The sequence below is a fragment of the Bufo bufo genome, chromosome 6, assembly GCF_905171765.1.
Source record: "Bufo bufo chromosome 6, aBufBuf1.1, whole genome shotgun sequence".
Taxonomy (NCBI): domain Eukaryota; kingdom Metazoa; phylum Chordata; class Amphibia; order Anura; family Bufonidae; genus Bufo; species Bufo bufo.
In genome coordinates, this window is record NC_053394.1 from 409,548,984 (window position 1) to 409,621,072 (window position 72,089).

Consider the following 72,089-nt stretch of genomic DNA (forward strand, 5'->3'; position numbering starts at 1 on the left):
AAATAGACGGCGACATCCTGACACCTTATAGGAACCTGACAACACAATGATACAGTCATCACTCAGATCCCTTCATAGTGTTCCTGTATAATGTCCCAGCATTCCCAGTAGTGTCACCTCTCCAGTCAGCAGCTCAATCATCTTATTGGTGAGTTCTAGGATCTTCTTTGTATTGATTTCCTCATGTATCAGGAGGTGAGGTGGGGGCCCCGTGATAGGGCTCAGGGTTCTTCCCCATTCTTCAGACACAGGGTCCTGACAGCGCTCACTAGAGGTCTTCTTCACTACTGTGTAGTCCTGTTATGGAGAGACACAGTAATAAATATCACTCCATACATCTCCAGAGTACCTCACCTCTCCAGTCATGTCCATCTGTTAGTAACATAGATAAGACGATGTAATGTGACATCATCAGAATCTCTAACCTCTCCAGTAAGCCAGAAGAGGATCTCTAGGGTGAGATTTATTATGCTCTCTGCCATCTTGTCCTTGTCCCTATCCATCCTTGATGGGTGAATCAGGAGAAGGATCTTATATAGAAGATATCCACTGAGCGGATCCTATATTGCAGGAACCTGAATGGAAAGAAGAGGAGACTATGTAAAATCCTACAAAATCCCATGTAAAATACAATTACTGGAGATAATAAGACGAGACATCGGAGGAGATAATAAAGTTTAGATTTTGTGTTCTCTCTTTTTATAGTGATCGAAAGATGTGTGAGGTTAAGGCATTTTCATGGTATGTCACACCTTCACATGACCCTACAGCCAATGTAAGACGTCAGTGATGCCACAGCACGTGACCACCATAGGCCTCAATGGTCAGGTGATATACATACCGCCATCAGAGCTCCAACCAATATTGTCACTGCAGTGATGTAAACAGACTGAAGGAGACTACAGGAGCCTCAGTGCTGGAGCAGTGGATGATTCTACAGGTCTAATCAGGGTAATCGTAAAACGCTGCAGAATATTTTGGCGATACATACATAAAGATTATTATTGTTATCTAGACAGACATTGGGTTGGCAGATTAGGTGTTTGGCAGCTCCTCACGACCACACAGATGTTGTAGTTTAATAGACTTATTTGTAACAAGCAGCATGACAAAATACTGAGGTCCTTAAAGGGTTTCTCCAGCGTGTACTCAGGATAAGTCTTTAATAAAAGATCAAAGTAGAGGTCCAACTCCCAACGCCCCTGAACAATCAGCAGGTGGCACTTATACAGATGTATGGATATGTGGTTACACAACATTTTTAATTACATGCTAATATAAAAGCATTCAGATCCAGGTGCTGGCTTGAAAAATGTACAATGTTTCCAATAAAGTTTGTATAATCGCTGTGCTTTTTTGGACCTCCCTAATTTATTTTTTGGACATATTATTCACTGTTTCAGCTGCACAGCTAGATGCATTTCCCTAAGAAGCAGGGAACATATCACTTCTGTGAAATCTGCCATCACTGTATTGCTTTGATGTACATTTCTTTACATCACACTATGTTTTCAGCTCCCGACCTCGCAGAAAAGATAAGGAGGAGTAAATCACGCTTACAGAAAGGCAGAAGAGTTTCCTGATTAAAACATTCGATGCCTGGGCTCCAGATGTTTTGTCTCAGCTCCCAAATGTACTGCCTGCCAGATAGATACAACTGTATTGCTGTCTTCAGAGCGGCAATACAATTAAATCTAATGCATTGGAAGAGCTGAAGGACCTGTGATGACATCACAGTCCATGTGATCAGTGCTGAAGGCAGTGGCTGAGGACCTGTGATGATGTCACCATCATGTGACCAGTGCAGGAAAGGATGGCACTCTGCAGTGAAGAGAAGTCCTTAGGAAAAAGCAGTGGCGAGGTCTGCTACATATAGAGAGGTAAGTGAAGGGAAGGGGGTTCGGTGTGACAGCCAGAGTAATGCTGGAGGTTGTGGTTATTTTACTGGGACTGTATGTTAGGGCTAAAGAGAGGGATGTTATTTACATGGGATTGAATGTTAAAGATGGCTGTGGCAGGGTGATGTTGTTTACATGGGATTGCATGTTGGAGGCGGCTGGGGAGGGGGTGATGTTATTTACATGGGAGTTGGGACTGTATATTGGAGGGGCTGAGGAATTATAATTTATGAGGAGACTAAAGGGGGGGGGGGAATATAAATACTGGGGGCACTGCAGGGGGCCAGTATAAATACTGGGGGTTCTGTGAGGGCAGTATAAATACTGGAGGGCTATTCTACTAATGGAGGCACTCTTGAGGAGCATTATTTCTGTAGGGGGCAGTATTACTACTGAGGGCACTATAGAAGGGAATTACTATTGGTGGGACTTTGAGGAGCACTAATACTATGGGGGGCACAGCGAGCATTTTCCGGTTTGCCATCTTGCGAGACTATGTTACTAGGGACGGATCTTGCCTGACAACAGGCAGCGGACGGCAACTTATGTGGAAATGAGAACCCAGTGTGTGAGATGTTTCAGCTTTTCCAGGTGGATAAATGAAGTGAACCAACAGAGAAAGCCAGAATTAGTACTTACCGGTAATTCATTTTCCATGAGATCACCACGACGGCCATACAAGGAGATTGACCCCTGACCTCTGTAGGGGCAGGAAGCAGAGAAAGGTTTAAATTCCCCCCTCCCACCACCAAACACCAGTGCTTTCAAAATACTAGAGTAAAAGGTGGTGGATACACACGTGAAAAAATAAAAACAGGAGAAGATATTACTTCATATCAACCCCAAAGTAACGAAAAGGGAGGGAAATACGGACCGTCGTGGTGATCTCATGGAAAATTAATTACCGGTAAGTACTAATTCCAGCTTTCCATAGCATCACCACGACGCCCATACAAGGAGATATACCAAATATGAATTTAACGGGGGGGGGCACAGTGTGAAGGACTTTTTGTCCAAAAGACATATTGTTTTTTTTTTTTTAAAGGTCCAATCTATAATGTTTGGCAAAAGTATGGATGCTGGACCAAGTGGCTGCCTTACAGATCTCCTCAAGGGAGACAGCCGCTCTTTCTGCTTGAGAAGACAACATTGCCCTAGTAGAATGGGCTTTGATATTATCAGGGCAAGATAGATTCTGTAAGGAATAACAAGAAGCGATGGTAGCTTTGATCCATCTGGCAATGGAGGACTTGGAAACCTTCTGACCCTTGTTTCTTCCTCCAAACTGGATAAAGAGGCAGTCCGACTTCCTGAAATCTTTTGTGGTTTCTAAGTAATCAAGAACTGCCCGCCTAACATCAAGCGAATGAAGGATAGATTCCCAATCATTTGACGGGTTGTTAAACAGTGAAGGTAGAGTGATCTCCTGGTCTTTATGAAACTTCGAAACCACTTTTGGTAGAAAACACGGATCTAGTTTTAGAATTATCCTGTCGTCCAGGACCTGTAGGTAGGGCTCTCTAATCGATAGTGCTTGTAGCTCACTGATTCTTCTGGCTGAGGTGATGGCCAACAGGAATACGGTCTTGAAAGATTTTAGTTTCAAGGATCAGTCACTCAGAGGCACAAATGGAGAATGTGATAGTCCCTTAAGGACCTTAAATCCCAGGTGGGGACATGGGACCTTAGAGTCGGACCTAACCTCGTTATTGCCTTCATGAATCGCCTTATCCACTTATGATTTGCCAATTCGGTGTCATAAAAGCAACTGAGGGCTGATACCTGGACTTAGTGTAGATGGTCTCAACCCCATGTCAAATCCTTTTTGTAAGAAGTCCAGTATTAATTGGATATTTGGAGCTGAGGTATTTGGCGAGGGTAAACCTGACCACGAGCAGAAACGTTTCCAGATTTTCAGGTAAATTGAAAAGGTGACCTTCTTTCTGGAGGCTTTGAGGGTGGAAATTACTGCATCCGATAATCCCTGATGCCTTAGCATCTGGGTCTCAGGATCCAGGCTGCTAGGTTGAGGAAGTCCGGGTCTGGGTGAAGAATCGGACCTTGGTGAAGGATGTCTCTCCTTTTTGTCAGGATCCAAGGATCCTCGATGGCAAGGTTCCACAAGATTGGAAACCAGCTCTTTTTTGGCCTGTAGGACGTTACTAGTATGACTGAAGCCTTGTCCTGAATGATTTTCTGTACCACCCTTGGGATTAGCGGAAGAGGAGGGAAGGCAAAATAAAGACCTCGATTCCATCTGAAAGAGAATGCGTCCAGAAATTTCGGGCTGTCTCTGGGATTTAGGGAACAAAAAACTGTCAATTTACCCGTGTGGCAAAGAGATCTATTGCTGTCTGCCCCATTTGTCCGTCATCGTCAGGAAAACTTCCTCGTTTAAGGACCATTCTGAGTGGTCTATCTTTTTCCGGCTGAGGTAATCTGCTTCCACATTTAAGGACCCTTTTAGGTGGACTGCAGACACTGAATGAACATTCGCTTCTGCCCAGATCAATATTCTTGCCGACAAATCTAGCAGGCTGCTTGATCCCGTGCCTCCCTGATGATTTAAATATCTTATCACTGTAGTATTGTCTGACAGAACCCTTATGTGATGGCCTTGAAGATGAGTTTTGGCTTTTTTTAGAGTTTCCCAGACGGCAATCAATTCTCAAAAATTTGACGACTGGAGACTGATCGACTTTGGCCAGACTCCTTGGTAATAAGCATCTCCGACCTTCGCTCCCCAGCCGCACTGGCTTGCATCCGTGGTGATCTGGGTGTAGGGATTCTTTGACCACGTCACCCCCTTGGAGATATTGAGCCTGTTTTTCCACCAAAGGAGGGAGGTTTTTATCCTTTGAGGTTTGATCACCTTCTGTCCCAGACCCTGAGGATCCACATCTGCAAGGTTCGGTAGTGGATCTGGCACCACTGAACAGATGGTATGCAGGATGTAAGGATCCCCAAGAGACTCATTGAGTCCCTGATGGAGTAGGACATCTTGGAGTTGAAGATGGAGATTCTCTTTTGGATGTCCTGTATCTTGCTCAGAGGCAAACAAGTTAGCTGTCTCTGGGAGTCCAGAATGACCCCCAAGAACTGGATCCTTGTTGTCGGTTTTAACTGTGACTTCCCTATGTTGATCACCCAACCTAATCCCTCCAGGGTCTGACGGAAGAAATTCAGATCTCTCTGCAGTAGGAGAGCAGAACTGTTTGAGATCAGAAAATCATCTAAGTATGGGAAAACTGTCAGACCTTCCTTCCTTAGATAGGCAACTACCTCGATCATTAGTTTTGTAAAAACGCGAGGGGCTGAGGATATGCCGAAGGGGAGAGAGGTGAATTGGAAGTGGAGAATTCTGCCTAGATGGTCTCTGACCGCGAACCTCAGGAACCGCTGAGAGCTGGGATGTATCGGGACATGATAGTAAGCGTCGGTCAGGTTGACCGTGCACATTACTGAATTGTTCTGAAGCAGAGGAACTATTGATTTTAGGGTCTGCATCCTGAATTTTTGATAGGCAATGTACTTGTTCAGGAGCTTTAAGTTGATTATGGTTCGATAGGAACCCTCCTTCTTTTTCACTAGGAAGAGGTTCGAATAGAACCCCTTTGCCTCTTCGGTCGGTGGCACTTCCGCCACTACCCCTTTTGCGAGTAGTTCCCAAATGCCTACACGATGATTGGGATCTGGTACTGCAATTTTGGTGACTATGAATCTTTTTGGGGGGAGGGTCTGAGAACTTTATTCTGTATCCTGACTCTATAATCCTCAGAGCCCATGAGTTTGAGGATATTCCCTCCCAATGGGAAAAAAAACATCCTCAGTCTCCCCCCTACCCTGATGTCACTGGTTCTTATTTCCTTTTTGTGATAACTGAAAAGGCCCGACCTGCCCTTACCACTGTATTGTTTATTTTGGTTGGAAGGGACACAAAAGGGATACTTCTTTCTATAAACTTTTACCTCCGGGAACCCCTTCTTTTTATAGGAGGCTTTTTCTAAAATTTTAACTAATTCTGGGCCCAAGATATATTCCCAGAAAAAAGAATGGCACATAGTCTGGATTTCGACACCTTGTCACCCAACCGGCACTTAACCCACAAGGCACGGCGGGCCGCATTAGACAGACCCGCATCCCTTAAAGCGTACCGACTCAGCGGAGACGTCCGCTAAGAAGGCGGTAGCAGATTTTAACAGGGGAATGGCACCCAAAATCTCCACCATTGGGGAATCGCTGGAAGCCTTATTCTCTAACTCTGAGAGCCAGACGTACATAGATCTGGCAACTGATGTGGCCGCTGTGTTTGACTTAAGTGTGAACATGGCTGCCTCCCATGACCTTCTCAATAGACCGTCTGCCTTCCTATCCATCGGGTCTTTGAGCTGTGAGGCATCTTCAAATGGTAGGCTGTTTTTTTTATTGACCCTAGCTACCTGGGCCTCAATTTTAGGAATATTGTTGAAGGTCTTAGCCTCTTCCTGATCAAAAAGAAGCCGATTTTGGAAGGATTTGGCAACTCCTAGCCGTTTCTCCGGATCTGCCCATTCATCCAAAATCATCCCCTTGATGTTTTCATTAATAGGGAAGACTTTGGATTTCTTCACCCTGAGACCTCCGAACATCTCGTCTTGTACTGACGGAGTAGAATGCACCTCCTCCACCCCCATAATAGCCCTAACGGCCTTTAAAAGCTCAGGCATATCTTCAGAATAGAAATAAAATTTTCTTCTGCTCTCTGAAAATTCTCGCTAAGAGAGTTTATCTTCATCCTCAACATATTTAGAAGAGGAAGCCGAATCACCATAATCTTCAGAATCAGATGAAACATAATCGCCTGATTTGTGATGTTTGGAGTGGGGCTCCGTAAAAGCGGGTTTCTCTCTTTGTAGTGCAGAAATGGCCGCAAAGGAGGACTTAATTTCTTCCTGCATCATAGATCTAATTTCGTCCATGAGGGACGGCTGTTCCTGACGGACAATTTTAGCAATCCAGTCCCCGCACATTTTCTTAGGATGGTAATCAGGTAAACGCTTAAAGCATGAAATACACTTTGAGGATCTCTTGGGCTTTCTCAGCGGATCTTTAGCAGTGTGGAAAAGCCAGAAAAGCCCATTAGAACCAGGGAAAAGATCCACAATATTGTGCCCAGGTGAGAGAAGAAACAAAACTCTCCCCTATGGGAAACTTACTGACGGCAGGGTAGAGGCCTCAGTGTGATTAGACGCAGACATCCTGGAGGGGCAGCAGAGAGAGTGATCACTCACCACAGGATGCTGCAGCAGGGGGATCCATTAGAATTTTTTTGACCGGATCCCGCCATCAGAAGGCCGTCCGTGTCACTTCCGGTGACGTCACTGCTGGCCGGAAGTGACGAATTTGTGAGCGCGCAACCCGGCTGTGGTTTCAGGGAAACCGGCGGGCGTCTGCTCTCCGGGAGCAGGCCCCAGATCAAGCGGAGGCAAGTCTCACCGAAGCAGGTACGCGACTCCACATCATGCAGGACCTTCATCTCCACGGCGGCTGCACATGGAGACCTTACTCCGCCCCTGTCCGCTGTAGGTGTTTGGTGGTGTGAGGGGGGTATTTAAACCTCTCTCTGCTTCCTGCCCCTACAGAGGTCAGGGGTCAATCTCCTTGTATGGCCGTCGTGGTGATGATATGGAAAAAATGGTATGCTGTTAGGCAGGAAGTGCTCTAACCCATATGCAGTTGTGCATGAATTTATAGGGGGAGCAAATCCTGCACTTGTAGCCCATTGCTAATGGCGAACCCCAGCAAAAATGCATACCGTGGAGGATGCCCGTAGCGGACCATAAGTACCACAATAGACATCCTGCACAAGATAGCAATTATGTGGATGTGATAACCAATATAACAATATAATAACATTTGCAAAGACAGGTGCACTCTGCGGTCTTACTAAACCCTCATGCGGATGTTCAAATTGAGAGATTAGCCAACATATCCTACTGTGGAGGACATGTCTGAGCCCGAGCACCACGCCAAGGTTTCCCAAGTAGCTCGGGACCTAACACTCACCTACCTGTGCCATATGGGCAATACCAGGAGCCAGTGGGGGTGAATTACAGGAGCGTAAGGTCTCTAAGGATCGCTCAGAAATAACTGCAGCTGCAACAGAAACTGCGCAACCATAAAACTCCACTTTATCAGCGCTCCAATACAAAAACGTGTTATGTCCGTATAAACCCACGTATCTAAAGAAATGTACCTAGAACATGCTGGGCAGTGCACCTACCGTTACATGGTGCACCTCGCTGGATACTGCCGCCTGCTCCCGCTCTGTAGAGATGGACGAACATCTGCTGGGACGGTTCGCGAATGCGATCGTGCGAACACGATCAAATGTTCGCGAATCGCTAGTTCGCGGCGGGTCCCATTTATTTTAATGGCAGGCGAACCTGAAAAACGTTCAGCTCATATTTGCAGCCAAGAAATAATTACTAGAAGTGCACAAATAGTCCCACAACATGGACAGTGACACCAGATGTATTATTCGAATTTGCGATCTCCATTCATTATTTTTTTCAATGCAAAATATCGGCAATATAATTTTCCCGTACATGCAAATGCACTATACAATACCCAAATGCACTATAAAGAAAGTATATTGGTATATAACACCCCGCTTCTATCAGTTTTTTGGGGGGGCGACTGGTATATCACACTAGTAGAAATTATTTGTTCCTATAACGCTCGTCCCTCTATATACCTGCAGTATCGCAGCAGAACCGCACACAACTGCCGCACAATACAAATGCACCATAATATACTGTCTAACATAGAAAGTATATTATAACATTGTACAAGGAAGGCAATCCATTAGAATATACATGAAGATAAAACGTAACCTTTAATAATGTTAAGGTGTTTGTCATGAAGAAGGACCCTTATGCTATAGAGGTCTGAAACGCGTCACTGCTTTGTACCTTGCTGTATGGAAATTTTATAATCGCTGAAATAAAGAAGCCACGTATTTGCACCTGAACTGAGCTGGACTTCTCTCTCCTTTCAAGTTATTTCATTCATTCCCGCGTCTAGGTGCGGTGTCCGTGCCCGGAGGGTGTCGTGGAGCAGATGAGAGCTGCCTTATGCCTAATCCTTTATTAATGTTACTATGAGGGTCCATTCACACGTCCGTAAGTGTTTTGTGGATCCTCAAAACACGGATACCGGCAATGTGCATTCCGCAATATGTGGACCGCACATCGCCGACACTATATTAGAAAATGCCCAATCTTGTCTGCAATTGCGGACAAGAATAGGACATGTTCTATTTTTTCTCGGAAACGGAAGCACGGATGCGGAAGTGTGGATCCGCAAATGTGGACAGCACATTCCGGCCCCATTGAAAATGAATGGGTCTGCACCCGTTCCGCAATTTTGCGGACCTGTGAATGGAAAAGATATCCCTCAAAATAAAAATAAATACAATTATTAAAGTTAAGCAAAAAGCATAGATGTGGTCGGCAATAACAAGTGCTCGGCGGCACCAAATCAGAAACCATATGTCCTACCACAATCCGGGGGGTTCCAGTGCACATCCATGTATCCCAGAGGGAAAGCAAAAACCATCTATCCATGGGTTAGATGATGATGATGTGGTATTGAAGGACAGGGTGGGCAAAGAACTGTCCCTGACATTGCCCTACAGGGGGTCCTATTCTGGCCCTGATAGCCTAACCACAGACCACCCGCCCTGATAAGAGCGACCCCGTCCGGGACCTTACCCTATATAAAAATGGCCCTAGTAAGCCCCTAGGTCCCTGACTTCCAGGTGATCACTATATAGATCTATGTGTGTTTGACTCATTATAAAAGTATATTATAAGTATATCGCACCCCTCTGTGTATCACACATATTGATAGCACACCTATACCAGTCCTTAAAAGGACTTGTGTGGCCCTATTAGCTGGTGTTTGGTGTCCCTAACAGCCTGTTCCTGCTCCACACAGCAACCTCTCCCTACACTGGCAAAACACTGAATGCAAAATGGCGGCCAGATCAGGTTTATTTATAAGGAGGAGGGTATGTCCATGTGCTGAAACATCTCAATTGACTGTCCTGTACCACCTGATGGATGTGTCATGGGTCAAAGTTCTTCACAATGTAAAAGAATATGGTGGGCGCGAATATCTCCATATGTTCGCATGTTCGGCGAATCGCGAACACGCAAAGTTCGCCGCGAAATGACCGCCGGGCAAACCACAAGGCCATCTCTACCGCTCAGTATAATGGGGTCCGGCAGAGATCCGGCCTCTACACAACAAATACCGCTGCACGCAGAATATTCTGTCCGGCTGATTCCCGGCATTCTCTGGTGTGAACATGGCCTTACCCGATCCCCTGTCCCTGCAATCTGCAGTACCTCCGCCGCACTGCGCAGCCGATGAAAAAAATTAAAAAAGACTCCCCAGACAGAGGTGGAATATTAATGCGCAGTTTATCTGTCAATTCACCATCACACATAATAAAGATGGCGGAACCTGATTTTTCTGGAGCAAAAACCTACATGGTGTAGAGATGGGTCTGCACGGCTAATCCGTGGCGAAGCCTTCTGGAGGTTCAGGATGAGGACCCCACCCCAGGGACATCCGCGGCACCCCACCCCACCCCAGGGACATCCGTGGCGCCCCCCCAACACAACAGGGACATCCGTGGCGCCCCCCAACACAACAAGGACATCCGTGGCACCCCGCCCCCCCCCACAACAGGGACATCCGTGGCGCCCCGCCCCCCCACAACAGGGAAATCCGTGGCGCCCCGCCCCCCCACAACAGGGACATCCGTGGTGCCACCCCAACAACAGGGACATCCGTGGTGCCACCCCAACAACAGGGACATCCGTGGTGCCACCCCAACAACAGGGACATCCGTGGTGCCACCCCAACAACAGGGACATCCGTGGTGCCACCCCAACAACAGGGACATCCGTGGTGCCACCCCCCCCCCTTCACAACAGGGACATTGGCGGTGCCCCACCACAACAGGGACAACTAGGGATGAGCGAATCGAGTTCGGATGAAACATCCGAAGACGATTTGCATAATACTTAGTTTGAATACTGTACGGAGCGAGCGCTCCGTGAAGAATTAGAATGTATTGGCTCTGATGAGCCGAAGTTATTACTTTGCGAAGTCTCACTTCGGGTAATAACCTTATAAATTAATTACTACTGTAAAAAAACATTTCCCGAACTCTGGTTCGGTTCCAAGTGGTACGTACAGTATTAGAATGTATTGGCTGTGATGAGTGGTACCTTGGCATCGAACCAGAGTTCGGGAAATGTCTTTTTACAGTACAAAGTACAGGATATAGGAAGAAGAGACAGTTGCCATAATGAAGCAGAGAGCCATCGCCAGGATCGGCTCCCTGCTCTTGCTTCATCATCCTCCCCCCAGCCGGCTCTCCACACCTCTGGTCTGTGCGGGGGGTGGGGCCAGCCGTTAGCCTTGGCTCCGCCTCCTTCACAGACTAGAGCAGCTGATGTCCTGCTGCTGCTAGGAAGAAGGTAAGTATGTGGTGTTTATTTTTTACATTCTGTGAGGGGCACAAGGTGGGCACATCACTGGGGGGCACAAGGTGGGCACATCGCTGGGGGGCACATAACCAGGCACATCACTGGGGGGGCACATAACTGGGCACATCACTGGGGGGCACATCATTGGGAATATTCCTGGGAAGGCACATAACTGGGAATATTCCTGGGGGGCACATAACTGGGCATATTACTGGGGGGCACATAACTGGGCATATTAATGGGGGGCACATAACTGGGCATATTACTGGGGGGCACATAACTGGGCATAATTCTGTAAAGGAGGCACAATGTGGGCATAAATACTGTGGGGCGGCATGAAGAGGGAATAATTACTATGTGGGGGCATTAAGGGGACTGGTTGGGATTTGGTGTATAGGTTTTTTTTGGGCGAAGTTAGAGGCATGGCCTAGTGTGGAAAAAAATTTGCTTTGCGTGCCGCACAATCTGTCCCTCTTTGTTCGTTTATTGAGTTTATTGCTGGATTTATTGAGTATTTGTTTACATTGACTATTTCACCCCTGTATCTGGTCCTCCCTTGATTAGGCCATATGTAGCCCCCTCCCCTCTTGGTCATATCTGATTGAACACTGAGTTGTATAAATCTAAGTTCCTAAGTCTTGCAGAACTTAGTCTTTCCAAATGCAACATCTTTCAAGTGCAACTCTTTAAGTGCACATACAGAATTATACCAGAATTGAACCAGAAGGGGACCAAAGGAAATTACAGAAATAGTTAATGCAAACAAGGTTTCAATTCATCCTACTCTTCCCACTTTTTCAAAACCTCCTGAAATACCCCCACATCCGTTCACCCAGCAAGGAACTATTCATCTCTCCCTCCATCTTACCTTCTTATCTGACCGCTTGCACAAACCTGTTTGGCAAAACACTTCCTTCCCAAACACACACAGATACCTCATATCCTCTCTTATTCTCACCTACTAACACTTTCTCTGCTTCTCCTTATTGCTGGCGATATCTCTCCAAATCCAGGCCCCCCTCAGCAAATCCCCACTATCACCTCTACCTCCTACAAATTTCTGCAATCCCTTATACCTAATAACCATTCCTCTGACCCCTGCTCCTTTGGTTCCTCTTGCATTATGGAACGCACGCTCTGTATGTAACAAACTGTCCTACATTCATGATCTTTTCATCTCTCGAAAACTTTCCTTTCTGGGTCTCACAGAAACATGGCGGACACCCTCTGACACCTCCTCCCCTGCTGCAGTCTCATATTGTGGATTTCATTTCACTCACACCCCCCGCCCTGGCTGCAAACATGGTAGAGGAGTTGGTCTGCTCCTATCAGGCACCTGCTCCTACAGCCCAACTCCACTGCCACCCTCCATTACACTCACTTCATTTGAAGTACACTCTGTTCGCATCTACTCTCCCTCCAACCTCCAAGTAGCTGTCATTTACCCCCCCCAGGCCCAGCCACCATCTTTCTTGACCACTTTATCACCAGGCTCCTACACTTTCTTTCCGCCGACATCCCCACTATCATCATGGGTGACTTCAACATCCCTATTAAAACCTGCCACTCAGCCGCCTCTAAACTCCTATCACTCTCTTCCTCCTTCGGCCTCTCACAGTGGTCTTCAGCTCCCACCCACAGAGATGGTCACACTCTGGATCTTATCTTTACCCGCCTCTGCTCCCTATCTAACCTTTCTAATTTGCCTCTCCCCCTATCCGACCACAACCTACTCACCTTCTCTTCATTGGTCACTTCTGCTGCTCCCCCGATCCACAGACTAGAACACCCCCAGAGGAACCGTACTTTCGCTTTCTTTCCGACTCTCTTCTGCCACTCTCTACCATTTGTTCCCTCCAAGACCCATATGCTGCCACCACCCTATATAATACCACAATAAGTACAGCTTTGGATTCAGTTGCCCCCATCACACACAACAAAACCCGAAAAATCGACAGACAACCCTGGCACACCAACCTGACCAAAAGACTTAGACAAGCTTCCAGGGCTGCTGAGCGGCGATGGAAGAAATCCCACTCTAAGGATCACTTCACTGCATACAAGCAATCCCTCCTCATATTCAAATCCTCACTCACTGATGCAAAACAGGCAACTTCTCATCTCTCATATCTTCCCTGTCCCACAGCCCTAAACAACTTTTTAACACTTTTAACTCCCTTCTCTGTCCCCCAGCGCCCCCACCCTCTCCTCTCATCTCAGCTAAGGACTTTGCTGCATACTTCAAACAAAAGATTAGAGAAAGCTTCAGTGCACAGTGCCCACAGACCCTCTACACAACTGCTCGGTCCTCATATCCCAAAACCCACTTCTCCACCATAACAGAAGAAAAACTCTCCACTCTACTCTCCAGATCACATCTCACCACTTGACCCAATCCCATCCCACCTCATCCCTAACCTCACCACAGTGTTTATCCCAGCTCTAACTCATCTCTTCAACCTATCACTAACCTCTGGTGTCTTCCCCTCTGGTTTTAAACATGCTACCATTACACCCACCCTCAAAAAGCCTTCACTTGACCCATCTTTTTTGTCCAGATATCGCCCAATATCACTTCTTCCATATGCCTCAAAACTACTTGAACAACATGTCCATTCAGAACTGTCCTCTCACCTCTCCTCCTGCTCACTCTTTGACCGGCTACAATCTGGCTTCCGACCCCACCACTCGACTGAGACTGCCCTCACCAAAGTCACCAATGACCTACTAACAGCCAAAACCAAAAAACATTACTCTGTCCTCCTTCTCCTTGACCTGTCGACCACTCCACCACTCCCTTCGGTTACAAACTCTCTCATCTCTTGGCATCACTGACCTGGCCCTCCCCTGGATCACATCATACCTCACAGACCGGACGTTTAGTGTCTCCCACTCTCACATCTCAGAGTCCCATGGCTTTCAGTATAATTTTATTTGCTGACGACACACAAATCTTCCTCTCTGGTCCAGACATCACCACCTTACTATCCAGAATCCCACAATGTCTACCTTTTATATCATCATTCTTCTCCTCTTGCTTTCTAAAACTTAACATGGATAAAACAGAATTCATCATCTTTCCCCCATCTTGCTCACCCCCCAACAGACCGATCTATCACGATCAATGGCTGCACACTCTCCCCGGTCAACCAAGTCTGCTGCCTTGGAGTGACCTTGGATTCTGCCCTCTCCTTCCGACCGCACATCCAAGCCCTTACCGGCACCTGCCGCCTCCAACTCAAAAACATCTCCCGCATCTGCGCTTTCCTCAACTTTGAACTGCAAAAATGCTTGTACATGCCCCCGTCAGCTGCAATATTCTCCTCTGTGGCCTCCCATCTAGCACTCACACCCCTCCAATCTATCCTCAACTCTGCTGTCCGACTAATCCACCTCTCCACCCGTTACTCCTCTACCTCTCCCCTCTGCTAATCCCTTCACTGGCTCCCCATTGCCCAGCGAATTCAGTTCAAAATACTAACAAATACATACAAGGCCGTCCACAACCTGTCCCCTCCCTACATCTCTGAGTTACTTTCTTGATACATATATGTCAGACTAATTTAATCAGTTTCTATGAGGAGGTAAGTTCTAGACTTGACAGCGGCGAATCAATGGATGTCGTATATCTGAACTTCTCCAAAGCATTTGACACTGTACCACATAAAAGGTTAGTATATAAAATGAGAATGCTCGGACTGGGAGAAAACATCTGTATGTGGGTAAGTAACTGACTGAGGGATAGAAAACAGAGGGTGGTTATTAACGGTACACACTCAGATTGGGTCACTGTCACTAGTGGGGTACCTCAGGGGTCAGTATTGGGCCCTATTCTCTTCAATATATTTATTAATGATCTTGTAGAAGGCTTGCATAGTAAAATATTAATTTTCGCAGATGACACTAAACTGTGTAAAGTAATTTACACTGAAGAGGACAGTATACTTCTACAGATGGATCTGGATAGATTGCAGGCTTGGGCAGATAAGTGGCAGATGAGGTTTAACACTGACAAATGTAAGGTTATGCACATGGGAAGGAAAAATGCAAGTCACCCGTACATACTAAATGGTAAAACACTCGGTAACACTGACATGGAAAAGGATCTAGGAATTTTAATAAACAGCAAACTAAGCAGCAAAAACCAGTGCCAGGCAGCTGCTGCCAAGGCCAATAAGATAATGGGTTGCATCAGAAGGGGCATAGATCCCCAGTGATGAGAACATATTCCTACTACTTTACAAATCATTAGTCAGACCACACATGGAGTACTGTGTACAGTTCTGGGCTCCAGTGAACAAGGCAGACATAGCAGAGCTGGAGAGGGTCCAGAGGAGGGCAACTAAAGTAATAACTGGAATGGGGCAACTACAGTACCCTGAAAGATTATCAAAATTAGGGTTATTCACTTTAGAAAAAAAGACGACTGAGGGGAGATCTAATTACTATGTATAAATATATCAGGGGTCAGTACAGAGATCTCTCCCATCATCTATTTATCCCCAGGACTGTGACTGTGACGAGGGGACATCCTCTGCGTCTGGAGGAAAGAAGGTTTGTACACAAACATAGAAGAGGATTCTTTACGGTAAGAGCAGTGAGACTATGGAACTCTCTGCCTGAGGAGGTGGTGATGGTGAGTACAATAAAGGAATTCAAGAGGGGCCTGGATGTATTTCTGGAGCTTAATAATATTACAGGCTATGGCTACTAGAGAGGGGTCGTTGGTCCAGGGAGTTATTCTGATTGCCTGATTGGAGTCGGGAAGGAATTTTTTATTCCCCTAAAGTGGAGAAAATTGGCTTCTACCTCACAGGGTTTTTTGCCTTCCTCTGGATCAACTTGCAGGATAACAGGCCGAACTGGATGGACGAATGTCTTTTTTCGGCCTTATGTACTATGTTACTATGTTACTATCCCCACACGCACTCTCCGATCCTCACAAGACCTCCTTCTCTCCTCTTATCACCTCTTCCCACAATTACCTCCAAGATTTCTCCCGTGCATCCCCCACACTCTGGAACTCTCTACCCCAACATATCAGACTCTCACCTACAGTGGAATCCTTCAAAAGAAACCTAAAAACCCACCTCTTCAGACAAGCCTACAACCAGTGACCCTGCTGCCTCTATACCGCCATGACCAGCTTCACCCGCACCTACTGTGTCCTTCTCCCATACCATGTAGATTGTAAGCCCTCACGGACAGGGCCCTCTCTCCTTCTGGACCAGTCTCGTTTATAATTAGTGCAGTTGTCTGTATTATGTATGTATACCTCTTCTCATATGTACAGCGCCATGGAATGAATGGCGCTTTAATAATAAATAATAATAATAACCTGTAATGATCCTGAAGGCTGCTCCGTGCTGCATCTCTTTAAGGCTACTTTCACACTTACGGCAGAGGATTCCGGCAGGCAGTTCTGTCGCCGAAATTGCCTGATGGATCCGTCAAAACGCATGCAAACTGATGGCATTTGTCAGACGGATCAGGATCCTGATCTGTATGACAAATGCATTGAAGTGCCGGATCCGTCTCTCCAGTGTCATCCAGAAAAACGGATCCGGCATTTATTTTTTTTTCAAATTTTTTGCGGTCTGAGCAATGCTGGATCGTTTTGCCGGAACACTCGGCATTAATCAGGTCACTGGGAAAAATATGTCGGATCAGGAATTCTGGCAAGTGTTCTGGAATTCTGGACGGAGATAAAACCGTAGCATGCTGTGGTATTATCTCCGTCCTTAACAGTCAAAAAGACTAAAGACATTCTGATGCATCTTGAACGGATTACTCTACATTCAGAATGCATGGGGATAAAACTGATCAGTTCTTTTCTGGTATAGAGCCCCTAGGACGGAACTCAATGCCGGAAAAGAAAAACGCAGGTGTGAAAGTACCCTAATGCAGATCTTAAACAGGCCTTACATGTGTGGAGCTGGTGAGTGTTCCTCTTACCTGGGCGGGGCGTGTCCTCATCTTCCTCTGACAATCCTTCACCATGGGGTCGGGTGTTTTTATTTCTACCACCATGTACAGGAGTCAGGCACCAGGATGTGCTGCAGGAGGAAGTAAAGGACCTGTGATGATGTCATGACCATGTGATCATGTGTGGGAGGAGTCAGGCTCCAGGCTGTGCTGCAGGAGGAAGTAAAGGACCTGTGATGATGTCATGACCATGTGTGGGAGGAGTCAGGCTCCAGGCTGTGCTGCAGAAGGAAGTAAAGGACCTGTGATGATGTCATGACCATGTGATCATGTGTGGGAGGAGTCAGGCTCCAGGCTGTGCTGCAGGAGGAAGTAAAGGACCTGTGATGATGTCATGACCATGTGTGGGAGGAGTCAGGCTCCAGGCTGTGCTGCAGGAGGAAGTAAAGGACCTGTGATGATGTCATGACCATGTGTGGGAGGAGTCAGGCTCCAGGCTGTGCTGCAGGAGGAAGTAAAGGACCTGTGATGATGTCATGACCATGTGATCATGTGTGGGAGGAGTCAGGCACCAGGCTATGCTGCATGAGGAAGTAAAGGACCTGTGATGATGTCATAACCATGTGATCATGTGTGGGAGGAGTCAGGCACCAGGATGTGCTGCAGGAGGAAGTAAAGGACCTGTGATGATGTCATGACCATGTGATCAGGTGTGGGAGGAGTTATGTAAATCACATGACCAGGTTTATCTGCTCTGTGTATTCAGGACAGGACTCTGTTGTGCAGTTTGTAATTCCAGTGTGTATGTAGCAGAGCTGAATGTGTGTGATGTGTAAGTAGTTGGGCAGGGCTGTATTGTGTAATGGCTGTATAGCTGAGCTGTATGTGTGTGATGTGTAAGTAGTTGGGCAGGGCTGTATTGTGTAATGGCTGTATAGCTGAGCTGTATGTGTGTGATGTGTAAGTAGTTGGGCAGGACTGTATTGTGTAATGACTGTATAGCTGAGCTGTATGTGTGTGATGTGTAAGTAGTTGGGCAGGGCTGTATTGTGTAATGGCTGTATAGCTGAGCTGTATGTGTGTGATGTGTAAGTAGTTGGGCAGGGCTGTATTGTGTAATGGCTGTATAGCTGGCTGTATGTGTGTGATGTGTAAGTAGTTGGGCAGGGCTGTATTGTGTAATGGCTGTATAGCTGAGCTGTATGTGTGTGATGTGTAAGTAGATGGGCAGGGCTGTATTGTGTAATGGCTGTATAGCTGAGCTGTATGTGTGTGATGTGTAAGTAGTTGGGCAGGACTGTATTGTGTAATGGCTGTATAGCTGGGCTGTATTGTGTAATGGCTGTATAGCTGAGCTGTATGTGTGTGATGTGTAAGTAGTTGGGCAGGGCTGTATTGTGTAATGGCTGTATAGCTGGCTGTATGTGTGTGATGTGTAAGTAGTTGGGCAGGGCTGTATTGTGTAATGGCTGTATAGCAGAGCTGTATGTGTGTGATGTGTAAGTAGTGTGGCAGGGCTGTATTGTGTAATGGCTGTATAGCTGAGCTGTATGTGTGTGATGTGTAAGTAGTTGGGCAGGGCTGTATTGTGTAATGGCTGTATAGCTGAGCTGTATGTGTGTGATGTGTAAGTAGTTGGGCAGGGCTGTATTGTGTAATGTCTGTATAGCTGAGCTGTATGTGTGTGATGTGTAAGTAGTTGGGCAGGGCTGTATTGTGTAATGACTGTATAGCTGAGCTGTATGTGTGTGATGTGTAAGTAGTTGGGCAGGACTGTATTGTGTAATGACTGTATAGCTGAGCTGTATGTGTGTGATGTGTAAGTAGTTGGGCAGGGCTGTATTGTGTAATGTCTGTATAGCTGAGCTGTGTGTGTGTGATGTGTAAGTAGTTGGGCAGGGCTGTATTGTGTAATGGCTGTATAGCTGAGCTGTATGTGTGTGATGTGTAAGTAGTTGGGCAGGGCTGTATTGTGTAATGGCTGTATAGCTGAGCTGTATGTGTGTGATGTGTAAGTAGTTGGGCAGGGCTGTATTGTGTAATGGCTGTATAGCAGAGCTGTATGTGTGTGATGTGTAAGTAGTTGGGCAGGGCTGTATTGTGTAATGGCTGTATAGCTGAGCTGTATGTGTGTGATGTGTAAGTAGTTGGGCAGGGCTGTATTGTGTAATGGCTGTATAGCTGAGCTGTATGTGTGTGATGTGTAAGTAGTTGGGCAGGGCTGTATTGTGTAATGGCTGTATAGCTGAGCTGTATGTGTGTGATGTGTAAGTAGTTGGGCAGGGCTGTATTGTGTAATGGCTGTATAGCTGAGCTGTATGTGTGATGTGTAAGTAGTTGGGCAGGGCTGTATTGTGTAATGCTGTATAGCTGAGCTGTATGTGTGTGATGTGTAAGTAGTTGGGCAGGGCTGTATTGTGTAATGGCTGTATAGCTGAGCTGTATGTGTGTGATGTGTAAGTAGATGGGCAGGGCTATATTGTGTAATGGCTGTATAGCTGAGCTGTATGTGTGTGATGTGTAAGTAGTTGGGCAGGGCTGTATTGTGTAATGGCTGTATAGCTGAGCTGTATGTGTGTGATGTGTAAGTAGTTGGGCAGGGCTGTATTGTGTAATGGCTGTATAGCTGAGCTGTATGTGTGTGATGTGTAAGTAGTTGGGCAGGGCTGTATTGTGTAATGTCTGTATAGCTGAGCTGTATGTGTGTGATGTGTAAGTAGTTGGGCAGGGCTGTATTGTGTAATGGCTGTATAGCTGAGCTGTATGTGTGTGATGTGTAAGTAGTTGGGCAGGGCTGTATTGTGTAATGGCTGTATAGCTGAGCTGTATGTGTGTGATGTGTAAGTAGTTGGGCAGGGCTGTATTGTGTAATGGCTGTATAGCTGAGCTGTATGTGTGTGATGTGTAAGTAGTTGGGCAGGGCTGTATTGTGTAATGGCTGTATAGCTGAGCTGTATGTGTGTGATGTGTAAGTAGTTGGGCAGGGCTGTATTGTGTAATGGCTGTATAGCTGAGCTGTATGTGTGTGATGTGTAAGTAGTTGGGCAGGACTGTATTGTGTAATAGCTGCATAGCTGAGCTGTATGTGTGTGATGTGTAAGTAGTTGGGCAGGGCTGTATTGTGTAATGGCTGTATAGCTGAGCTGTATGTGTGTGATGTGTAAGTAGTTGGGCAGGGCTGTATTGTGTAATGGCTGTATAGCTGAGCTGTATGTGTGTGATGTGTAAGTAGTTGGGCAGGGCTGTATTGTGTAATGGCTGTATAGCTGAGCTGTATGTGTGTGATGTGTAAGTAGTTGGGCAGGGCTGTATTGTGTAATGACTGTATAGCTGGGCTGTATGTGTGTGATGTGTAAGTAGTTGGGCAGGACTGTATTGTGTAATGGCTGTATAGCTGAGCTGTGTGTGATGTATAAGTAGTTGGGCAGGGCTGTATTGTGTAATGGCTGTATAGCTGAGCTGTATGTGTGTGATGTGTAAGTAGTTGGGCAGGGCTGTATTGTGTAATGACTGTATAGCTGGGCTGTATGTGTGTGATGTGTAAGTAGTTGGGCAGGACTGTATTGTGTAATAGCTGTATAGCTGAGCTGTATGTGTGTGATGTGTAAGTAGTTGGGCAGGGCTGTATTGTGTAATGGCTGTATAGCTGAGCTGTATGTGTGTGATGTGTAAGTAGTTGGGCAGGACTGTATTGTGTAATGGCTGTATAGCTGAGCTGTATGTGTGTGATGTGTAAGTAGTTGGGCAGGGCTGTATTGTGTAATGGCTGTATAGCTGAGCTGTATGTGTGTGATGTGTAAGTAGTTGGGCAGGGCTGTATTGTGTAATGGCTGTATAGCTGAGCTGTATGTGTGTGATGTGTAAGTAGTTGGGCAGGACTGTATTGTGTAATGGCTGTATAGCTGAGCTGTATGTGTGTGATGTGTAAGTAGTTGGGCAGGGCTGTATTGTGTAATAGCTGTATAGCTGAGCTGTATGTGTGTGATGTGTAAGTAGTTGGGCAGGGCTGTATTGTGTAATGGCTGTATAGCTGAGCTGTATGTGTGTGATGTGTAAGTAGTTGGGCAGGGCTGTATTGTGTAATGACTGTATAGCTGAGCTGTATGTGTGTGATGTGTAAGTAGTTGGGCAGGGCTGTATTGTGTAATGTCTGTATAGCTGAGCTGTATGTGTGTGATGTGTAAGTAGTTGGGCAGGTCTGTATTGTGTAATGGCTGTATAGCTGAGCTGTATGTGTGCGATGTGTAAGTAGTTGGGCAGGTCTGTATTGTGTAATGGCTGTATAGCTGAGCTGTATGTGTGTGATGTGTAAGTAGTTGGGCAGGGCTGTATTGTGTAATGGCTGTATAGCTGAGCTGTATGTGTGTGATGTGTAAGTAGTTGGGCAGGGCTGTATTGTGTAAGGTTTATGTAGTTCAGCAATATGCGTACAATGTTTATGTAGTTGAGCTGTATGTGTGTAATGGCTGTATAGCTGAGCTGTATTTGCAAGCAAGCTGTGTAATATGCCTCTAGAGAGTTGTATGGGTGTGTGCAGCAGAGCTGTGTATGTGTAATGTAACTACAGCTGAGTCTTTGTCATGTCCATGTAGCAGAGTCGGCGATGTAATCTGCTGGTATCGGGGCTCTGTGTGCGCTCAGGAGATGTTTAGGGGTAACTATCGCCCAGATATTACCCCAATGTCAGACCCACCTCCAGGACCCGCAGCTGTCTCTAACCCAGAGCGCACCGTGCAGGCCCGGCCGCCCTCCATTCATCTGATATGTGTGTGAGAGGGGCGAGAGCTTGTGGTGTTCTAGAAGAGAGCGGCTGCGCAGTGAGGGGAGATATAGTGGAAAGCGGTAGAGGAGTCACAGAGCGTTCGAGACGTCGATGTTCCTACGAGGGAGCTCTAGTGTATGGACTGGGGGGGGGCACTGTATATTTCACTTAAAGGGGTTCTGCAGGGTTTATTTTACTGATCTGTCCTCTGGATAGATCATCAGCATCTGATCGGCGGGGGCGACACTCAGGACCCCCACCGATCAGCTGTTTGAGAAGGCAGCGGTTGAGGGAACTATGGGGGGCATCTACTGGGGGCCCTATATATTGGCATTATATACTGGCATACATTATGGAGAGGTAGAGAAACACTATGGGGGCATCTACTGGGGGACATTGTATAGGGGCATTTTACACTGGCACACATTACTCGGGTTCTATAGGGAAGAGGGGGGGGATACACTCTACTTGGGGTACTCTATGGGGATGGGGGAGGAGCACTATAGGAGCAGCTACTTGGGGCACTATATAGGAGTATTTTATACTAGCACAAATTATGGGGGCACAATGGGGACCTTAGCTCACTAGGGGGCACACATTATGGGGTGCACTATGCGGACATTGTCTCTACTACAGGCACTAAGAAGAGGTAATTTTTTTACTGCCACACAACGGGGCATCATTTGTACTGGCGCACATTATAAGTGGGTATTTTTTTGTACTGGCACACATTACAAAGAGAATTATTACTACCGGGGGCATTATGGTGAGCTTTATTACAACTGGTAGACTATGGGAAACATGAATACTATGGGAGCATTATTATGTCTGGGGCACAATGGGGACATTATTACTGTTGGGGGCACCAGTACTACTAAGTGCACTCTGGCAGATAATTATTTGGGACATTTGGGAGCACTAGTACTGTGGGGGGCACCCTGGCACAGTATCAGCTTACCAACATTATTTTGGGGACATTATGTTTACACCATTAGTGTCAGGGACACTATTTACTGGGCAAAGCTATTTTTTACAGCACTGTGTGCCAATAATTATTGGAGGGGGCACTATCTGTGTGGTACTCATATTTTCAGGAGGTTTTTCTGTTTCTGCAGTATAGTATTGGAGCACAGCGGGCACAGTATTGCAGGTGGCAGCATGATGGGAAACTAGGATGTCTGTCAAACTCTGCAGAGACAAGAGATGGCTGAAAGAAATCATCATGGCGGTCTGGTCTGAATGGAGAAGATAGGAATGAGTGTCTACATCAGAGGAGACATCACTGGATGTACGAGGTGTGTGGTGCTGTATTAGTCTACTTTTACCTCTGCGTGATTCCAGCAGAGAACAGCCTCCCACAACGTACCTGATCCGCCACTGCTGGATGCAGATGAAATGCCTGATGTATGCCTCATGACAGTGGGGAGGGTGTCAGCAGTCAGGCTGTGTTCATAGCACTGCTTATTTCTCCATTCTTCTGATCTGTTTGAAGAACAGCCAAAAAAAGCAGATCCTGTATTTTGAGCCGCTGCCTTCAAACCGTCAGCATTTGATTAATATTTGCAAGGCAAAAACAGAAGTGGGTCCAAAACAGAGATGACACGTGAAGGAAGTATTTGCCTGTCTTCTGTGTTTTGGACCCACTCCTGCTTTTAGCTTCCAAATCATAAGAAAATCCAGATGTAAAATTCTGACTGACTGTGTGATAGAGGCCTCATGCTCAATTTGTATAGATATTGACCATTTGTGTCTGAAATATGTTTTATTCAGATGGAAAAGAAGTCCTGCATATAGGACATGTATGGCCTCTATCACATGGTCAGTAGTTTTCATCAGTATTGGTAAGGCAAAAACAGGAGTGGGTCCAAAATAGAGATAAAATGTGATGGGAATATTTGCATGTCTTCTGTGTTTTGGACCCACTCCTGCTTTTAGCTTCCAAATGATGATCAAATCCTGATGCAAAATACTGACTGTAGCTACTGACTGTCCTCACTGAGCTCGTCCTCGCTGAATAGCGGAGCAGAGCCAGCAGCGTGCATTACTTCCCGAGCAGGAGCAGCAAAAGAAAGAGGCAGTTGCAGGACAGGTGAGGGCACAGAGGTTGTTTCTGGGCCATGACAACTAAGTGTGGTGTCAGAGGAACCTACCGATTCCTGGCTGTGTGTATCTGTTGTTACTTAAGATGATGTTGAAGAGGGAGTCAACTATTCCAGTACAGCTGGATTATTGTGAAAACGCAACCACTGGATGACAGTGGCAGCTGTGGGCAGGTGTGCACCACCAATGAGGCCAGGTGAGGCGATCGCCTCGGGCAGCACCAGGTAGGGACAAGAGGGGGGGGGGCAGTGGAAGGGCCATGGACAATGAATGCTTTCATTATGGAAACTCTCATCTCTACATATCGCTGTACTCTGGACAGCAATACAGTTAAATGCTGCGATAGGGCACGGGAATGAGGTCTCCCTCGCCCACCTTTTTCTCTAATAGGCTTTAGTCCTAGTTCCTGTAACCTGTCAGAGGCCGGTGTCATTATCATGCTGCATAGCGCTCAGGGCACAGACTAGAAGAGGTCCGTGTCTTGCACTGCATCACTGACAGCAGAATGGAGGTAAGTATTTGAGTTTATTATTTTTATTTAGCAGCATGGTGTTTGGCCACAATGGGGTCGGGGTCATTATTTAGTAATTTGAGAAAGCACTATGGGGACATTGTGGCCGTAAAAAGGAGTATTTTTTGTACTTGCACGCATTATAAGTGGGACATTATGGGAACATTCGTTGTACTGTGGGCACTAAAAGGGGGTTGTTTTTTGTACTGACATATGTACATTATAAGAGAGCATTTTTGTACTGGCACATAAGGGGCATTTTTTTTACTGCCACATATTGCAAGAGGATTTTTTTTACTGGCAAACATTATAAGAGGTTTATAATGTTTATTTTTTTTATATAGACACACATTATAGGGGGGTTATTACTAATGAGGGCACTATGGGGGCATTATTACTTCTAGGGGCAAAATGAGGAACATTATTACTATTGGGTGCACTGTTACCACATAGTGCACTCTGCCAGAGAATTATTACTATTGGCGGGACTTTTGGGAGGCACCCTGGTACAGTATCGGCTTAGCACAATTATTTTTGGAGGACACTATAAGTTTCAGGGACACTATTTGCCTTTTCTGCGGTTAAGGAGTGCTTCGCTTCTGCCCCTATATTGGTGCAGCTGGATGTATCACAACCTTTCATTGTGGAAGTTGACACGTCCGAGGTGGGGGTAGGAGCAATCTTTTCGCAGGGTCCATCACCTGGTAAATGGCGCTGTGGGAGATAGAACTCCATTTTATTCCTCCCCTGAACCAGAGTTAAGTAAGAGTCAGCTAAAGTGCAGGTACGGGGGAGCAGTTGACCCCCCCCCCACCTTCTCTCTTCTCAGAAATGCTAGCTTCTGGTGTTCTAGTTCCACCTCCTGTCTACGATAAGAAGATGCCTCGCTTCTATGTAGCTGTTTCGTTTCACTGTGTTTTGTGGTTTTCACTTGAGCTACGTAACGCCCACAGCTGCCGGATGTCTGCTAGTAAAATTCTGATATAAGATTTATCTGTAACCTAATTAACTCAGATCACTGCTTTAAAGCATCTTGCCTGTATCAGTTTTATCTGTATCGCTTAACAATAGATTTCCACAGCTATTTATGCTACATAGGAGCTGTCTGACCCCTACCAGACTATACAAAATGGGCAGACTGCCTCATAACTGATGTCATCGATATGCACGAGCTAAGGGAAGCCTTATTCCTTGCTAGGAAAGCGTTAGCGCTCAGATGGATTGCAAATAGACCACCTATGGTGAGTCAGTGGAAGCCTTTGGTAAACCAGGTCACTCCTTTAGAGAATATAATATTTCAAAAGAGGAAATGCCCTGAAAAATTCCAGAAGGTATGGGGAAGTTGGTGTTCATCACCATTGAGTTATCTAATTTTCACATGTATACAAAATGACCACCTACTTGATATCTGGCACAATATGAAAAGGAGAATACTTCAATGAATACAAATTTAAACTTTATTGAATAGAATTGAATAGAGGTTATAGGATAAAGCTGCGCTCACATTTATGTATAACGTTTTATACAAGGAATATACACTGGATTTTACTTTATGTACATGTTACATTATTTGATACGATGTTGATCAGTATGTACCTATGCCATGCCTTACTTGTTATGCTTCAATAAAACTAGTAAAAAAAAAAATGGTATACCTTTAGGAGGGCGAGTAATGGCTTCTATGTAATGAGGCAATCCTAGCCTGGGTCACTTTTTGGGAGAACTTTCACATTACTGATGAAATGTGCCCAGTAAGACCAGAGCTGAGAGTTTCCTGACCAGCCCATATTTCATGTAATGCGCATTTATTTTTAAGTTGTCCTAATCATCTCTCCAAGCACTCGGCCACCTCTGGTAACTAAAAGCAAGGCGCTGTTTTATCTCCCTGTAAAAAAGGAGTATTTGACGGAATAAAGCCAGTGACCACCAAAAACAAGACAAAACACATATTAGTGGTCACTAAAGGATTAAGAATGAAGAATGCTTCTTTTATATGTGAGAATTTTGATGTCTAACTATGATTTTTTCTTAAAACATTACCCACATTCTGAACATGAATATTAATTTTCCCCTTTGTGAATTCTCTGATGTATAACAAGTTCTGATTTTGTCTTAAAACATTTTACACATTCTGAACATGAAAATGGCTTCTCGCCTGTGTGATTTCTCTGATGTGTAACAAGATCTGGTTTATTCTTAAAACATTTCCCACATTCTGAACATGAAAATGGCTTCTCCCCTCTGTGAATTCTCTGATGACTAACAAGTTCTGACTTTGTCTTAAAACATTTCCCACATTCTGAACATGAATATGGCTTCTCCCCTGTGTGAATTCTCTGATGTATAAAAAGATGTGATGTTTGTTGAAAACATTTCCCACATTCTGAACATGAAAATGGCTTCTCCCCTGTGTGAGATCTCTGATGTATAAAAAGATATGCTTTTTGTTGAAAACATTTCCCACATTCTGAACATGAAAATGGCTTCTCCCCTGTGTGATTTCTCTGATGTGTAACAAGATCTGGTTTATTCTTAAAACATTTCCCACATTCTGAACATGAAAATGGCTTCTCCCCTCTGTGAATTCTCTGATGACTAACAAGTTCTGATTTTGTCTTAAAACATTTCCCACATTCTGAACATGAAAATGGCTTCTCCCCTGTGTGAGTTCTCTGATGTATAAAAAGATATGCTTTTTGTTTAAAACATTTCCCACATTCTGAACATGAAAATGGCTTCTCCCCTGTGTGATTTGTCTGATGTTTAACAAGATCTGGTTTATTCTTAAAACATTTCCCACATTCTGAACATGAAAATGGTTTCTCCCCTGTGTGATTTCTCTGATGTGTAACAAGATTTGGTTTATTCTTAAAACATTTCCCACATTCTGAACATGAAAATGGTTTCTCCCCTGTGTGATTTCTCTGATGTATAACAAGATCTGGTTTAATCGTAAAACATTTCCCACATTCTGAACATGAAAATGGCTTCTCCCCTGTGTGACGTCTTTTATGTATAATGAGTTCTGAATTTGTCTTAAAACATTTTACACATTCTGAACATGAAAATGGCTTCTCCCCTGTGTGAATTCTCTGATGTATAAAAAGATGTGATGTTTGTAGAAAACATTTCCCACATTCTGAACATGAAAATGGCTTCTCCCCTGTGTGAGTTCTCTGATGTATAGAAAGATGTGCTGTTTGTAGAAAACATTTCCCACATTCTGAACATGAAAATGGCTTTTCCCCTGTGTGAATTCTCTGATGTCTAACAAGTTCTGATTTTGTCTTAAAACATTTCCCACATTCTGAACATGAAAATGGCTTCCCTCTTACATGAGCTGTTTGATGTTTAGCACCTCTTCTATGACTTTTATTCTGTGTTACAGTCTGTGATGAATCAGAAGATCGAACGTGTTTAAAAGAATCAAATGATTCATTGTGACTGTGATTGGATGAGGGTATATCTTGCATATTGGCATGCTCTTCAAATGTATCTTGTGTGATACCACAATCATCTACTTCAAAATCTGAAGATACCAGATGTTTCTCTGAGTTCCTGGTACAGTCATCTGCCAAGAATAAAACACATTTTATTATTGATGAATAATATACCATAAAATTATAATGAAATTTTATAACATTTCCATATAAAAAATTCAAGTATGAATTGACTAAAACAGTGGTGTCCAAACAGATCACAATCTAATAGTAGACCAAGGGGCATAGCTAGAAATGGTTGGCCCCCACCTTGAGCAACTTGCATGCAACCCCCACACAGTCATTTATAAATAAAACATTTCCTAGCGCTACACAAGAGGCGCTGAATGCCCTCTTAGTGCCCCACACAATAGTTATCTCCCCTCAGTGTCCCTTTTACAGTGAAATTCCTCCTTAGTGCCCTCTTCACAGTACTGATGCTCCCTACGTGCCCCACTCAGTAGAATGTCCACACAGTAGTTATGTCCCCTTTGTGTCCCCCTGCAGTAGTTATGCCCCTTAGTGCACCTCCTGCAGTAGTGTTGTCCCTTAGTGTCCTCTTTACATCAGTGAAGCTCCCATACTATGAATAAAATTAATAAAAGTAATACCGAGCACATCATGCACTTCTCAGCAGCAGACGAGATGACGTCATCTCTCCTGCTGAGCTGAGGAGAGCGCAGAGGCCGGGGGATTATCTCAGGTCTGTGCGCTCTCCCTCTCAGCCCAGCAGGGACAATGACATCACTGTATCACAGCTGCTGCTGGGCAGAGTGCAGGCCGCAGAATGAGACCTTGGCTAAAATGGATGACAGATACAGCAGCTGGACTCGGAGGAAGAGAGGAGAGGAGAACGGCCAGTAGGAAGCACAGGAAACTGTCACTGACCATTGGGGAGCTGCTCAACATGTTCTTTTCCTTGAGATATAATTATGCAGAGTTAGTCACCTGGGTCAGGATGTCTTGGGGTCTTTATTCACAGGCAGGTAAGAAATATCTGGTGTTCAGTGGTGAGACTTTTTTGTATGAGCTCTTAAGGCTACATTCACACAACAGCGAAAAAAAAAGGCCACATTCAGTTTTTCATGGCCATTTATCAACCATTTTTGCATCACTTTCTTGGTCATCTGGACGTTTTGCATCCATTTTCAACGGCCAATATTTGAGAAAGATTTATATTATTTTTATTTGCTTTTTTCATTTAATTACCAATCCCTGCAGTATACATAATGTCCCTCATAGTGGCCCCAGTTAGTGATAATGTTCCCAAGGGTGCTCCCCATCAGTAATAGTTAATAATGTGCAGGGTTTTGTTTTTATGGGGAAAAAAAAAATCCTCCTCTCATCCACTTGCACGCGCAGAGACAGTCGTGCTTCATTTGGTGCTAAAGGACCTACACTCTCAATGGGATGAAGTCACCATGCGCTCCTAAGCAATAATGCTGGGAGAGCATGGTGATGTCATCACGTTGGTAGCACAGGTCCTTCAGCACCAAGAGAGACTGCCTTGTGTGTGCAAGCGATAAGGCAAATTATTTATATTTTAACCCCTAAAAGGCCATTTTCCACTAGTGTACCAATTTTAAACAGCCATTACATGGATGCACTCCTGTCTAAATGACCATTAAAGACACCCCCATTAATTTAAATGGGGTCCATTTGACAGTGAGAACGGTCACAAATAGGACATTACCCATTTTTCCAAACCACAGTTGACTGGCCTAAAAAAAAAAAAATGCCCACGTGAATAGCTCTATTGAGTTTAATTCACTCTAAAAAAAAAAAAAACGGTGTGCCATTTTTCACTGTTGTGTGAATGTAGCCTTATCCTGCAGCCTTTCCCGATTACACAAACTACATATAGCGCCAAAGAATAATCTCAGTCCTGTCACTGTCAAGTTAAAAAACTGCACGGCCCACCCCATGACATCTTCCTTTTTTCATGCATTTATATTAAAGGGGTTGTCTCAATGGGGGCATTTTGCTAGGATATGCAACTATTGTCTGGTAAACGGAGCCCTGAAAGTGGTGGAGGATGCACTGTGCTTGAGCAGCCGCCCTCCTTTCAGTTGTATGGAGCCAACAAAAATAGCCGAGCCCTGGCTTGGCAATTTCAGTCAGGAACATAGAAGTAAATGGGAATAGTGGCGGGTCATGCGCGGTTTGCTCCCATTCACTTCTATGGGGACAGCGCTTGATGGTGGCCGGACCGGAGTCCTCCAGACACCACTTTGGCCCGCTCGGTTCTCGATAAAGGTGCTGATCCCAGCGGTTGGTCCTGCACCTATAAGACCCAAATGTCTCAGATCAGACAACTGCTTTAAGTGCTTGTGATTCATATATACAAAGATTATGAAAAGTATATCACTAGAGAGGAACCAATTTCTTGAAATTTATTTCAGGTGTAATTCTGAAGAATCAGTCAGAAGAGGGAACAAATACATTTGACCAAATTCAAACCTGCTCCCATTGGCCTGAAAATCTGTGTATGACTCTCTGGCAGATCTACTCCTTGGCATCAGCTGTAGGTGTGTGACGATGCCACCTGCCACACTGAATACCCTGCACTGGAGGCTGGACAAGACAGTACACATATCAAACTGGGCCAGTTCCAGCCACTGTTCCAATCTCCCTCCCAGAAGTCCATGGAGTCAGGGGACAGGCTATGTGCTTTTGCTGATATGCGTCAGGTTGGCACAGCACTTAAAAAACTTCCATCACATTAAGAAAACTAAATTGGCTGCTGCTGCTGTGCCTTCTGAGACTTATTGTACGGGTAGCACCACCAGAGAGGGCGGGAGGTCTCTGACTCCACCAGGTTGGAGATGAGACTCCTGGACAGAAATGCAGGTGACAGGCATCAGTAAAACCTTCTCCCCTTTTTGCTTTGATTGCAATGATCTAAAAATATGGCTATCCAGTAGTCATCACTTTGCTTGATGCTAACCATATGCTTGGCAGCATGTAGGCAACCAAGCATGCAGTTTGTCATGCTCACCAGCATGCCTGAGGACCAAGTTCTTTAAGACCCTTCTGCAATGCTTGGTCATGGCCAATGTCATTGTCGTCATCATCATCATCATCATCATCATCAGCAGCATATCTATCATACTGAGCACCAACCTCCTTCCCTAGCTGTGCCTAGGAAAACTCCATGTCTCCCTGTACCACAATCTTCTCCTCTTCCACTTCCTCCTTTATGCGATTTCGTCCGTCCAGGTTCCTATCAGCTACAGGATCCCCAGAAAGCTGTGGAGGTTGTTGTTCTTCCTCTAGTCCTTGTTGCGTCAGCATTTGTTCAAATATAAATATCTGGGTGATGCCATGTTAATGCTTGTCCCTACTCTGGTGGTCTCTTCGAAAGGGTTGAGTATGCTACACAAGGCCCTGATGAGCTACCACTGCCTGCGCTCAAAATAACATATGCTCTGCTGTGGTGGTCTCATGCATCATGTAAATCATTAATCTCTTTACGCTGCTCATAGCAACGCTTCAGCATATGTAAGGTGGAATTCAAATGGTGCAAAGGCCGACCATTTTGTCACTTCATGTTCAGAAGGGCCTTTTTAGCCACATAAGAATGGCTGGACAGTCCCCTGGATATGACCAACATCTTTTGCAAGCCATATTTTTTAAAGATATTTATGCACCATAAATCTATGATGTGTGCCATGCAGGGAACATGTGCTATTTCCACTAAATGAAGCGCAGCCACAATGTTCCTGCCATTGTCGCCAACTGTGTTGTCCAGTTGTAGATGGAGGAGAGAAATCCAGCAGGAAACTTGATGCAGATTACCAACTGATCTATGTAGCTTCTCTTGCCCAAGCTCATCAGCTTTAAGACAACATGGCAATGTTTCAGTTTGCACAACGAAAAGGAGGTAAAAGAAGCGGAAGCAACAATCTGCTCTGTTTTTGTTTGGGATAGGAGGATGTCCATTGAGGAGGACGTGGATAAGCCCCTGGTGTAGGGTACCAGATAATCAGCAATTGCAAGCTGCAGCATGGTGGCCAAGACCATATGTCACAGTCGTTACCTTTGACTGTGACCTTCCGCTCTTGCTCATTCGGCGCTCCTCGCTGAAGTTCTGTTCCTGTGTATTATTTGTGGTTCTGTATGGGTTAACTCCCCTGTATTCCTATTAGGAGTTAATCCTCTGTCTGCTCCATGGGTGTGGTCTCTCTGCTGCACCCATGGAACCTGTATATAAGGCTGAGGTTTCCTCAGTTCTGTGTCAGCTCTCCTGGTGTGTGTTGTCTTGTCCTGCTCCTGGTTTGTACTCTCTCTCCCATGCTGCTGACCCATGGGATCCGTGTCTGTCTGTCTGTGCTCTGTGGGTTTCCCTACTTGTTCATTTACGTCGTCTGTCTGTTATCTGTTCTGCCTGTTATGTTTTAGTTACTTTGTGTTTATTCTGATGTCTGTGTTCAGCAAGCCTTTGCAGCAGAGTGGCATGACAAGGCCATGCAGTTTACTACTGGTGGAGCAAGTCCTTCTCTGCTTATTGCCACTCCTGCTCCCTTGCGTGAACTCCTGCTTGTATCATTAGTTGCTCTGTTTTGTATTTGCCTGTATGTTATGTATGCCTATGTGCCGTCGGTACCTTCTGGTACCTGTTGTCCATTCGTTCCTGCTGTCACTGTCTAGCTCACGCTCCAGAGTGGACCCTGGCAACTTCCTGCGGCAAAGTCTAACCCTACCATCTAGGGCTCTAGTGAACACCAGGAGTTGCTTAGTCACGCCCCTCTAGAGTATTACTAGACAGTGGCGCAGTGGGGGTTTTCTACCACTGTGCTGACGGTACATAGAGCTCCTGTTTTGTTTGTGCAATAAACTCTTATGTGTCTGTACCTGATTTCCGTTTATTGCATGACGACGCGGTGGTCTCTCCTGGGACCTCCAACTCGTGACACCATACAGCGGTTAAGGACAACCGGTTCCACTCTCACACTAGCTCATTCTGGTCACTTGAAGTTCAACATGGCACTTCATGGCAAAGAAATCTCTGAGGATCTGAAAAAATGAATTCTTGCTCTAGTTAAAGATGGCCTAGGCTATAAAATGATTGCCAACACCTTGATACTGAGCTGCAGCACATTGGCCAAGACCCTACACTGGTTTAAGAAGACAGGTTCCACTCCGAACAGGCCTCGCCATTGTCGACCAAAGAAGCTGAGTGCACATGCTCATCTCCATATCCAGAGGTTGTCTTTTCAAAATAGATGTATGTCGTCATGGAGGAGTGGAAGAGGATTCAAGTGGCAACCTGTGAAGCTCTAGTGAACTTCATGCCCAAGAGAGTTAAGGCCCTGCTGGAAAATAATTGTGGCCACACAAAATATTGACACTTTGAGCACAATTTGGCCATTCTCACTTAGGGGTGTAATCACGTTTGTTTAGACATTAGCGGTTTAGACATTAGTGGCTTTGTGTTGAGTTATTTCGAGGGCACGCCAAATTTACACCGTTATACAAGCTGTACACGGACTACTTAACATTGCCTCAAAGTGTCATGTCTTCAGGGTTGGCCCATGAAAAGATAGAATAAAATACTTACAAAAGTGTGAGGGGTGAACTAACTTTTGTGAGATACTGTAGGTACCAGCAGCAGATCTTGATGATTTGCTTGCCCAAATGCATTCAGCATGGCAGAACATTCCTCAGACAATCATTAGTAACCTCATTGGTAGGATGCCAAGGCGTGTAAGTGAATGTATTTATGCACTTGGCTCTCATACTCAATACTGAATAAAGCGAGATGTTTTGCATATTTTGTTTCCGTTTTTCATCATTAAAGGGGTTCTCCAAGATTTTCCTCAGCATAGGTCATCAATATAAGATCAGCAGAGGTCAGTCCCTGCACCCCCACCAATCAGCTGTCTGAGGAAGCCTCAGTGCTCACCGGAGCTCCGGTTAATACAAAGGCTCCTCACAGCTTACCGAGCACAGTGCTGTCTGTTGAATAGTAGCTGTGCACTTGAATGTGACTAATCTGTGCCTAGGCCATATGACCAATGAAAGTCACATTGCATGGCCAGGAAGAGGCCTAAGGCTTCTTTCACACGGGCGTTGCGGGAAAATGTGCGGGTGCGTTGCGGGAACACCCGCGATTTTTCCGCGCGAGTGCAAAACATTGCAATGCGTTTTGCACTCGCATGAGAAAAATCACGCATGTTTGGTACCCAAACCCGAACTTCTTCACAGAAGTTCGGGCTTGGGATCGGTGTTCTGTAGATTGTATTATTTCCCCTTATAAACATGGTTATAAGGGAAAATAATAGCATTCTAAATACAGAATGCAAAGTAAAATAGCGCTGGAGGGGTTAAAAAAAATAATAATAATTTAACTCACCTTAGTCCACTTGATAGCGCAGCCCGGCATCTCCTTCTGTATTCTTTCTTCAGGACCTGGGTAAAGGACCTTTGATGATGTCACTCCGGTCATCACATGATCCATCACCATGGTAAAAGATCATGTGACGTAGCATGTGATGACCGGAGTGACGTCATCAAAGGTCCTATTCCTGTAATTAATGCTCACCACAGGTCCTATTCAACAAAGGAGACAGAAGGAGATGCCGGGCCGCGATCAAGTGGACCAAGGTGAGTTAAATTATTTTTTCTTTTTTTTTTAAACCCCTCCAGCGTTGTTTTACTATGCATTCTGTATTCAGAATGCTATTATTTCCCATATAACTATGTTATAAGGGAAAATAATGATCGGGTCTCCATCCCGATCGTCTCCTAGCAACCGTGCGTGAAAATCGCACCGCATCCGCACTTGCTTGCGGATGCTTGCGATTTTCACGCAACCCCATTCACTTCTATGGGGCCTGCGTTGCGTGAAAAATGCCGAATATAGAGCATGCTGCGATTTTCACGCAACGAACAAGTGGTGTGTGAAAATCACCGCTCATGTGAACAGCCCCATAGAAATGAATGGGTCGGTATTCAGTGCGGGTGCAATGCGTTCACCTCACGCATCGCATCCGCGCGGAATACTCGCCCGTGTGAAAGGGGCCTAAGAGTGCGCAGAGCACTGTGTCCTCTCCATACATCTGACCAACAAGGCTGCCGATCTGAGGATGGACTATATACATCATATCCATACTGTATATCGCCTATAACGCTGTCACATTTCCATCCATATTTATTGGAATTTTAGCTGAATCGGTGAATATAACGCTGAAAAAACAGACAGAAGACAGAACCTAAAAATGTAACATAAAATGGTATCATCCAGTGAAGGAGTAGAATCTGTGAGTCTTCTCTGCGTTACTTAGTGGTCACTACTCACCTGGGCGGTTATCTGTAGGAATGTCCTCTGTACTCTGCTCATCACCCCTCACATATGTCTCTGTAGGATTAATATTGTTCAGATCTTCACCCGGATTCACAAGCTGTGAAAGAAACATTGTAGAAGTCATCAGACAATTGGAAAAGTCGTGTGGAAGGTTTTATATGACCTGAAAAGACGACCAAAAATGACCGGACAGCAGGAGTTATCTGACCCAAATATCTGCAGGTCTCCTGTATAAATCCAATCTGATTGCTTCGTTATTACAACCAGTTTGCAATGCAGGGAGAGTAGCCCTTATATTCCATCCCTAACATTACATTGTATGTATATACCATTACATTGTTTGTGCACCTGTCGCCCTTGCTGGCCGCCCCAGGACTGTGAAGCCGGTAAGCCAAAGTTCTTTCGGTCCATGGCTTGTTTACCTCCTCGGAATGGGCATAATCATCTGCTCTGCTGCAGCCAATGACTGGAAGCAGGTGACCATGCCTGTACCGGCGAGGAAGCAAACAACATTTACTGGAAGATGGACACACAGGAGCTGGCACACATAACCAGAGCTAAGGGTAGCAGGTACGTATGACTCTTTCCATAGTAGAGGCTGCGGACACATGTGAAAAGTTACTTATTCCTGAACAAACCCTTTAATACTGTCTTCCTGTTCTGTCTACCAGTTTTGGGATGACTGCAGGCATGAAGATACTGTATATAGTATAAGGGACAGGGGAGAAGACAGGAGAGGTGAGAACTGATTATCACTGCTCTTAGTGTATGGACAGGAGAGGGGAGAACTGATCATCTATCACTACATTCCTGTTTATCACTGTCTATAGTATAAGGACACAGTGGTGTAACTAGAGTTCTATGGGCCCCAGGGCAAACTTTGGATTGGGCCCCCACCCTACCCATTATATGTCTGAATGGGTTCTAGTACACTGCCACTGATCACTACACTGTAAGGCTCCTACAGTGTCCTAGTAGCTACATGTCCCCAGCAATAATAATGTCCTGGTTGTGTTACCAGCAGGGTGGATAAAAATCAATGATTTAAAAAAAATAAAAATAAAAAAAAAATAGGATTTTTTTTATTTAAATCAGATTTTTTTTATTTAAAATCAGATTTTTTTTATTTAAATCGGATTTTTTTTATTTAAATCGGATTTTTTTTTATATAAAATGCTTTTTGAGGAAAATATATTACCATCCAAAGGTTATTCCATCATGAAATAAAGATTCGTTTTTTAATTATGTAGAATAAGGCTGTACGTAGACTCCCATATTGTTGAATAGATTAGGCAGTGGCTGAGGGACAGACAGCAGAGGGTTGTAGTCAATGGAGTATATTCAGACCATGGTCTTGTTACCAGTGGGGTACCTCAGGGATCTGTTCTGGGACCCATATTGTTTAATATCTTTATCAGCGAAATTGCAGAAGGCCTCGATGGTAAGGTGTGTCTTTTTGCTGATGACACAAAGATTTGTAACAGGGTTGATGTTCCTGGAGGGATACACCAAATGGAAAAGGATTTAGGAAAACTAGAGGAATGGTCAAAAATATAGCAACTAAAATTTAATGTTGATAAGTGCAAGATATTGCATCTGGGATGTAAAAACCCAAGATCAGAATATACAATCAGTGATACAGTCCTAACCTCAGTATCTGAGGGAAGGCATTTCGGGGTCATTATTCCAGAAGACTTAAAGGTAGGCAGACAATGTCATAGAGCATCAGGAAATGCTAGCAGAATGCTTGGGTGTATAGGGAGAGGCATTACCAGTAGAAAGAGGGAGGTGCTCATGCCGCTCTACAGAGCACTAGTGAGACCTCATTTGGAGTATTGTGCTCAGTACTGGAGACCATATCTCCAGGAGGATATTGATACTTTGGAGAGAGTTCAGGGAAGAGCTACTAAACTAGTACATGGATTGCAGGATAAAACTTACCAGGAAAGATTAAAGGACCTTAACATGTATAGCTTGGAAGAAAGACGAGACAGAGGGGAGATGAGAGAAACTGCTAAATACATAAAGGGAATCAACAAGGTAAAAGAGGAGAGAATATTTAAAAGAAGAAAAACTGCAATAAGAGGACATAGTTTTAAATTAGAGGGGCAAAGGTTTAAAAGTAATATCAGGAAGTATTACTTTACTGAGAGAGTAGTGGATGCATGGAATAGCCTTCCTGCAGAAGTGGTAGCTGCAAATACAGTGAAGGGGTTTAAGCATGGATAATATTAGGCCTCATGCACACGACCGTTGTGTGCATCCGCGGCCGTTCCGTTTTTTACGCAGACCCATTGACTTTCAATGGGTCCGTGGAAAAATCGGAAAACGCACCCTTTGGCTTCCGAGTCCGTGATCCGTTTTTCCAGTCCGTGAAAAAAATAAGACCTGTCCTATTTTTTTCACGGACAACGGTTCACGGACCCATTCAAGTCAATGGGTCCGTGAAAAATCACGGATGCACACAAGATAGTCATCCGCGTCCGTGATCCGTGTCCGTTTTTCCTATCATTTTCAATGCAAACTTGACTTCGTTTTTTTTTCACTTTTCATGTCCGTGGATCCTCCAAAAATCAAGGAAGACCCACGGAAGAAAAAACAGTCACGGATCACGGAACAACGGAAATCCGTTTTGCGGACCGCAAAAAAAACGTCGTGTGCATGAGGCCTAAGATAGGGCCATAGTATTCAGTATAAAGGCAGACTAGATGGGCCGAATGGTTCTTATCTGCCGACACATTCTAAGTTTCTATATGTGTAATTTTTTTGGTAAATAAATTCCATTAATCCATTCACACTGTCATGCTCTTCCAGAGGTTTTTGTAAGATTATTGGGCAGTTTCTCTGCCTACAAGATATTATCACAGATGCTTGGTTTACTTTTGCAGTTCTCAAAACTGAATTTGACTCAGCAGAGATCACATGCCTCTTCTTCACAGCAAAAATGTTATAACATGAACAGAGTTGAGAAAAATACCTTAATCCTAACTTCTACAAGGGTTGCAGAATCAACCTAATCAAACTAATATGAAAAGTTGTTTAAATCTTCATCTACTTGCATATTATAGGTTATACCAGCAAGAATTAGTCTTTATGTAGAAAACTATGATTTAAATCAAGCCTTACTGACTAGTGATTTAAATTGCGATTTAAATCATTTTGATTTAAATCAAATCCACCCTGGTTACCAGTATTAAAGAGGACCTGTCACCGCTCCTGACATGCCTGTTTTAATAGCTTCATGCATTCCCCATGTACTAGAAATTCTGGAGAATCTATTCTTATGGCTCTATGTTGTGTCATTCCTTTATTATTCCTGCTAGAAGTTATGAATGAATTGGTATTACTCTTCAGTAAGGGTACAGAGGGGTGGTCACCAGTTTAGGGTGTGTACCTGCTCAGTCTAAAAATGGCAATACTGATTGGATAGAGTCAAACTGTGCAGGTACACCCCCCCAACTGGTTACCGCCCCTCTGTACCCTTACTGAAGGCTAATACCAATTTATTCATAACATAGTAGAAATAATAAAGGAATGACACATCATAAAGCCATAAGAATAGATTCTCCAGAACTGTGATTACATGGGGAATGCATGAAGCTATTGAAACAGGCATGTCAGGAGTATTGAAAGGTCCTCTTTACTAATACCTCTGACAGTGCCTTCAGTAATAGTAATGCCCCCCATACTTCCCCCAGTCCACAATCCCATCCTCTTTGTCCTCAATAATAATTTAGCACTTTTTCATGAGCCAAGGAGAACTGTGGCCAACTACTACTACTCCTGGCCGGTACTGATACCGCTGCTACCACCCACATTCTAACTCTGGGAGGACGAGTAGAGATGAGCGAATCGAATCCCACGAAGTGGAATTCGATCCAAGTTTCAGGATAAATTCGATTAGCCTAGAAGCCGAATTTCCTCGTGCTTCGTGTCAACAAATCGATTTATCCTAAAATTCAAACTTACCACCTCAATTTGTGCATGAAGGGCCACCAGCCGAGATCTTCAAGCAAGATGTAGGCTGGTGGCCCTTCATGCACAAATTGAGGCGGTAGGTTTGAATTTTAGGATAAATCGACAGCGTGATGATGTAATCTCGCGCCGCACAGGATTTCAGCCGTGATCTTCAAGCAAGATGTCGGCGACCAGCCTGTCGAGTGCAAATGGAGGCAGTAAGTTTATAAAATTAACAATAAAAAACAAAATTAAATCACACAGATGCCGCGATCATGTATGAATGCGGCATCTGAGGGGTACAATGACGAGGGCAGCGCTATCGCAGCTCCCCGTCATTGCACCCACTACTTACAAAAAAATGCACTTCGTGGCAGAGTAATTCATCACAAAGCAAATTTTGTGAAATTCGGGGCATCAGCTGAATTGAAATTTGCTCATCTTTAAGGACGAGGCATGGGTCTTTCATTTTGTACTCTCCCATTTATTAGACATATTAGGAGTGTGTTTTCACTTAGATGGACTGCGCAAGTGCATAGTTATAACTTTTCATTTTTTATTTTTTACAGGTTTTCTTTTTCAAAACCTTAAGTTGCTACATAGGTTTATTGCCAGCACAGCACCCAAATAGCATTCTGCTGCTATGCTGAACAATTGTACATTATTGGAAGGGCATTATATTTATGTTAACTTACTAATATACTTCATTCACCGGTTCAGTTCTCTTCCCTGCGTAAATTCTACACAAAAATCATGTGGTCCAGTCCCTAAACTTATCAACCACTGCCCATTGCTAAATAAATTACTAGTTTTGGTGGCTCTGCAGTGGAGCGCTCGTCCCCGCTACGGTCACATGTTTCCAGTTCCATGCAGTCACGTGGTATAGATACAGTTGAAGCAGCTCACGTATACCATGTGACCGCATGCCACTGTAAACATGTGACCGTAGCGGGGACTCGCCCTCCACGGTAGAGGTTTGTTAGTGCTTGCTAACAAACAGACGTACAGAATCTACCTCCTGATGGAAGTGTGTGTGGGGGAAACTTTAGAAAACTGCTGGTGAGTTAGAATTATATGTGCTGATGAAAATAATCCTACATAGCTTTTCCAATAATCAACTTCCAATATTATATTATACTCTATGAAAGTAAGAAGGGTGACTTGTATCTAGATGTGCTAACAAAGAATCAGTGATATGGCCTTGGTACTGCCACCCTAGACTACAAAACCCTTGAAGATAATGATGCATTTATCTCCTGATGTTCATGTTCAAGCTGACAATCCGAGCACAACTATGGTTGACCGTTTGTAGTATTGCATAGTCCCGGCCGAGGACCTCTCAGAAAACTGTTGTGCCACTCTTGTGCAGCCACAAAAGATCTGCAGCAGTTCACAGGGGAGGCCATTTTAAACGTCTGTACAGACAGAAAATTGTGAGAAGATCCAGACAACATGTAATGTCTATGGTCAGCTGTAATCCTGCCATCTCCACCTTACTCATTATACAAGGATAAATCATATAATACTGGTGGATAAAACAAGACCGAACACAATATCTTCACAGCCTTCTACAGATCATAGGGGACATTTCATGAGACCTTATCTCTATCTACCTGATCATCCTGTGGGACATTGTGATGTTCTTCTGAACCATCCTGTGGAAGAAGAGGACTGGAACATCTCTCCGGTGTTCCTCTCTTCTTTACTGTAGGAAACACATCCAATGACTGAATTAATTTCTTGCATAAAGATAATGAGGACGCGTTTAGTCAAGTCTATTACCTGGTGATGTGAGAGGCCAGTGATCCTCCTTTATGATGTCCTTGTACAGATCTTTATGTTCTTCTAAATACTCTCACTCCTCCATGGAGAAATAGATGGTGACATCCTGACACCTTGTAGGAACCTGACAACACAATGATACAGTCATCACCCAGATCCCTTCATAACGTTCCTGTATAATGTCCCAGCATTCCCAGCAGTGTCACCTCTCCAGTCAGCAGCTCAATCATCTTGTGGGCGAGTTCTAGGATCTTCTTTGTATTGATTTCCTCATGTATCAGGAGGTGAGGTGGGGGCCCCGTGATTGTGCTCAGGGTTCTTCCCCATCCTTCAAACACAGGGGCCTGACAGCGCTCACTAGAGGTCTTCTTCACTACTGTGTAGTCCTGGTTATGGAGAGACACAGTAATAAATATCACTCCATACATCTCCAGAGTCCCTCACCTCTCCAGTCATGTCCATCTGTTAGTAACATAGATAAGATGATGTAATGTGATATCATCAGAATCTCTCACCTCTCCAGTAAGCCGGAAGAGGATCTCTAGGGTGAGATTTATTATCCTCTCTGCCATCTTGTCCTTGTCCCTATCCATCTTTGATGGGTCAATGAGGAGAAGGATCTTATATAGAAGATATCCACCGAGCGGATCCTATATTGTAGGAACCTGAATGGAAAGAAGAGGAGACTATGTAAAAACCAACAAAACCCCATGTAAAATACAATTACTGGAGACAATAAGACAAGACATCAGAGGAGATAATAAAGTGTAGATTTTGCGTTCTCCCTTTTTATAGTGATCGAAACATGTGTGAGGTCAAGGCAGTTTCATGGTATGTCACACCTTCACATGACCCTACAGCCAATATAAGATGTCATCAGTGATGCCACAACACGTGACCACCATAGACCATCCTAGGCCTCAATGGTCAGGTGATATACATACAACCATCAGAGCTCCAACCAATATTGTCACTGCAGTGATGTAAACAGACTGAAGAGACCACAGGAGCCTCAGTGCTGGAGCAGTGGAGGATTCTACAGGTCCAATCAGGGTAATCATAAAACGCTGCGGAATATGTTGGCGATACATAAAGATTATTATTACTATCTAGACAGACATTGGGTTGGCAGATTTGGTTTTTGGCAGCTCCTCACAACCACACAGATGTTGTAGTTTAATAGACTTATTTGTAACAAGCAGCATGACAATATACAGAGGTTAGAGTTGTTGCGATACCAAATTTTTGATTCGGTTTCGATACCATGAAAAAGTATTGCGATACTCGATACCATTCGATACCACGCGAAAAAAATAAACAAAAAAAGCCACGTGCATTCCTCATTTTTAAAAATGGCGAATCGCGCAGTTTTTATTTATTTTTTTTTTATATTTTAATAGTTTGGACTTTTCTGACGTGGCGATGTAATATGTTTATTTATATATTTTATATGTGAAATTGGGAAAAGGGGGGTGATTTATACTTCATATTTTAGTGTTTTTTTTTTTTTTTCACTTTTTATTTAATAACTATTTCCCCCCTTAGGGGCTAGAACCTGGGATCTTTCATCCCTTTTCCTATTCACCCTGATAGATCTCTATCAGGGTGAATAGGACTCCACACTGTCCCTGCTGCTCTGTGCTTTGTGCACACAGCATCAGGGATGTTACCATGGCAACCAGGGCTTCTGTAGCGTCCTGGCTGCCATGGTAACCGATCGGAGCCCCAGGCTTACACAGCTGGGGCTCCGATCAGAAGCTGCCACTGCACCACCAATGAGGGGGAGTGGAGAGGTCCCTGTGGCCACTGCCACCAATGATTTTAATACTGGAGGGTTGAGAGGGGCCGGCGCACTGTGCCACCAATGATTTTAATGGGATGGGGGGATTGAGGGGGGGGCACACTGCACCACCAATGATTTTACCCCTTTATACAGGAGGCGGGTACTAGCAGATCAGCGGCAGTTAACTGCCGCTGATCGCAGCTCCCTGTCAGGGGCAGGGTGCCGGCAATGCGATTCTGCTGCCGGCACCCGCCTCCTGTATGTGTTAAAGACTGACTACTGTATATGAGTCCAGACTTTCACTATTAGGCCACATAGAGCGGCGCCCAGCGATGTCTCAGCACTCACCATTTAGTCCTGGGCGCCGCTCCGTTCGCCCGCAGTGCCCCATTACTGTCTCCTCTCCTGCTCCACATGCTGCTGATTACTATCGGAGCGATGGGAGGAGACATCAGCTTCACTAGTGGGCGTTCCTTCTCCCTGGCTGTAGCGCTGTCCAATCGCAGCGCAGGGAATAGGAACGCCCACTAGTGAAGCTGATGTCTCCTCCCATCGCTCCGATAGTAATCCTATCATTGGTGGCGCAGTGCGCCCGCCCCTCCTCCACCCCCTCTCTTCTCATTGCCGCCCCTCCTCCGCCCCTCTCTTCTCATTGCCGCCCCTCCTCCGCCCCTCTCTTCTCATTGGTGGCAGCGGCAGCAGCACAGGGGGAGGGAGGACAGCTTCCTTCTCCCCGTGCTGCTGAGAGAGAACATGAGCGCGCCGATAGCAGCGCGCTCATGTTCAGAGATACTAGACTGCGCAGAAGCGCAGCCCAGTATCGAAAAAACGGAAATCCCGGTATCGTATCGATACCGGGACAAAAGTATCGATTGGGTATCGAAATTTCGATACCCGCAACAACCCTAACAGAGGTTCTTAAAGGGTTTCTCCAGCCTCTACTCAGGATAGGTCTTCAATAAAAGATCAAAGTAGAGGTCCAACTCCCAACGCCCCTGAACAATCATCAGGTGGCACTTATCCAGATATATGGATATGTGGATACACAAAATTTTTAATTACATGCTAATATGAAAGCATTCAGATCCAGGTGCTGGCTTGAAAAATTTACAATGTTTCCAAAAAAGTTTGTATAATCGCTGTGCTTTTTTGGACCTCCCTAATGTATTTTTCGGACATATTATTCCCTGTCTCAGCTGCACAGCTAGATGCATTTCACTAAGAAGCAGGGAACATGTCACTTCTGTGAAATTTGCCATCACTGTATTGCTTTGATGTCCATTTCTTTACTTCACACTATGTTTTCAGCTCCCGACCTCGCAGAAAAGATAAGGAGGAGTAAATCACACTTACAGAAAGGCAGAGGAGTTTCCTGATTAAAACATTCGGTGCCTGGGCTCCAGATTTTTTGTCTCAGGTCCCAAATGTACTGCCTGCCAGATAGATACAACTGTATTGCTGTCCTCTGGGAGGCAATACAATTTAATCTAATGCATTGGAAGAGCTGAAGGAACTGTGAGGACATCACAGTCCATGTGATCAGTGCTGAAGGACCTGTGATGATGTCACCATCATGTGACCAGTGCAGGAGAGGATGGCGCGCTTCAGTGCAGAGAAGTCCTGGGGAAAAAGCAGTGGCAAGGTCTGCTACATGTGGAGAGGTAAGTGAAGGGAAGGGTTTGGTGTGAGAGCCAGAGTAATGCTGGGGGTTGTGGTTATTTAACTGGGACTGTATGTTAGGGCTAAAGAGAGGGATGTTATTTACATTGGACTGAATGTTGAAGGTGGCTGTAGCAGGGTGATGTTGTTTACATGGGATTGCATGTTGGAGGCGGCTGGGGAGGGGGTGATGTTATTTACATGGGACTGTATATTGGAGGGGCTGAGGAATTATAATTTCTGAGGAGACTAAAGGGGGGGATATAAATACTGGGGGCACTGTAGGGGGCATTATAACAGCAGGGGGCAGTATAAATACTGGGGTTTCTGTGAGGGCAGTATAAATACTGGAGGGCTATTCTAATAATGGAGGCACTCTTGAGGAACATTATTTCTGTAGGGGGCAGTATTACTACTGAGGGCACTCTAGAAAGGAAATTACTATTGGTGGGACTTTGAGGAGCACTAATACTATGGGGGGCACAGCGAGCAGTTTCCGGTTCGCCATCTTGTGAGTCTATGTTACTAGGGACGGATCTTGTCCGACAACAGGCAGCGGACGGCAACTTATGTGGAAGCAAGAACCCAGTGTGAGAGATGTTACAGCTTTTCCAGGTGGATAAATGGGGTCAACCAACAGGAAAAAAATGGTATGGTGTTAGGCAGGAAGTGCTCAAACCAATATGCAGTTGTGCATGTATTTACAGGGGGAGCAAATCCTGCACTTGTAGCCCATTGCTAATGGCGATCCCCAGCAAATATGCATACTTTGGAGGATGCCCGTAGCGGACAACAAATACCACAATAGACATCCTACACAAGATAGCAATTATGTGGATGTGATAACAAATATAACAATATAATAACATTTGCAAAGACAGGTGCACTCTCCGGTCTTACTAAACCCTCATACGGATGTTCAAATTGAGAGATTAGCCAACATATCCTACTGTGGAGGACATGTCTGAGCCCGAGCACCATGCCAAGGTTTCCCAAGTAGTTTGTGACCTAACACTCACCTACCTGTGCCATATGGGCAATACCAGGAGCCAGTGGGGGCGAATTACAGGAGCGTAAGGTCCCACTTTGTGGTACTTGTGGTCCACTGCGGGCATCCTCCACTGTATGCATTTTTGCTGGGGATCGCCATTAGTAAGACCGCAGAGTGCACCTGTCTTTGCAAATGTTATTATATAGATGAATGAAGTGATCTAGAAATTTGCTATTTACGCCACGATTATATGAAATTGTGTGAAAGTGCAACGAGCGTTTAAGGCTGCCCTACCCCACCGCCTGCCCTTTCTATATGCCAAGCACGGCGGTGCACTAGGCACTGTATAATGAACCGCTCTGCACATTTGTGGGTTATGGCGGTCACTAACTTTCACGAATCTCAGCGTCCTTGAGCTACAAGCATGCAATGTGCACCTCGTGCAGCAAACAAATACAGTTCTAGTCGCTCAGAAATAACTGCAGCTGCAACAGAAACTGCACAACCATAAAACTCCACCACTTTATCAGCGCTCCAATACAAAAACGTGTTATGTCCGTATAGATACCCACGTAAGAAATGTACCTATAACATGCTGGGCAGTGCACCTACTGTTACATGGTGCACCTCGCTGGATACTGCCGCCTGCTCAGTAGTGATGGACAAACATCTGCCGGGATGGTTCGCGAACGTGATCAAATTTTTGCAAACCGCAAGTTCGCGGCTGGTCCCATTCATTTTAATGGCAGGCGAACCTGAAAAACCTTCAGCTCATATTTGCAGCCAAGAAATAATTACTAGAAGTGCACAAATAGTCCCACAACATGGACAGTGACATACCGGATGTATTATTCGAATTTGCGATCTCCATTCATTATTTTTTTCATTGCGAAATATCGGCAATATAATTTTTGCGTACACTCAAATGCACTATACAGTACCCAAATGCACTATAAAGAAAGTATATTGGTATATAACACCCCGCTTCTATCAGTTTTTTTGGGGGGCGACTGGTATATCACACTAGTAGAAATTATTTGTCCCAATAACGCTCGTCCCTCTATATACCTGCAGTATCGCAGCAGAACCGCACACAACTGCCGCACAATACAAATGCACTATAATATACTGTCTAACATAGAAAGTATATTATAACATTGTACAAGGAAGGCAATCCATTAGAATATACATAAAGATAAAACGTAACCTTTAATAATGTTACTATGAGGGTCCATTCACACGTCCGTAAGTGTTTTGCGGATCCGCAAAACACGGATACCGGCAATGTGCATTCCGCAATTTGCGGACCGCTCATCGCCGGCACTATAATAGAAAATGCCTAATCTTGTCTGCAATTGGGGACAAGAATAGGACATGTTCTGTTTTTTTGCGGAAACGGAAGCACGGATGCGGAAGTGCGGATTTGCAAATGCAGACAGCACATTCCGGCCCCATTGAAAATTAATGGGTCTGCACCCGTTCCGCAAAATTGCGGAGCGGATGCGGACGTGTGAATGGAAAAGATATCCCTGAAAATGAAAATAAATTAAATTATTAAAGTTAAGCAAAAAGCATAGATGTGGTAGGTAATAACAGGTGCTCGGCAGCACCAAATCAGAAACCATATGTCCTACCACAATCCGGGGGGTTCCAGTGCACATCCATGAATCCCGGAGGGAAAGCAAAAAACATCTATCCCTGAGCTAGATGATGATGTGGTATTGAAGGACAGGGTGGGCAAAGAACTGTCACTGATATTGCCCTACAGGGGGGTTCTATTCTGGCCCTGGTAGCCTAACCACAGACCACCCGCCCTGATAAGAGCGACCCCGTCCGGGACCTTACCCTATATAAAAATGGCCCTAGTAAGCTCCTAGGCCCCTGACTTCCAGGTGATCACTATATAGATCTATGTGTGTTTGACTCATTATAAAAGTATATTATAAGTATATCGCACCCCTCTGTGTATCACACCTATCGATAGCACACCTATACCAGTCCTTAAAAGGACTTTTGTGGCCCTATTAGCTAGTGTTTGGTGTCCCTAACAGCAGTGGCGTTGCAAGGGGGGTGCGGGCCGCACCGGGTGACACCAGTCTGATGGGGTGTCACCCGGCCGCCGGACTAACTTACTGCAAAGCAATTTCAATGTGTTACATAATTGAATTGATTACCTAGGTAGGTCTGGCTGGCGGCTGCTGCTACAATGGGGTGTCACCTGCCCCCGGCGGGGGCGGGTGACACCCCATTGTAGCAGCAGCCGCCAGCCAAACCTACCTAGGTAATTAATTAAATTATGTAACACATTGAAATTGCACTGTAGTAAGTCCGGGGGCCTTACTAACTACTTACTTACAGTGCGGCTGCTACTGTCTTGTCTGGCGGGCGGTGGCTGTCCAGCCTACATGTGTGCCGTGCGGCGCTCAGGTCAAAGGAGGCATGAGTCACTGTCAGTGGGGCCACGGCGGAGCTGCTCTGTCTGCTGTGGCCTGTAAAAGCTGCCTCTCCAGGCTGGCAGCAGAAGAACACAGAGGACTGAGCGACTGACTGAGGCACGACTTGTTGGCCTCTAGTCTGGAGAAGACACCTTAAGGCAGAGCCAGCTGAGACTGGAGCCAGGACCCGACCGACCCCACTCCAGCCAGACCCAAGTGATATATCAGATACCCGGGACAATGATGAAGGGAGGGACAATGTTTGAGTCTGTGCCATGGGGAAGGGGGGGGGGGGTGACATCTTGTCACCCTCACCCCCCTTTGGCACAGACTCCAACATTGTCCCTCATCATGTCACCTCCCCTGATGGTACAGACTCCAACATTGTCCCCCATTAGAGAGCATAATGGATGGGGGGCTGACATGGGGGGCATGATGGATGGGAGTTGACATGGGGGCATGATGGATGGGGTGCTGACGGCTGACATGAGGACATGATGGCTGACATGGAGGCATGACGGCTGACATGGAGGGCATGATGGATGGGGGCTGACGGCTGATATGGGCATGGTGGATGGGGTGCTGACAGCTGACATGAGGGCATGATGGCTGAAATGGGGGCATGATGGATGGGGGCTGACATGGGCATGATGGATGGGGTGCTGACGGCTGACATGAGGGCATGATGGCTGAAATGGGGGCATGATGGATGGGGGCTGACGGCTGACATGGGCATGATGGATGGGGTGCTGACGGCTGACATGAGGGCATGATGGCTGACATGGGGGGCATGATGGATGGGGGCTGACGGCTGATATGGGGGGCTGATCTGAGGTATGATTAACATTGGGGGTCTGATTGGTGGTCTGACCTGAGGTATAATGGAAAATATTGTTTCTTATTATACTCCTCTAAAACCTATGTGCGTCTTATAGGGCGGAAAGTACAGTCCTCAAACCAGATGGAAGCAGAGCGAAGATATCAGGACCACACAGAGGAAAAGCCAGCTGCTGCAGACAGAACCAGGACCAGGTGAGCTGCGGGTGGGGGGAGGGGGGTCGCCGAGATGTAGCTTCGCTTGTGTTGCCAAAAAATCCTTGCACAGGCCCTGGTCACGTCCACGTGACAGGGCCGGTGCAAAGAGTCCCACAGTACATAATGTGGGCAAAATATACCTACTTACATAACATTCCCAATAAATACATTATTTTTTTTTGTGAATAAAGGCTATTTTACATTTTTATTAGTGATACTCTTAGGTGCCAGGGGGTGTACCCTGGCATTTTTATTATGGTACACCACCTGGCACCATTTTCCACATAAAAATAAGTTTATGTATTGGGAATGTTATGTAATTAGGTATATTTTGCCCACATTATGTACTGTGGGATTCTTTATTTATTATATAAAAATATAGGGGACACGTACTGTGCTGTAAAAATATTGCTATTGCCAAAATCAGGAGGTAGGCAGGCTGGCAGCTCCAACACGGCATGCCTCTTCTTGGAGCTCTGAACAGCCCTCCGATGCGGCGCTTGCAGGAGTGTCACTGTACGGGCCTGCGGGCATCCGGATCCTCAGCGCAGGCGAGGGATTTGGCCACTGGAGGAGGAGGACAAGCTGAAGACACTGGGCGGGCCTTCTGGGTGAAAGGGGGAGTGGAAAGTTATGAAGATGAGCGCACGGCCTGGGCACCGGCCGTTATGACGCCGCCCCTTAAGATGCAGCCACCTCCAGAATTGGTCATTGTACTGCTCTGTGATCTCTTCATGCTGCTGCCACATCCACACTCTCCTTGCCACTCTGTGGTATCCTGATGCTAAAGCTTCTGCCATATCCACACTATGTCACCTTGCCACTCTGTGGTCTTCTGATGCTACTGCTGCTGCCATCTCCACACAATTTCACCTTGACCACTTTGTGGTATCCACCTGATGCTGCTCCTGTCGCCACCTCCAGACTCTATCATTGTGCCACTCTTTGGCCTGATCATACTGCCGCCAACTCCTCACTCTGTCATTTTGCCTCTCGGTGGCCTTCTCCTGATGCTGCTGCCCTGAACTCCAGACTCTGTGCTTGTGCCACTCGGTGGCCTTCTCCTGATGCTGCCAACTCCAGACTCAGTCAATGTGCCACTCGTTGGCTTTCTCCTGACACTGACGCTGCTGAAGCCAACTCTAGACTCTGCCATTGGGCCACTCTGTGGTCTCCTCAAGCTGATGCCACATCCACACTGTCATTGTGCCGCTCTGCGGCCTACTTAATTATATTTGGGGGCGGGGGGCATTTCCAAACTTTAACCTGGACTCCAGGTTGGACCTGGAGAGATGTCAGGCACTCAGAGCCCTCTCTGTGGGCACCCATCCCACACCCTGAGAAAAAGTCTATGGTGTACCAATATGCCTTAGACTTTTTCTGCCATTCATCAGTGCAGGGCGCACTATAAACAGCACAGGCAGCACATTGACTGTAGGCAGGATATTATAGCTATGTAAATGATAAAGTACATGGAATCCAGACCATATTGGTATTCAGGTTAAATTAGTATTTAGGTTAGCGAATTAGTGCAAACCTTTGATTTTGATGAAGCAATTAATAGTTTTGCAGCTTTGAAGTCCAGGAAAGCAAAGTTCTGAATTGATTGAGATGTTCTTTAACCCCTTAAGGACTCAGGGCGTACCGGTACGTCCTAACTTGAAATCGGTATTCCGGCGCCCCAGGGGTTAATCGGAACGGGATTTCGGCATCCTGTGACAACGCCAGGGGGGGTCATGTGACCCCCCCCCTATCGGCGATCGCCGCGAACCGCAGGTCAATTCAAACGCTTTTTGCAGTTTCTGATCCCCGCGTTCTTTGACCGCGGGGATCAGAAACCTTAGTGTCCCTCAAACAGATTTTACACCCCCCCCCTGCATGATTTTTTGCCGGCGGGTGGTGCAGGGGGGGGGAGTTGTGGGCGGTGGGGGCGGTGCGGGAGGCGGGCGGTGCGGCAGGCGGGATCGCGATCCCCCGCCCGCCTCCCCTTGAAAATTCGTTGGTGTTCAGTGGGTATACCAGGGTGCCAGCACATTGCTGGCACCCTGGTATAAACGGCTGACATCGGTGATGCGATGTCAGCCGTTTAAACCTTTCCATACAGCGGTCCGTACGGACCACTGTATGGAAAAAGTTAACAGTAAGAGGGAGCTCCCTCCCTCTCCCATCGGGGGGCTGCAGTGCCTTTGCAGCCCCCCGATGGGGAGGGAGAGAACCTCCAGACAGCCCCCCGACAGATCCCCTCCTTACCCTTCCCCGTCTGCGCAGTTCTGACCAGTACTGAGCAGACGGGGAAGGTTCCCATGGCAACAGGACGCCTTCTCAGGCATCCTGCTGTCCATGGTGCTGAACAGATCTGTGCTAAAAGGCAGAGATCTGTTCAGACAAAGTGTAAAATACAGTACAGTGCAATATATATTGTACTGTACTGTATTATACAGACATCAGACCCACTGGATCTTCAAGAACCAAGTGGGTCTGGGTCAAAAAAAAAAGTTAAAAAAAGTGAAAAAAAAGTAAAAAAAAAAAATCAAAAAACACATTTATCACTGATTAAAAATGGAAAAAATAAAATTCCCTACACATGTTTTGTATCGCGCGTCCGTAACGACCTGATCTATAAAACGGTCATGTTACTTTCCCCGCACGCTGAATGCCATAAAAATAAAAAAATATAAACTATTAGGAAATTGAAATTTTGCCCACCTTACTTCCCAAAAAAGGTAATAAAAGTGATCAAAAAAGTCGAGTGTACGCCAAAATAGTACCAATCAAACCGTTATCTCATCCCGCAAAAATCATACCCTACCCAAGATAATCGCCCAAAAACTGAAAAAACTATGGCTCTCAGACTATGGAAACACTAAAACATGATTTTTTTTGTTTCAAAAATGAAATCATTGTGTAAAACTTAAATAAATAAAAAAAAGTATACATATTAGATATCGCCGCGTCCGTATCGACCCGCTCTATAAAAATATCACATGACCTAACCCCTCATGACCTAACCCCATCTTACGTCACAAAAAGTGTAATAACAAGCGATCAAAAAGTCATGTGCAGCCCAAAATAGTGCCAATCAAACCGTCATCTCATCCCGCAAAAAATGAGACCCTACTTAAGATAATCGCCCAAAAAATGAAAAAACTATGGCTCAGACTATGGAGACACTAAAACTTTTTTTTTGTTTTAAAAATGAAATCATTGTGTAAAACTTACATAAATAAAAAAAAAATTGTATACATATTAGGTATCGCCGCGTCCGTGACAACATGGTCTATAAAATTACCACATGATCTAACCTGTCAGATGAATGTTGTAAATAACGTGCCAAAAAATCTATTTCTTGTTACCTTGCCGCACAAAAAAGTGTAATATAGAGCAACCAAAAATCATACGTACCCTAAACTAGTACCAACAAAACTGCCACCCTATCCCGTAGTTTCTAAAATGGGGTCACTTTTTTGGAGTTTCTACTCTGGGGTGCATCAGGGGGGCTTCAAATGGGACATGGTGTCAAAAAAAAAAGTCCAGCAAAATCTGCCTTCCAAAAACTGTATGGCATTCCTTTCCTTCTGTGCCCTGCCGTGTGCCCGTACAGCGGTTTACGACCACATATGGGGTGTTTCTGTAAACTACAGAATCAGGGCAATAAATAATGAGTTTTGTTTGGCTGTTAACCCTTACTTTGTAACTGGAAAAAAAATATTAAAATGGAAAATCTGCCAAAAAAGTGAAATTTTGAAATTGTATCTCTATTTTCCATTAAATCTTGTGCAACACCTAAAGGGTTAACAAAGTTTGTAAAATCAGTTTTGAATACCTTGAGGGGTGTAGTTTCTTAGATGGGGTCACTTTTATGGAGTTTCTACTCTAGGGGTGCATCAGGGGGGCTTCAAATGGGACATGGTGTCAAAAAACCAGTCCAGCAAAATCTGGCTTCCAAAAACCATACGGCGCACCTTTCCCTCTACGCCCTACTGTGTGCCCGTACAGTAGTTTACGGCCACATATGGGGTGTTTCTGTAAACGGCAGAGTCAGGGCAATAAAGATACAGTCTTGTTTGGCTGTTAACCCTTGCTTTGTTGGTGGAAAAAATGGGTTAAAATGGAAAATTAGGCAAAAAAATGAAATTCTCAAATTTCATCCCCATTTGGCAATAACTCTTGTGCAACACCTAAAGGGTTAACGAAGTTTGTAAAAATCAGTTTTGAATACCTTGAGGGGTTAAGTTTATAGAATGGGGTCATTTTTGGGCGGTTTCTATTATGTAAGCCTCGCAACGTGACTTCAGACCTGTAGTGGTCCCTAAAAATTGGGTTTTTGTAAATTTCTGAAAAATTTCAAGATTTGCTTCTAAACTTCTAAGCCTTGTAACATCCCCAAAAAATAAAATATCATTCCCAAAATGCTACAAACATGAAGTGGACATATGGGGAATGTAAAGTCATCACAATTTTTGGGGGTATTACTATGTATTACAGAAGTAGAGAAACTGAAACTTTGAAATTTGCAAATTTTTCAAAGTTTTTGGTAAATATGGTATTTTTTTTTATGTAAAAAAATTAACTTTTTTGACCCAATTTTAGCAGTGTCATGAAGTACAATATGTGACGAAAAAACAATCTCAGAACAGCCTGGGTAAGTCAAAGCGTTTTAAAGTTATCAGCACTTAAAGTGACACTGGTCAGATTTGCAAAAAATGGCCAAGTCCTTAAGGTGAAATAGAGCTGAGTCCTTAAGGGGTTAAGTGCACTTGTATTTAATTATTTATAATTTTATCCTGTTAAATTTAGTGTTGTAAAAAGGTTTTTGTTCAGTAAAGGGGTTGGATTTAAAATAAACGTTATTTTTTAAAAGTATTAACCGGGTGACACCAGCCCTAGCAATGCCACTGCCTAACAGCCTGTCCGTGCTCCACACAGCAACCTCTCCCTACACCGGCAAAACACTGAATGTAAAATGGCGGCCAGATCAGGTTTATTTATAAGGTAGGGGGTGTGTCCATGTGCTGAAACGTCCCAATTGGCTGTCCTGTACCACCTGATAGATGTGTCAATGTAAAAGAATATGGTGGGCGCGAATATCTCATTAGCCACTCCCTTCTGTTACAAACTCTCATCTCTTGGTATCACTGACCTGGCCCTCTCCAGGATCACATCATACCTCACAGACCGGACATTTAATGTCTCCCACTCTCACACCACCTCCTCTTCTCATTCCCTCTCTGTTGATGTCCCGCAAGGCTCTGTCCTAGGACCCCTGCTCTTCTCTATCTACAATTTTGGCCTGGGACATCTCAGATTCCCATGGCTTTCAGTATCATTTTTTTTGCTGACGACAAACAAATCTTCCTCTCTGGTCCAGACATCACCACCTTACTATCCAGAATCCCACAATGTCTACCTTTTATATCATCATTCTTCTCCTCTCGCTTTCTAAAACTTAACATGGATAAAACAGAATTCATTATCTTTCCCCCATCTTGCTCACCCCCCCAACAGACCTATCTATCACGATCAATGGCTGCACACTCTCCCCGGTCAACCAAGTCTGCTGCCTTGGAGTGACCTTGGATTCTGCCCTCTCCTTCCGACCGCACATCCAAGCCCTTTCCACCACCTGCCGCCTCAAACTCAAAAGCATCTCCCGCATCTGCGCTTTCCTCAACTTTGAACTGCGAAAATGCTTGTACATGCCCTCATCATCTCCCGCCTAGACTACTGCAACCTTCTCCTCTCTGGCCTTCCATCTAGCACTCTCACACCCCTCCTCCAATCTATCCTCAACTCTGCTGCCCGACTAATCCACCTCTCCGCCCGTTACTCCTCTACCTCTCCCCTCTGCCAATCCCTTCACTGGCTCCCCATTGCCCAGCGAATTCAGTTCAAAATACTAACAAATACATACAAGGCCGTCCACAACCTGTCCCCTCCCTACATCTCTGAGTTACTTTCTCGATACATCCCCACACGCACTCTCCAATCCGACAAGACCTCCTTCTCTCCTCTTATCACCTCTTCCCACAATTACCTCCAAGATTTCTCCCGTGCTTCCCCCACACTCTGGAACTCTCTGCCCCAGCATATCAGACTCTCACCTACAGTGGAATCCTTAAAAAGAAACCTAAAAACCCACCTCTTCAGACAAGCCTACAACCAGTGACCCTGCTGCCTCTATACCGCCATGACCAGCTTCACCCGCACCTACTGTGTCCTTCTCCCATACCATGTAGATTGTAAGCCCTCACGGACAGGGCCCTCTCTCCTTCTGGACCAGTCTCGTTTATAATTAGTGCAGTTGTCTGTATTATGTATGTATACCTCTTCTCATATGTACAGCGCCATGGAATGAATGGCGCTTTAATAATAAATAATAATAATAATAACCTGTAATGATCCTGAAGGCTGCTCCGTGCTGCATCTCTTTAAGGCTACTTTCACACTTACGGCAGAGGATTCCGGCAGGCAGTTATGTCGCCGGAATTGCCTGCCGGATCCCTCAAAACGCATGCAAACTGATGGCATTTGTCAGACGGATCAGAAACATAGAAACATAGAATGTGTCGGCAGATAAGAACCATTTGGCCCATCTAGTCTGTCCAATATACTGAATACTATGGATAGCCCCCGGCCCTATCTTATATGAAGGATGGCCTTATGCCTATCCCATGCATGCTTAAACTCCTTCACTGTATTTGCAGCTACCACTTCTGCAGGAAGGCTATTCCATGCATCCACTACTCTCTCAGTAAAGTAATACTTCCTGATATTACTTTTAAACCTTTGCCCCTCTAATTTAAAACTATGTCCTCTTGTAGCAGTTTTTCTTCTTTTAAATATTCTCTCCTCTTTTACCTTGTTGATTCCCTTTATGTATTTAGCAGTTTCTCTCATATCCCCTCTGTCTCTTCTTTCTTCCAAGCTATACATGTTAAGGTCCTTTAATCTTTCCTGGTAAGTTTTATCCTGCAATCCATGTACTAGTTTAGTAGCTCTTCTCTGAACTCTCTCCAAAGTATCAATATCCTTCTGGAGGTATGGTCTCCAGTACTGCGCACAATACTCCAAATGAGGTCTCACTAGTGCTCTGTAGAGCGGCATGAGCACCTCCCTCTTTCTACTGGTAATGCCTCTCCCTATACACCCAAGCATTCTGCTAGCATTTCCTGCTGCTCTATGACATTGTCTGCCTACCTTTAAGTCTTCTGAAATAATGACCCCTAAATCCCTTTCTTCAGATACTGAGGTTAGGACTGTATCACTGATTTTATATTCTGCTCTTGGGTTTTTACGTCCCAAGTGCATTATCTTGCACTTATCAACATTAAATTTTAGTTGCCAGATTTTTGACCATTCCTCTAGTTTTCCTAAATCCTTTTCCATTTGGTGTATCCCTCCAGGAACATCAACCCTGTTACAAATCTTTGTGTCATCAGCAAAAAGACACACCTTACCATCGAGGCCTTCTGCAATTTCGCTGATAAAGATATTTAACAATATGGGTCCCAGAACAGATCCCTGAGGTACCCCACTGGTAACAAGACCTTGGTCTGAATATACTCCATTGACTACAACCCTCTGTTGTCTGTCCCTCAGCCATTGCCTAATCCATTCAACAATATGGGAGTCCAAGCCCAAAGACTGCAATTTATTGATAAGCCTTCTATGTGGGACAGTATCAAAAGCCTTACTAAAGTCTAGATAAGCAATGTCTACTGCACCTCCGCCATCTATTATTTTAGTCACCCAATCAAAAAAATCAATAAGATTAGTTTGACATGATCTCCCTGAAGTAAACCCATGCTGTTTTTCATCTTTCAATTCATGGGATTTTAGATGTTCCACAATCCTCTCCTTAAGTATGGTTTCCATTAATTTCCCCACTATTGATGTCAGGCTTACTGGCCTATAGTTGCCCGATTCCGCCCTACTACCTTTCTTGTGAATGGGCACAACATTTGCCAATTTCCAATCTTCTGGGACGACTCCTGTTGCCAGCGATTGGTTAAATAAATCTGTTAATGGTTTTGCTAGTTCACCGCTGAGCTCTTTTAATAGCTTTGGGTGTATCCCATCAGGCCCCTGTGACTTATTTGTATTAATTTTAGACAGCTGAATTAGAACCTCTTCCTCTGTAAAGACACATGCATAAAAAGATTCATTAGTCTTCTTTCCTAACTGAGGTCCTTCTCCTTCATTTTCCTTTGTAAAAACTGAACAGAAATATTTATTGAGGCAGTCAGCTAGTTCTTTATCTTCTTCTATATACATTCCTTCTTTTGTTTTTAATTTTGTAATTTCTTGTTTTAGTTTCCTTTTTTCATTTATGTATCTGAAGAATGTCTTATCGTCTTTTTTCATTGACTGAGCTAATTTCTCTTTTGCCTGTGCTTTGGAAGCTCTTATAACTTGTTTGGCCTCTCTCTGCCTAATCTTATAAATTTGCCTTTCATCCTCGTTTTTTGTTATTTTTATAATTCCTAAATGCTATCTTTTTGTTTTTAATGATTTTTGCCACTTCTGCTGAGTACCACAGTGGTCTCTTCCTTTTTTTGCTTTTACTGACAAGCCTAATGCAATTTTCTGTTGCCTTCAATAGTGCCACTTTTAAGTAGTCCCATTTCTCCTGAACTCCAATGAAACTGTTCCAGTATGATAGGGACTCGTATACCACTAATCAAATTTTAGAAAAGTCTGTTTTTCTAAAATCTAAAACTTTTGTTTTTGTGTGGTGTGACTCAGTCACTGTACTTATAGTAAACCACACTGACTAGTGATCACTAGATCCCAAGCTTTCCCCTACAGTAATATCAGATACCAAATTCCCATTTGTGAATACTAAATCTAAAATGGCCTCCTTCCGGGTTGGCTCCTCCACTCCTTGCTGTAGAGATAATCCCAGTAGGGAATTTAGAATATCTGTACTCCTGGCAAAACTAGCTATTTTGGTTTTCCAGTTTACATCTGGAAGATTGAAGTCTCCCATAATGATAACTTCCCCCTTCAATGTCATTTTAGCTATTTCCTCAGCTAGTAGATCATCTAATTCTTTGACTTGGCTAGGTGGTCTATATATCACACCTACACGAGTTACCTTATGATTATCAAGCTGCAAGGTAACCCAAACTGACTCTAAATTGGTCTCGCTAACTTGTATCAAATTAGATTTCATGCTATCTTTTACATACAGGGCCACCCCTCCCCCCTTCTTGCCTTCTCTGTCTTTCCTGTATAGAGAGAACCCTGGTATTGATATATCCCAGTCATTACTCCCCTTGAACCACGTCTCAGTAACAGCCACTACATCTATATTCTCAGATGCCATTATAGCCTCAAGTTCATTGATCTTATTCCCTAAACTGCGAGCATTTGTAGACAAGAATCTGAGTTTGTCATTTCCTAACCTTTGTGCTACTGGCATCTTCTAGCATTGTTCCGGGGGGCAGTCGGACTGCTGGATTATCACTCTTTTGCCCCCCTTTCCTAGTTTAAATGCTCCTTAGCAAATTGTCACGAGGGTGTCAAGAGCCACGTCTGACTCCGTTATACCCAGGGTCAGGAAGTCGCAGCGGGTGGCTGCGCGCTCTATGTCTAAAGACAGTGCTATTTCTTAATGGTAGCTTTCTGGGTTTGCCTTGCAATCCTTTTTGGCTCACTCAGGGATCCGTAGCTTCTCCTCCTCAGCTGTTTCTTGTCCAGCAATCCCAACCTCCTTATATTCCCATCTCTCACTTCTCTGGTTGCCAGATACAGTATAGAGCTTCCTGTCTGGACTTCTATACTGACCCACTGGAGCTGTGTAGCTGTGATTCCTGTTTGTTGTTCCAGAACGTTACCCTCCGGATCCCTGTTGGGCCTTTGTTGTCTGCTGTGGTCGCCCACCTGGGATTATATGTTTTGTCTGTGTTGTCTGTCCTCTCCTTGGTGTTTTCCTTTTAGTGTCAGTGGTGCAGACTAGTGATCGCACCGCCCCGTTCACTACATAGGGCTGATCTTAGGGAAAGCCAGGGTTTAGGCACGTGATCGGCGTACGGGTGAGGAACCCGTCTAGGGACGTCAGGGCAGTCAGGTGCCAGCCTCAAGGTGAGTCAGGGGTCACCACCTTTCCCTCTCCCTTGGACAGGGCCTTCCCATTTCCCTCCCTTTGCGTGACGCCGGTCATTACACAAATATTTGGAACTGTTCACCGAGGACATCCTTTGAGAGAAAGATGCAAACCATCTTTCTTGTACAGTTCTTTTCCATTCCAACAAGAGCTAACATGAGACACAAAGCCAAACCCTTGGTTCAGACACCATTCACCAAGCCATACATTGAATTCCTTAATGTGCATCTTCCTGTCATGCTGAATCCTGATCCTGATCTGTATGACAAATGCATTTAAGTGCCAGATTCGTCTCTCAAGTGTCATCCAGAAAAACGGATCCGGCATTTATTTTTTTTCCCCTTTTTATGCGGTCTGAGCATGCGCAGACCACAATGCTGGATCGTTTTGCCGGAACACTCGGCATTAATGTATGTCAATGGGAAAAAAAACGTCAGATCCGGAATTCCGGCAAGTGTTCCGGACTTTTGGACGGAGATAAAACCGCAGCGGTATTATCTCCGTCCTTAACAGTCAAAAAGACTGAACTGAAGGCATCCTGAACATCTCTACATTCAGAATGCATGGGGATAAAACTGATTAGTTATTTTCTGGTATAGAGCCCCTAGGACGGAACTTTTTGCCGGAAAAGAAAAACGCTAGTGTGAAAGTACCCTAATGCAGATCTTAAACAGGTCTTACATGTGTGGAGCTGGTGAGTGTTCCTCTTACCTGGGCGGGGCGTGTCCTCCTCTTCCTCTGACAATCCTTCACCATGGCGCATCCAGTGTTTCTATTTCTACCACCATGTGCAGGAGTCAGACTCCAGGATGTGCTGCAGGAGGAAGTAAAGGACCTGGGATGATGTCATGACCATGTGATCATGTGTGGGAGGAGTCAGGCTCCAGGATGTGCTGCAGGAGGAAGTAAAGGACCTGTGATGATGTCATGACCATGTGATCATGTGTGGGAGGAGTCAGGCTGTGCTGCAGGAGGAAGTAAAGGACCTGTGATGATGTCATGACCATGTGATCATGTGTGGGAGGAGTCAGGCTCCAGGCTGTGCTGCAGAAGGAAGTAAAGGACCTGTGATGATGTCATGACCATGTGATCATGTGTGGGAGGAGTTATGTAAATCACATGACCAGGTTTATCTGCTCTGTGTATGCAGGGCTCTGCTGTGCAGTTTGTAATTCCACTCTGTATGTAGCAGAGCTGTAATATTTATGTAGCTGAGCAGTGTAGGGAACTGCTAATACTGCTGAGATGTAGTGTATTCAGCCTCTTTGCCCCTGCTGCTTTGCTTCAGAAACCCCAGGGATTCAGTACAAGTTTTCTTTTGTAAACAGTCAGAACCATGAGGACAGAGCTGTAGGGAGGAGACATCTTATGGCTCTTGGAATCTAAGGTAAGTGGCATCTGTAAGTCTACTTTCACACTCGCGTTTGGTGTGGCTCCGTCATGGATCTGCACAAACGCTGCTGTTCAGATAATACAAGCGTCTGCCTCCGTTCAGAGCGGATTCGGTTGTATTATCGGTAACATAGCCAAAACGGATCCGTCTTGAACACCATTGAAAGTCAATAAGGGACGGATCCGTTTTCTATTGTGTCAGTGAAAACGGATCCGTCCCCATTACATTGTGTGTCAGGACAGATCCGTTTGCCTCCGCATCGTCAGGCGGACACCAAAACGTGTCCTCCTCCAGAGCAGAACGGAGACTGAACGGAGGCAAACTGATGTATTCTGAGCGGATCCTTTTCCATTCAGAATGCATTAGGGCAAAACTGATCCGTTTTGGACGACTTGTGAGAGCCCTGAACGGATCTCACAAACGGAAAGCCAGAACGCCAGTGTGAAAGTAGCCTAATCTTTATAACTAGGAGGAATAGGAGATCTTTGAGTATCTATTTCCTTAACCACCTCCGGACCGCTGTACGCACAGACGCGTCCTGGAGGTGGTTGATTCATTCCTCCTGGACGCGCCGGCGCGTCCTCTCGCGAGATGCGAGATTTCCTGTGAACACGCGCACACAGGCGCGCGCGTTCACAGGATCGGAAGGTAAGAGAGTTGATCTCCAGCCTGCCAGCGGCGATCGTTCGCTGGCAGGCTGGAGATGTGATTTTTTTAACCCCTAACAGGTATATTAGACGCTGTTTTGATAACAACGTCTAATATACCTGCTACCTGGTCCTCTGGTGGTCCCCTTTGTTTGGATCGACCACCAGAGGACACAGGCAGCTCAGTAATATGTTGCACCAAGCACCACTACACTACACCCCCCCCCCGTCACTTATTAACCCCTTATTCACCCTTGATCACCCCTGATCACCCTATAAAGACTCCCTGATCACCCCCCTGTCATTGATAACCCCCTGTATGGCTCCATTCAGAGGTCCGTATGAATTTTACGGATCCACTGATAGATGGATCGGATCCGCAAAACGCATACGGACGTCTGAATGGAGCCTTACAGGGGCGTGATCAATGACTGTGGTGATCACCCCATATAGACTCCCTCATCACCCCCCTGTCATTGATTACCCCCCGTCATTGATCACCCCCCTGTCAGGCTGCATTCAGATGTCCGTATGATTTTTACGGATGCACTGATAGATGGATCGGATCCGCAAAACACATACGGACATCTGAATGGAGCCTTACAGGGGAGTGATCAATGACTGTGGTTATCACCCCATATAGACTCCCTGATCACCCCCCTGTCATTGATTACACCCCTGTCATTGATCACCCCCCTGTAAGGCTCCATTCAGACATTTTTTTGGCCCAAGTTAGCGGAAATTATATATTTTTTTCTTACAAAGTCTCATATTCCACTAACTTGTGTCAAAAAATAAAATCTCACATGAACTCACCATACCCCTCACGGAATCCAAATGCGTAAATTTTTTTAGACATTTTTATTCCAGACTTCTTCTCACGCTTTAGGGCCCCTAGAATGCCAGGGCAGTATAAATACCCCACATGTGACCCCATTTCGGAAAGAAGACACCCCCAGGGAGACTTTGTGAGAAAAAAATAAATAAAATCAATTTCTGCTAACTTGTGCCCAAAAAAAAAATTTGGGATCCAAATATCTAAAAATGCCCTCATAAAATGAATGTGGGCCCCTTTGCCCACCTAGGCTGCAAAAAAGCGTCACACATGTGGTATCGCCGTATTCAGGAGAAGTTGGGGAATGTGTTTTGGGGTGTCATTTTACATATACCCATGCTGGGTGAGATAAATATCTTGGTCAAATGCCAACTTTGTATAAAAAAATGGGAAAAGTTGTCTTTTGCCGAGATATTTATCTCACCCAGCATGGGTATATGTAAAAAGACACCCCAAAACACATTCCCCAACTTCTTCTGAATACGGAGATACCACATGTGTGGCACTTTTTTGCAGCCTAGGTGGGCAAAGGGGCCCATGTTCCAAAGAGCACCTTTAGGATTTCACAGGTCATTTACCTACTTACCACACATTAGGGCCCCTGGAAAATGCCAGGGCAGTATAACTACCCCACAAGTGACCCCATTTTGGAAAGAAGACACCCCAAGGTATTCCGTGAGGGGCATGGCGAGTTCCTAGAATTTTATATTTTTTGTCACAAGTTAGCGGAAAATGATGATTTTTTAATTTTTATTTTTTTCCCTTACAAAGTCTCATATTCCACTAACTTGTGACAAAAAATAAAAACTTCCATGAACTCACTATGCCCATCACGAAATACCTTGGGGTGTCTTCTTTCCAAAATTGGGTCACTTGTGGGGTAGTTATACTGCCCTGGCATTCTAGGGGCCCAAATGTGTGGTAAGGAGTTTGAAATCAAATTCAGTAAAAAATGACCAGTGAAATCCGAAAGGTGCTCTTTGGAATATGGGCCCCTTTGCGCACCTAGGCTGCAAAAAAGTGTCACACATCTGGTATCTCCGTATTCAGGAGAAGTTGGGGAATGTGTTTTGGGGTGTCATTTTACATATACCCATGCTGGGTGAGATAAATATCTTGGCAAAAGACAACTTTTCCCTTTTTTTTATACAAAGTTGGCATTTGGCCAAGATATTTATCTCACCCAGCATGGGTATATGTAAAATGACACCCCAAAACACATTCCCCAACTTCTCCTGAATACGGAGATACCAGATGTGTGACACTTTTTTGCAGCCTAGGTGGGCAAAGGGGCCCATATTCCAAAGAGCACCTTTCGGATTTCACAGGTCATTTTTTACAGAATTTGATTTCAAACTCCTTACCACACATTTGGGCCCCTAGAATGCCAGGGCAGTATAACTACCCCACAAGTGACCCCATTTTGGAAAGAAGACACCCCAAGGTATTCGCTGATGGGCATAGTGAGTTCGTGGAAGTTTTTATTTTTTGTCACAAGTTAGTGGAATATGAGACTTTGTATGAAAAAAAAAAAAATTATCATTTTCCGCTAACTTGTGACAAAAAATAAAAAGTTCTATGAACTCACTATGCCCATCAGCGAATACCTTAGGGTGTCTACTTTCCGAAATGGGGTAATTTGTGGGGTGTTTGTGCTGTCTGGCCATTGTAGAACCTCAGGAAACATGACAGGTGCTCAGAAAGTCAGGGCTGCTTCAAAAAGCGGAAATTCACATTTTTGTACCATAGTTTGTAAACGCTATAACTTTTACCCAAACCATTTTTTTTTTTTTACCCAAACATTTCTTTTTATCAAAGACATGTAGAACAATAAATTTAGAGCAAAATTTATATATGGATCTCGTTTTTTTTGCTAAATTTTACAACTGAAAGTGAAAAATTTAATTTTTTTGCAAGAAAATCGTTAAATTTCGATTAATAACAAAAAAAGTAAAAATGTCAGCAGCAATGAAATACCACCAAATGAAAGCTCTATTAGTGAGAAGAAAAGAAGGTAAAATTTATTTGGGTGGTAAGTTGCATGACCGAGCAATAAACGGTGAAAGTAGTGTAGGTCAGAAGTGTAAAAAGTGGCCTGGTCTTTCAGGGTGTTTAAGCACTGGGGGCTGAAGTGGTTAAAGGGGTTTTCTCATCTCAGACAATGGGGGCATTTCGCTAGGATATGCCCCCATTGTCTGATAGGTGCGGGTCCCACCGCTGGGATCTGCACCTACAATGAGAACGGAGCAGGGAAATGAACGGAGTCGTACTGTGCATGCGCAGCCGCCCTCCATTTATTTCTATGGGGCTGGCGAAAATAGCAGAGCGCTGGCTTGGCTATTTCCGTCTGCCCCACAGAAATGAATGGGAGCATGGGCCGCGCACTTCTATGGGAGCAGCGCTCGGTGGTGGACGGACCCTGGGAAATCCGGGGTCCTCCAGCCACAGCTCTCCCCGCTCGGTGGGACCCACACCTATCAGACAATGGGGGCATATCCTAGCATATCCACACCCTGTGGCCACTGCCACCAATGAATTTAGTACTGGGAGAGTTGAGGGGGGGGGCGCACTGCACCACAAGCTGTGACGGAGAGAGATAAGTATTTTTATATTTTTTTTTTAATGTATGTAGCCTACATTAATTGTGGAGGTACTGGGGGCACTATGGGAGTGGGGGAGGAGCAGAGAGATGAAGACCGAGGACATTATAATAAAGAGGGGGTCATTATATTAATAATAAAGAGGGGGCATTACATTAATAATAAAGAGGGGGCCATTATATTAATAATAAAGAGAAGGCCATTATATTAATAATAAAGAGGAGGCCATTATATTAATAATAAAGAGGAGGCCATTATATTAATAATAAAGAGGGGGCATTATATTAATAATAAAGAGGGGGGTCATTATATTAATAATAAAGAGGAGGCCATTATATTAATAATAAAGAGGGGACATTATATTAATAATAAAGAGGGGGCATTATATTAATAATAAAGAGGGGGCCATTATATTAATAATAAAGAGGGGCCATTATATTAATAATAAAGAGGGCAATTATATTAATAATAAAGAGGGGGTCATTATATTAATAATAAAGAGGGGCCATTACATTAATAATAAAGAGGGGGACATTATATTAATAATAAAGAGGGGCTATTATATTAATAATAAAGAGGGGTCATTATATTAATAATAAAGAGAAGGCCATTATATTAATAATAAAGAGGGGCCATTATATTAATAATAAAGAGGGGGGCATTATATTAATAATAAAGATGAGGCCATTATATTAATAATAAAGAGGGGGCCATTATATTAATAATAAAGAGGGGCCATTATATTAATAATAAAGAGGGGCCATTATATTAATAATAAAGAGGGGCTATTATATTAATAATAAAGAGGGGGCCATTATATTAATAATAAAGAGGGTGCCATTATATTAATAATAAAGAGGGGCCATTATATTAATAATAAAGAGGGGCCATTATATTAATAATAAAGAGGGGGCCATTATATTAATAATAAAGAGGGGCCATTATATTAATAATAAAGAGGGGGGCATTATATTAATAATAAAGAGGGGGCCATTATATTAATAATAAAGAGGGGGCATTATATTAATAATAAAGAGGAGGCCATTATATTAATAATAAAGAGGGGGCTATTATATTAATAATAAAGAGGGGCCATTATATTAATAATAAAGAGGGGGCATTATATTAATAATAAAGAGGGGTCATTATTAGGGATGAGCGAACCCGAACTGTATAGTTCGGGTTCGTACCGAATTTTGGGGTGTCCGTGACACGGACCAGAACCTGAACATTTTCGTAAAAGTCCGGGTTCGGGGTTCGGCGCTTTCTTGGCGCTTTTTGAAAGGCTGCAAAGCAGCCAATCAACAAGCGTCATACTACTTGCCCCAAGAGGCCATCACAGCCTTGCCTACTATTGGCATGGCTGTGATTGGCCAGTGCAGCATGTGACCCAGCCTCTATATAAGCTTGGGTCACGTAGCGCTGCACGTCACTCTGCTGATTCAAGCATAGGGAGAGGTTGCAGCTGCGACGTTAGGGCGAGATTAGGCAGATTAACTCCTCCAAAAGACTTCATTCTGTGATCGATCTGCAGCTGTAGATCATTGAAGTGCTATTATTGACTTGCTCACTTTTTTGAGGCTGCCCAGAGCGTTTTTAGATCACTTTTTTCTGGGGTGATCGGCGGCCATTTTGTGACTTGTGGTGCGCCAGCACGAGCTATCACCAAGTGTATTTAACCATCGATAGTGTGGTTATTTTGTGCTATATCCTACATCAGCTGCAGGCTGAGCCTGTGTCACCGAAGTGTATTTAACCATCAACAGTCTGGTTATTTTTTGGCCATATACTACATCAGCTGCAGGCTGAGCCTGTGTCACCCAAGTGCATTTAACCATCAACAGTCTGGTTATTTTTTGGCCATATACTACATCAGCTGCAGGCTGAGCCTGTTTCACCCAAGTGCATTTAACCATCAACAGTGTGGTTATTTTTTGGCCATATATTACATCAGGGGCAAGTTGAGCCTGTCACCCAGCGCCTAAAAAATAGACCTGACATTTCTATTCAACCAAATCTGCACTGTTTTAGCTGGTCAAGTTATTTGTAGTGACCGTAAAAGCAGACTTTTTGTTCTGGGTTGAAAAAGCATTCCCAAATTTGCCATTCTGAAAATAACTAGTTTGTGGTATTTCAGGCCTACTTGAAATCTATCCCAAAAAGAAAATCTTACATTGAAGTTATTGATAGTGTCATTCAGAAAAACCTAAGACACACGCTAGCGTGCTGATAGAAGTGTCATTCTGTGATTAAACCTATAACTGTCACACAGCGCAAAAAAAAACAGGTCTCACATCTCTATTCAACCAAATCTGCACAGTTTTAGCTGGTCAAGTTAGTTGTAGTGACCGTCAAAGCAGACTTTTTGTTCTGGGTTGAAAAAGCATTCCCAAATTTGCCATTCTGAAAATAACTAGTTTGTGGTATTTCAGGCCTACTTGAAATCTATCCCAAAAAGAAAATCTTACATTGAAGTTATTGATAGTGTCATTCAGAAAAACCTAAGACACACGCTAGCGTGCTGATAGAAGTGTGATTCTGTGATTAAACCTATACCTGTCACACAGCGCAAAAAAAAACAGGTCTCACATCTCTATTCAACCAAATCTGTACTGTTTTAGCTGGTCAAGTTATTTGTAGTGACCGTAAAAGCAGACTTTTTGTTCTGGGTTGAAAAAGCATTCCAAATTTGCCATTCTCAAAATTGTGGTGAACGGGAACAATGAGGAAAACATCTAATAAGGGACGCGGACGTGGACATGGTCGTGGTGGTGTTAGTGGACCCTCTGGTGCTGGGAGAGGACGTGGCCGTTCTGCCACAGCCACACGTCCTAGTGAACCAACTACCTCAGGTCCCAGTAGCCAGCAGAATTTACAGCGATATTTGGTGTGGCCCAATGCCGTTCTAAGGATGGTAAGGCCTGAGCAGGTACAGGCATTAGTCAATTGGGTGGCCGACAGTGGATTCAGCACGTTCATATTATCTCCCACCCAGTGTTCTGCAGAAAGCGCACAGATGGCGCATGCAAACGAGGCCCATCGGTCTGTCACATCACCCCCATGCATATCAGGGAAACTGTCTGAGCCTCAAGTTATGCAGCAGTCTCTTATGCTGTTTGAAGACTCTGCTGCCAGGGTTTCCCAAGGGCATCCACCTAGCCCTTCCCCAGGGGTGGAAGAGATAGAATGCACTAACGCACAACCACTTATTTTTCCTGATGATGAGGACATGGGAATACCACCTCAGCACGTCTCTGATGATGACGAAACACAGGTGCCAACTGCTGCGTCTTTCTGCAGTGTGCAGACTGAACAGGAGGTCAGGGATCAAGACTGGGTGGAAGACGATGCAGGGGATGATGAGGTCCTAGACCCCACATGGAATGAAGGTCGTGCCACTGACTTTCACAGTTCGGAGGAAGAGGCAGTGGTGAGAACGAGCCAACAGCGTAGCAAAAGAGGGAGCAGTGGGCAAAATCAGAACACCCGCCGCCAAGAGACTCCGCCTGCTACTGACCGCCGTCATCTGGGACCGAGCACCCCAAAGGCAGCTTCAAGGAGTTCCCTGGCATGGCACTTCTTCAAACAATGTGCTGACGACAAGACCCGAGTGGTTTGCACGCTGTGCCATCAGAGCCTGAAGCGAGGCATTAACGTTCTGAACCTTAGCACAACCTGCATGACCAGGCACCTGCATGCAAAGCATGAACTGCAGTGGAGTAAACACCTTAAAAACAAGGAAGTCACTCAGGCTCCCCCTGCTACCTCTTCTGCTGCTGCCGCCTCTGGAGGAACGTTGGCACCTGCCGCCCAGCAAACATGGGATGTACCACCAACACCACCACCTGCGTCACCAAGCATCTCAACCATGTCACATGGCAGCGTTCAGCTCTCCATCTCACAAACATTTGAGAGAAAGCGTAAATTCTCACCTAGCCACCCTCGATCCCTGGCCCTGAATGCCAGCATTTCTAAACTACTGGCCTATGAAATGCTGTCATTTAGGCTGATGGACACACACAGCTTCAAACAGCTCATGTCACTTGCTGTCCCACAGTATGTTGTTCCCAGCCGCCACTACTTCTCCAAGAGAGCCGTGCCTTCCCTGCACAAACAAGTGTCCGATAAAATCAAGTGTGCACTGCGCAACGCCATCTGTGGCAAGGTCCACCTAACCACAGATACGTGGACCAGTAAGCACGGCCAGGGACGCTATATCTCCCTAACTGCACACTGGGTAAATGTAGTGGCGGCTGGGCCCCAGGCGGAGAGCTATTTGGCGCACGTCCTTCCGCCGCCAAGGATCGCAGGGCAACATTCTTTGCCTCCTGTCTCCTCCTCCTCCTACTCAGCTTCCTCCTCCTCTTCTTCCACCTGCTCATCCAGTCAGCCACACACCTTCACCACCAACTTCAGCACAGCATGGGGTAAACGTCAGCAGGCCATTCTGAAACTCATATGTTTGGGGGACAGGCCCCACACCGCACAGGAGTTGTGGCGGGGTATAGAACAACAGACCGACGAGTGGTTGCTGCCGGTGAGCCTCAAGCCCGGCCTGGTGTGCGATAATGGGCGAAATCTGGGTTTGACGCACATCCCTTGCCTGGCGCATGTGCTGAATTTGGTGGTGCAGAAGTTCATTCGCAACTACCCCGACATGTCAGAGCTGCTGCATAAAGTGCGGGCCGTCTGTTCGCGCTTCCGGCGTTCACACCCTGCCGCTGCTCGCCTGTCTGCGCTACAGCGTAACTTCGGCCTTCCCGCTCACCTCCTCATATGCGACGTGCCCACCAGGTGGAACTCCACCTTGCATATGCTGGACAGACTGTGCGAGCAGCAGCAGGCCATAGTGGAGTTTCAGCTGCAGCACGCACGGGTCAGTCGCACTGCGGATCAGACCCACTTCACCACCAATGACTGGGCCTCCATGCGAGACCTGTGTGCCCTGTTGCGCTGTTTCGAGTACTCCACCAACATGGCCAGTGGCGATGATGCCGTTATCAGCGTTACAATACCACTTCTATGTCTCCTTGAGAAAACACTTAGGGCGATGATGGAAGAGGAGGTGGCCCAGGAGGAAGAGGGGTCATTTTTAGCACTTTCAGGCCAGTCGCTTCGAAGTGACTCAGAGGGAGGTTTTTTGCAACAGCAGAGGCCAGGTACAAATGTGGCCAGACAGGGCCCACTACTGGAGGACGAGGATGAGGAGGAGGTGGAGGAGGATGAGGATGAAGCATGTTCACAGCGGGGTGGCACCCAAAGCAGCTCGGGCCCATCACTGGTGCGTGGCTGGGGGGAAACACAGGACGATGACGATACGCCTCCCACAGAGGACAGCTTGTCCTTACCTCTGGGCAGCCTGGCACACATGAGCGACTACATGCTGCAGTGCCTGCGCAACGACAGCAGAGTTGCCCACATTTTAACCTGTGCGGACTACTGGGTTGCCACCCTGCTGGATCCCCGGTACAAAGACAATGTGCCCACCTTACTTCCTACACTGGAGCGTGATAGGAAGATGCGCGAGTACAAGTGCACGTTGGTAGACGCGCTACTGAGAGCATTCCCAAATGTCACAGGGGAACCAGTGGAAGCCCAAGGCGAAGGCAGAGGAGGAGCAAGAGGTCGCCAACGCAGCTGTGTCACGCCCAGCTCCTCAGAGGGCAGGGTTAGCATGGCAGAGATGTGGAAAAGTTTTGTCAACACGCCACAGCTAACTGCACCACCACCTGATACGGAACGTGTTAGCAGGAGGCAACATTTCACTAACATGGTGGAACAGTACCTGTGCACACCCCTCCACGTACTGACTGATGGTTCGGCCCCATTCAACTTCTGGGTCTCCAAATTGTCCACTTGGCCAGAGCTAGCCTTTTATGCCTTGGAGGTGCTGGCCTGCCCGGCGGCCAGCGTTTTGTCTGAACGTGTATTCAGCACGGCAGGGGGCGTCATTACAGACAAACGCAGCCACCTGTCTACAGCCAATGTGGACAAGCTGACGTTCATAAAAATGAACCAGGCATGGATCCCACAGGACCTGTCCATCCCTTGTGCAGATTAGATATTAACTACCTCCCCTTAACAATATATTATTCTACTCCAGGGCACTTCCTCATTCAATACTATTTTTAATTTAATTTTACCATTATATTGCGGGGCAACCCAAAGTTGAATGAACCTCTCCTCTGTCTGGGTGCCGGGGCCTAAATGTGTGACAGTGGCCTGTTCCAGTGGTGGGTGACGTGAAGCCTGATTCTCTGCTATGACATGAATACAGATTCTGCGCTGACATAAGGCCAGATTCTCTGTTACGGGACCGCTCTCCTCTGTCTGGGTGCCGGGGCCTAAATGTGTGACAGTGGCCTGTTCCAGTGGTGGGTGACGTGAAGCCTGATTCTCTGCTATGACATGAAGACAGATTCTGCGCTGACATAAGGCCAGATTCTCTGTTACGGGACCTCTCTCCTCTGCCTGGGCCTAAATGTGTGACAGTGGCCTGTTCCAGTGGTGGGTGACGTGATGCCTGATTCTCTGCTATGACATGAAGACAGATTCTGCGCTGACATAAGGCCAGATTCTCTGTTACGGGACCGCTCTCCTCTGTCTGGGTGCCGGGGCCTAAATGTGTGACAGTGGCCTGTTCCAGTGGTGGGTGACGTGAAGCCTGATTCTCTGCTATGACATGAATACAGATTCTGCGCTGACATAAGGCCAGATTCTCTGTCACGGGACCTCTCTCCTCTGCCTGGGTGCCTGGGCCTAAATGTGTGACAGTGGCCTGTTCCAGTGGTGGGTGACGTGAAGCCTGATTCTCTGCTATGACATGAATACAGATTCTGCACTGACATAAGGCCAGATTCTCTGTTACGGGACCTCTCTCCTCTGCCTGGGTGCCTGGGCCTAAATGTGTGACAGTGGCCTGTTCCAGTGGTGGGTGACGTGATGCCTGATTATCTGCTATGACATGAAGACAGATTCTGCGCTGACATAAGGCCAGATTCTCTGTTACGGGACCGCTCTCCTCTGTCTGGGTGCCGGGGCCTAAATGTGTGACAGTGGCCTGTTCCAGTGGTGGGTGACATGAAGCCTGATTCTCTGCTATGACATGAATACAGATTCTGCGCTGACATAAGGCCAGATTCTCTGTTACGGGACGTCTCTCCTCTGCCTGGGTCTAAATGTGTGACAGTGGCCTGTTCCAGTGGTGGGTGATGTGAAGCCTGATTCTCTGCTATGACATGAATACAGATTCTGCGCTGACATAAGGCCAGATTCTCTGTTACGGGACCGCTCTCCTCTGTCTGGGTGCCGGGGCCTAAATGTGTGACAGTGGCCTGT

At 45.2% G+C, this 72,089-nt stretch overlaps 2 protein-coding genes and 1 long non-coding RNA gene across 3 annotated transcripts in view; all 3 read right to left on the bottom strand.

The window, feature by feature from the left end:
* The window catches only part of LOC121005801 (zinc finger protein 850-like), a 1,060,224-nt gene extending 1,059,508 nt beyond the window's left edge, over positions 1-716 (bottom strand). The window contains exons 1-3 of the mRNA XM_040438565.1: positions 426-716; positions 118-297; positions 1-35 (exon numbers count right to left, since the gene is read on the bottom strand). The exon at positions 1-35 is cut by the window's left edge and continues 89 nt beyond it. Of these exons, the coding sequence (XP_040294499.1) occupies positions 1-35; positions 118-297; positions 426-503 (293 nt within the window). The 5' untranslated portion in view covers positions 504-716. The remainder of the gene's footprint in view (positions 36-117; positions 298-425) is intronic.
* A 26,066-nt stretch (positions 717-26,782) lies between these two features.
* LOC121004507 (oocyte zinc finger protein XlCOF7.1-like) lies at positions 26,783-41,314 on the bottom strand. Its single transcript, XM_040436771.1, has 4 exons — positions 41,266-41,314; positions 41,097-41,188; positions 35,521-35,623; positions 26,783-28,312 (listed from the first exon to the last, which is right to left on the bottom strand). The coding sequence occupies exon 4, from the start codon at positions 28,212-28,214 to the stop codon at positions 26,802-26,804; it is 1,413 nt and encodes a 470-aa protein (XP_040292705.1). The 5' UTR covers positions 28,215-28,312; positions 35,521-35,623; positions 41,097-41,188; positions 41,266-41,314; the 3' UTR covers positions 26,783-26,801.
* A 211-nt stretch (positions 41,315-41,525) lies between these two features.
* On the bottom strand, positions 41,526-60,152 carry LOC121004530. The gene is made up of 3 exons (XR_005779725.1): positions 59,988-60,152; positions 41,781-41,930; positions 41,526-41,651 (listed from the first exon to the last, which is right to left on the bottom strand). It is a non-coding gene; the product is annotated as an uncharacterized LOC121004530 (long non-coding RNA).
* Between the last annotated feature and the right edge of the window lie 11,937 nt (positions 60,153-72,089).

Excerpts from the sequence above, each read along its gene's own strand:
- LOC121004507 (XM_040436771.1), bottom strand. The coding sequence starts at position 28,214 with ATGCAAGATATACCCTCATCCAATCACAGTCACAATGAATCATTTGAT.